Below are 57,273 nucleotides of genomic sequence, written 5' to 3'. Positions count from 1 at the left end.
GTCAGGGATCTCCCGGATGCAGCGGCCGTCCTCAGAGGCCCAGATGCGCATAGTAGCATCAAGTGAGGTGGACACGAGGATGTCATTGGAGAGAGACCACGCGAAGTCGGAGACACCACGGGTGTGGCCCCGCAGCACTCGGAGCACAGTGGGCGGGGCGGGCACCAGCTGACACAGCGAGATGCTGCCATCGAGGGAGCAGCAGGCCAGGCGGTGCCGGTCATCGTTGGCAAAGCGCACCCTGGGGACTGCAATGCCAGGGAGCCATTTGTGGGAGTCAGCACACTCTCCAGGTGCTTCCATTTATGAAAGGCTCTGCCACGTGGGGGGCGGGCCAGGACCCACTGCACCAGGCACAGTGGCCTCAGCCAAGGGCTTTCCTTGGCTGAGAAAAGGAGTTGGAACCCCAGAAGGCCCTCTGCCAAAAGCTCTCTAAATACCTAAATCTTAGCAGGTACCTTATAGATTGCAAAAGACTTCCGCAATGTGAAAAGGCTCCTACATCTCAGCAAGTACCTTACAATCACCAAGGTCTTGGCAGTTTGCAAAACCCACTCTGTCCTTTGCGAGGGGATCTCTCTGCAGCAAAGGCTTGGAACTCTTCCAAGTGACTCACAACCCAGACGCCTTCTGCAAAGTGCTCTTTCGAGCTGCTGAGCTCCTTTGCAGCAGACAGCGCGGTGAGGTTTTGCAGACCACTTTGCAGAGGGCTTTTGGTTCTGCAGAACGTTTTATGGATGGAATTCCTCCTTGAAAGGTGGGCCAGAGACTTGGTATTAAAGATAAGGAGGCGCTGGGTAGTTGTGACAGTTTGGGCAAATCTGTGGTGATGGGACCCGCCACCTACTGGCTCACCTGCCTCATCCACGTGCTGGTCAAAAACATGGTACATGCCCGCAAAGGCGTAGTTCTCACTCAGCGATGTGTCCCCAGCCATGGCTCGACTTGCTTCTGCCGCTGATGTGGGTACCACGCTACCGGGGGGCCTGGGCCCCAGTAAGAGTAGGGGTAACAGGAGGTAAGTGCTAGCATTCAGGCTGTCACTGCCTCGTAGCCCTTCTCCTCCTTACAAAGCCTCAGCCCTCGGTTTCCCGTGGTGCATACCTGTCCTCATAGACGGCGCGGTTCATCTGTGCCTGCAGCTGGTAGGAGCCTCGGCTGACGGAACGGCGGTGCCCACGGGCCCCCAGGGCCCGAGGATCATCCTCAAAGTCCTGCAAACAGAGAGGCTCGGCGTGGGCACATCTTAAAAACTGCCTTCAAGAACCCATGAGGTCTGGAGTCTTCAAAATAGACTCAGAACCAGAGCCCTTCTCACCCTGTCCACTGCCACTGCCGTTGCCAGGACTACCGTGGTGGCCTCTGCACCAGTTCCCCTGCTCCTGCCCTTGCCCCGCTCAGGAGACACTCAATAAATGTTCTATGAATGAAGAATGAACACTCTTTCTCCAGAAAACCACTTGGCTCAGTCTTCTGCTTCATTCAAGTCTCAGCTCAATTGCCACCTCTTCCAAGAGGCCCTCTCTCATCACCCCCCTCTATCCCCCACACCAGTCCTGCTTTATCCCTTGTCTGCTTTATTTTTTCCATCTTAGCACCTCTCACGATAAGCCATGATCACTACTGACTCGTTTATGTGGTTTGCTACATTTATTGACCTGTTTAACTTGTTCATTGTCTGTTTAGTGACTTATCTATTATCTCTTTTTGCCCTCTGCTCATCCTTAGAGCCTGGAACAGAGCCTCGCACACAGCAGGTGCTTGACGAGTCTGTTGAGTAAACATACATGGAGGCAGGTGGTGTGCACGGCAGGTGGCTGGGGAGGAGCTCACCTCCATTCGGTCAAGGGTAGTGCGGCTGCTGCGGACGATGCTGTTGCTATAGGCACGAGCACTGCCTGGCTCGGACAGGGGCCCGTAGCGCTGGCCCAACAGCTGCCCACGCAGCCTCAGGTACTGCCGACGAAGCGCTGGGGGGTGCCCCGCCTTGGCATTCTCCCGTAGTAGCTGGCTGCGCCGCCGGATATACTGTGTCCGAAACTGTGGAAACGTTGGTGTGCGGTACGCGTTGTACCTGGGATGGCAGGAGGCAGGGCGGGCAGCAGGCACAGGACAGAGGGAATCAATCAGCTCAGGGGACAAGGAAGGAGAATGAGGTGTGTGGCAGTGAGGGGTGTGGAAGGCAAGTAATCAGCCGTGGTGATGGGGGTACCTCTAGTGCTGAGATGAGGGTGAGTCTACAGTAATAATGGGCATGCCGATTGGGTCAGTGTGGGGACAATGGTGGGAGTGTGCAGCTCTGCTGGAGTTAGTATGGAGCGACCGAGTCAGTATAGACAATAACAGGGGTCAGTCTGATATGGTGATGGGCATTAGTGTGGGGCAATGGTGGGGGTCAGTATGGGATGGTAATGGGGTCAGACTGGGGAGGTGATGACGGTAAGAGAAGTCTGGGGGGGCAATGGTGGGGAACAGGATGTCACCAGCCTGAGCTCCATCGCCCCCTCCCAAAGGCTCTAGTAACACAATCTCTTTGCGCATGCCCACATTTGACTGCATTTTTCCCAGCATGCTATTTACGACCCTCTGGCCAGCCCTTCTCACAGCGGGCAAGCCCCCACACCCTGCTACTGCGCATGCTCACCTTCGGCGTGCCAATACAGCCGCATAAGGCAAGTTCTCCGCCCAGCCTCACTTATCGCCATTGCGCATGCACCACAGTAACTTCCGTTCCCATGGGCTCCGACCCCACGCCTCACCTCGCGTCTACTGCTAAGACCTGCTGCCACACCGCGGCCATTCCCCGGCCTCCTCTTCTGGCGTGTCCGCCCGCGGGAGCCTGCAGGACAAGGGAGGGCCTGGGACGTCAGCGTCTCAAGTGAAGGGATCTAGTTCCGCCCCTTCCGCCAGGCGATCTCTGCCATAGGCACCGAGTCCCTTCACGCCAGGATGTAGCGAAATCCCACCCGGCTGTTAGCATGGTCATCGTCCCAGCCCTGCCCTTCCCCGGCAGCGCCCGGATGACTCACAGCAGCGATTCAGATCCCGCCCCTCCCCGGTCGCCATAGCAACGCACCTCCCCCCGCCTAGCAATCCTTGGCATTCCCCACCCATCCTGCCGCCCCCCCGCCCCCCGCCTTCCCTTCTCGGGTCCAAGAGCAGGGCCCGGGATCAGGGACCACCTCCGGGGCTGCCTCCCGCTCTTGAGGCCCCCGGGGCGGCCCTGAGATCAGTGTCGCCCTTTTCTTCTGTCTCTCTTCTCCCTCCTTCAGGCTCTAGGCAAGATGGCCGCCTGCTGCCAGGAAGCGCTGCCGAGCACAGAGCGAATCGATAGGAGTCCTCCCTAAGGCGTGGAAGAAACACGCAGGCGCACTAAGGGACAGTAGCTTCTCGCACAGGGATGGAGGCCCCGCCCTTGAAGTTCTACCCACCTCAGTCCCTAATTGCACTTTTTGTATACACAAGAATAATGTCCAAGAGCCACAGGGACAGGGACGAGTATGTGAATCACTCACTAGAAATCAAAAATACGACTTTCAAAAAAAAAAGAAACACGACTTTCTTTTGAAAGAGTGGTATAAGCTGCTTTTTAGCAGCACAATCTTGGCCAAGCAAGATTTGAAGCACAGAAGAAAAAATTAAAGTTACACATGCAGAGGCCGCTAGAAAGTTTTCCAGTTCTTAGAGTGACTGATCGGCCTCTGGACGCTCCTGGGATGAGAAGAGTCCATTCTGAGGCGAGGGGTGGAGAAGCTTGGTCTGGGCGTGAGTCTCTAAAGGCAGACATAATTAGGCACAACAAGCTTTGGGGTTTGGATCCTAGGAGGCTATCCGAATCATCCTTATTTCAGTTCCAACAGGAAGCTGCATCTCTAACTATCCATCTTACTATGATCAGGATACACAATTTACAAAGTTGAAATGCAGGGTTTAGTAGCTTCCTATTGGATCTTTTTTTTAAAGATTTTATTTTTCCTTTTTCTCCCCAAAGCCCCCCAGTACATAGCTGTGTATTTTTAGTTGTGGGTCCTTCTAGTTGTGGCATGCGGGATGCCACCTCAACGTGGCCTGACGACCGGTGCCATGTCCACGCCCAGGATCCGACCGGGCGAAACCCTGGGCCACTGAAGCAGAGCCCACGAACTTAACCACTTGGCCATGCCCCCGCTATTGGATTTTTTAACATCAACTGACACAACTATTAAAACTGTTATTTTTCACAGTTTTTATAACAAATACAGTAATTTGAATGTTTTAGAGCTACCTGAAACAAGGAGACACATCCAAAAATGTATTGCCCTTTTTTTGTGTTCCAACAAAACCAGACTACATTGTACTGTATTGACTTAGCATCTTCCTTGTCCATGTAACTAAGCTATTGGTGTCTTTTCAGGATATTAAATATCCTTCTATTTCATGATTGATAAAGAATAAACTATTTTCACTGCACAAATGTGTAACCACTAATATTTATTGGACAATGTGTTGGGCACTGTTCAAGGAGATTTAGATGTCTTGATCCATTTAATCCTAATAACTGAATGTCGTGGGTCCCATTACTATCCCAATTTTACAGATGAGGAAATTTGAAGCCCAGAGTGTTCCAGGGTGACATTTTATTGAACTGGTCCCCTATTTGTGACCAGCATTGGGTTTATTTCCAAGTTCTTTTTCTACCATAAAGGATGCTATAATCAATGCCTTTCCCATTCTTGGACAGAGCCCACCCCTTCTTGGACAGAGCCCACCCCTTCACCACACCACTCAGCTTCCAAAGAAACACGGTGGGAAGAAACCACAGGACGGTCAGGGGTGCCAGGAAGATGTACTGTCTCACTGCCGGAATTGATTCTTTTGTTGTTGTTTTCACAATATTCATATGTTAAAATTTCAAAAATTATTTTTAAAACTTCATTCCTATAAGACTCTAAGATACTAGATAAAACAACTTAATTGACAGGGTTATTTTAAGTATGAATTTGTTATTAACACATAGAAAGTGTCCATAACAACATCTGTTGTGTGACCTTTGCTATTATTCCGAGAGGCAGTACAGTACTTTGCAGAAGGCAGTGTAACTTAGCCACAGGCTCTGCCAACTAGGAGCTAGGTGGCCTTGGGTAAGTCACTTAACCCCTTTGTGACTCTGTCTCCTCATCTGAGAAAAACTGCCTCATAGTTATTGTGAATACTAAATGAGTTAATACTTTTAAAGCTTAGACTAGCATCTTGAACAGAGAAAATACCCACTATATGTTGACTACTGTTAGCTGTTTAAAAACCTTTTCCCAATAACAGATCCACATGCCAGATGTAGATCTGGTGCGGAAATGATGATCTAGAATGACCACAGCTGCCTCTTGCATTTATGTGCTTTGCATTTTTTCAGTTTTTGTTTTAAATATTTACACACTCTCATTGGATTAAAATGGGTTTTCAACAAGCTGATGTCAGAAGGCGCTTTGACTTTGTTGGAAGCTTGGAGAGAAAGGGGCAGAGTTTATCTGCATGAATAGCAGGTCAGTGGGTGGGGAAAGGGGGGTCTCGGGCCTGGGGGTATCAAGTCATCAGTAGTTCCTGGAGGTTGCAAGTGACCTTTGTTACAATCGTGTCATCTAGAAAGGAAGCTCAAGCCCATGGGGGACCACAAGTCCCATTCACTCTACCAGGATCCGGGGCTGTTTTATTGTCCAAGGTACGGTTGAGGATCCTACCCAAATGAACAGACAAAAGCAGATTTGGACAGAAAAGCCAGAGCTGTTTGAAGATAACGCCACATCACTATAGTGACTCAAGTGGTGGCAGAAACAGGCAGAGGCCATGTCTTTTCCAGACTCCTTCCTTCATGCACCTCCTGCCGATTTGGCCCCCCAAGTTGAGAAACGCAAAGATGAGCACTGGCCCACACTGGCTGTGCTTGCTTTTTATAACTAACATAGGCTAAAAGGAAACCTGAAGTTGGGCCCCACCCTCGGGAACAAAAAGGAGTATGATTTGAGGGAAAGCCTGGGTGGCACGGGTGACAAAGGTATGCTGAGAATCAAGGCTAGAGACCAGAATGGGAGGAGACACGGAGCTCAGGTGTCACTGGAGTGTAGACACTGAGTCCTTATGCCCTTATCTCATCCCTGAAGCTTCTTCCTAAATGGGACAAGTGGGGATTGGACAGTAAGTCATGACTTAAATTTTACCATTTCTTGATGGGAAAACATTTGCCTCTGAAGCCGAAATTCTCACATTCTCCAAAGTCTTAATGGTGATCTCTCTAGGGCTTGAGTCAGAAACAAGATTCCCGCAGCCAGGAACAGCCTCAGACCACTGGAGCAGCCCTGGCACGGTGAAATAGCAAGCCGGCCTTCTAACACATCTTCATCAAGCCCCGACCAGGTCAGGCGCTGGGGAAACAGCAGAAACTCAGACAAATGGTCCCTGCTCTCACGGAGCTGCCATTCCAGCCAGAAAGACAAATGATAAAGAAGATCATTGAAGAAACTGGTACTTACTCTCATTAAAATAGTAATTTGGTTAGTGTTGCTGAGCAGTGGGGGAAGAGGGGAGGGATGAGAAATAAATTTAAGCTGGAACCTGAATGAAAAGGAGCCAGATACACAAAGCTCTGGACTCTGAATGTGCGGCTAAGGCCAGTGAGGCCGGTTAGTGACCAACTCAGAGGGGGACAGTCACTTCCCAAGGCTGGGACTGGGGTCGCTCTGCTCTTAAGATCTCAAGTCTACTTACCCAGTGAGGGATTCAAGGTCAGACTGCGGGCCTGAGAAGGACTGGACCCGGGTTTGGTACCTCAGTCCCCGGCCACAGCTAAATGGGCACAGCCCTTGATTCTTCCATTTGTTCTGCTAAGACACTGAACTACATCTCATTGCTTTTCAAACGTCACGCCACCCTTGCTTTCCTGGCACAGTCCCCGCCTGGTTTTGGTGACAGCCTGCATTTACCCAGCTCTTACACTACATCCATCTTATGTAACTGTCACAACTCCTCTAATGAGGTAGGTGCCGCATTTAGCTCCACTGTGAAGGTGAGGAAAGCGAACCCTGGAAGGCCTTACTGCCCACGGCCACAGATGTGGGGAAGATTAGAACTAGCATTTGGACCCAGGCAGGATGTAGAACTGGACTCAGTTTCTTACCCTGGACACCAGAAGCCACCAACCCCTAGTAATGGGCCATTAGTGTTGACAGTAGTGCCTCATCTCTCTCTCCTCTCTCTGTCCGTCCCCCACGTCGAGTCCCAAATGCATTTCCACTCCTCTCTCCCCCCACCTCCTGCACTGGTAGATCCACCCCGCAGTCCACGGTGGCTCCCGGCGGCTGCGAGAAGCTGCTCTCTCAGGCCTCCTCTCCGACTCCGTCCCTCATTGCACCTACTCCTCCACGTTATGTTGCAGCCATCTGGCTTTCCTGCACGTCCTTTGAAAGCTACACCAACTGTTTCCTGGGATCTGGAGCGCTCTCCTGTGCACTCACTCGGCGAACACTGCTACTCACCCCACAGTACTATTACTAAGAATGAGCGCCTCGAGCTGGGCACTGTTCTGAGGCTTCGACAGACGTAGGGAACTTTCTTCAATCCTCACAACCCGACGAAGTCGGTACTGTTATTGTCCCCTGTCACCGATGGGAAATGGAGGCAACAAATGAAGTGACCAGCCCAAGGTCACAGTCAGTCAGCGATGGGAGTTGGGTTACACCCAGGCCGCCTGGCTCCAGAGTCCGTGCTCTTAACCACTACGCCATTTAACACCAACCACCACATGCCTCTGTGTGAGCTCCTCCAGTACAGATTCCTAACAAGCGCTTCCTCTCATCCCACTCCCCTCACATGATCTGTCAGCGAATCCTGTCAGTTCCACCTTCAGAATTTATCCGGAATCTGACTTCTCCTGTCCGCGTCCACCGCCACCACTGCCATCCCAGGCCTGGACCACTGCAGCAGCCTCCTCACTGCTTCTGCCCTCGCCCCTCGCCCCTCGCCATCTGTCCTCACAGCAGCCAGAGTCCTGTTACAATCCAAGTCAGCCCACGGCCCTCCTCTGCTCCGACCCCTGTCATGGCTCTCTCTCTCTCAGACAAAAAGCCAAAGTCCTCCCTGTGGCCAGCGAGGCCCTAAAGGACCAGGCCCCTGTTGCCTCTCCGACCTCACCTCCTGCCACTGGCCCCCTTGCTCACTCTGCTCCTGCCACATTGACCTCCTTGCCGTTCCTCACACACCCCAAGCAAGCTCCCACCTCAGGGCCTTTGCACTTGCTTTTCCTTTTGCTCTTAATTCTCCTCTCCCAGATGGCAAGGCAAGGCAAAGCTGACAGATTTGGCTGGTAGAGAAATGAGCCCTCATTCGATTCAGATGTTTGCTACTTTAACAGAGAGAGCAAAAGCAAGACTAGCCACACATGCCAGCTCATGTCCCTCATGCTGGGTAACACCGAAACAAAAGGGGCCAAATGACAGCAGCAGGAAAAGTGGGACACCCTGTTACAGAGGAGCTAATTCCATGCTAAGCAGTTCTACAGCTGAGTCTGGGTGGCGAGGGACAGGAAGCCTCATACCTCACCAGAACCTCGGGTGATGAGGAACCGTCTCATGATGGCCTTCTTGGTCAACATGGAGGTGAGAAAGAAGCGGCCTGTCGAGCTGTGTTCTGAGGGTCACAGGGTGTTCTGCCAGTCACTGAGATCAGCTGGCCTACGTGGAGACGGGCAGAGCAGCCAGAGCACCACGACGGAACCACTCCCCTACACGTTGCAACTCTCCCTCTATCTTCCAGTCTGTTGGAAGGTCACCTCCTGAGTCACCTTCCTTGATCATCCTGTGTACAACAGCACATGCCATCCCTCTTTGTTTTTCTTAATGCTTGCCACTCCCTCACGCTACACGGTACACCAGCTTCTTCCTTCATCGTCCGCAGAGCCCACCAGTATGATTCCTGAGGGAAAGCAGCATATCCATCGCTATGTCCCTATGGCACACATAACAAATGCTAAGTTACTGACCACGTTGAACTACCAGACACTGTTCTAGGTGTTTCCCATGTCTCAACTCAGTGAATGGGCTACCTCTGTCCATTTTACAGATGAGGAGATGGGTTTTTAGAGGTTCTGCGTATGGAGGAGGGAAGGCAGGACCTCCGGTGCTGGGCAAAGGGATGGTCCTTCTGCCTGAAGTCAGAGGGGTCCTGAGGGCTGTGACTGGGGAGGGGAAACAAGACAGGGTTCCAGGGCCAGTATCTGCAAAGTACCAGCTTAGTTAAGGAATGTCAGATGTCAACAAATAGAAGCTGGCACTTATAGAACAGGGTTTCTTGAAGCCCCTGGAGTAGAAATGCCTGCGACTATGGAGGGCTCTGGGCACAGGGAAGGCCAGCAAAAGCCAGCTGACACTGCCCACCTCCCACAGCAACGTGGGGATCCAACCACCCACACCCCTAACAGTTTCCTTTTTAACTTATTAAACACACAGCATTTTTCAAACTGCAGGCTCCATGAGCATCTGAGTGGTTTACGGCCAGCTGTCTTGTTCAAAGAAATAAACGACTTTTGCACATTTCATTCATTAAACCTTTCTTTCACTTAGATAGACAAATAATGGACTGGACCCCAAAGAAAAGTGTACTTCTTACTACGGATTGTAGCAATAAAGTTTAAAATAGGGACTGCAAATTCTGTGCTCAGACAACTATTAAGAACTAGAAGAGGAAACTTCCAGAGCTTAGTTTTACTTAAAGCTTAAAATTGAAGTTTGACTTGACAGCATATTAGAAATATTTATGTAGAACAATGCCACGGATTGTTTTTAACAATTTAGAACCCTTAACTTTCTTTGTGCATCCACTGCCACTGTAAACCCCAAACCCCATAGGATCTAGGGCAGCTCTCCATAACCAAACACTAGACTTCCTCCAATATACTGCAGGCATATTCACGCTAAGTGGGAAAAATAAAGATCATGAAAGGCTTCAGGTCAGATCTTGTCACAAGCTTTGGAAAAATCACTTGTGGTTTTCAGATCTTTGTGCACTCTGAATGATAAAGGATCGTGGCCCTTGGTAGCCCAGGGAAGCTTGGGGGCTGGAAACAGAACACAGTTGGGCAGGGACTGCAGCATCTTTTATCTTGATAAGCAGAGGAGTGGTAAGAAATACTGGCTACTGATCATTGTCCAACATGCTTTTTTGCATATCTAAAATATTCACAGCAACTTTCTTTTGGTGAGGATTGTCCCTTAGCTAACATCTGTGCCAACCTTCCTCTATTTATGTGGGACACTGCCACAGCATGGCTTGAGCAGTGTGTAGGTCAGCGCCTGGATCCAAACCTGTGAGCCCCAGGCCTCCAAAGTGGAGCACACGAACTTAACCACTCGGCCACAGGGCTGGCCCCTTTAAAAGCTTCTTCAAAGTTTTCTACACCCCTAAATCCAGAATGTAGGACAAGGGTGTGGGGGTAGTACTGCAGACCTACCTTATTTAAAACACATCACATTTAATATCCTTAACCCCCCCACGAGGTGGGCACTATTACTCCCATTTTACACATGTTGAACCTGAGGCAGAATTAAGGTAGGAAGCAGGGTCTGAAAAGTGATTCTGGCCCACTGGGCGTAGGAGGGGCGGGGCTTGGGATTTCTTCTGGACCTTGAAATAGATGGGGTATGGAGGTATCACAAGTATTTGTAGGCCCCCTGGCCAGTCTTCATAGGCTCTGAAGGCACCTTTGAACATTGAGGAGTGTCTGGTCTCAGTGGGTTCCTGGGAAATGCACATTGGTGAGATTCAGGTCAAAGCGAATCTCGTGTCTGGAAATTTTCTCACTCAACCATTGTAGCGCAAGAGAAACACCAACACTGAATCCTCTGGGCCCCTTTCCTTAGAGCAAATAAACAGCAAGAGACTGGGCCTCCCTGGGCTGGATTATAACGCACCTTTGGAAATTGAAGGCAGAGCAGGTTGATCAAGTTTATTCAGTCTAGGAGACTATTTATGGTCTTCATTGACATCACTTAGGGTAACATTTTGTTGCAGGAACTCTGTGTTGGATTATGGGATCCTGTCTCCTGCCACACTACTGGTGAAAGGGACACTTTACTTCCAGAGGGGCAAGGAATAGAGATGCCCCCCCATTTACCCACCTACAAAGCAGTAATGGTGTTCCTGCCGGCCCCACTACCTTAGCTCCCTCAAGGCCCAGCACACAACGCCTCCCTAGACCAAGTCCTTCACTGGTGGGAGTAGCCACAATACCCCTTTGCCTGCGCCTGGCTCAGTGGGCCAGGCAGGTCTAAGAAGTCCGAGTCTCCATCCACCTGCCAAAGCAAATTCCTCACTGTTTGCGTGGGAGGAAGGATGCTTGGGACCTTTCCCAACTAACTAGGAGACCCAGGAGGCAGGCTGCCAAAACTGGGACTCTCACAATACAAGGACCCATGCAGTCTGTCAGTTCAGGTTGCTGGAACAGTACTGTAGACCGGGTGCCTTAGAAATAGAAAACGCTCAGTTTTGGAGGCTGGAAGTCTGCAATCAGGCTGCCAGCACAGTTGAGGTTCCGTGGGGGCCTCTTCCAGGTTGCACACCGCCAACTTCTCATTGTATCCTCACACGGTGGAGTGCAGAAGAGGAGGGAAGTCTCCTCATGACTCTTATAAGAACATTAAGCACATCATGAGGGCCGCACCCTCATGACCTCATCTAATCCTAATCGCTCCCCAAAGGTCTCACTTCCTAATACCATCATATTGGGGCGGGGAGGGTTTCAATATATGAATTGAGGGGACACATTCAGCCCACTGACACATGCCCATGAATGACAGGAATAAGACAGTTGAGGAAGTCCTGGAACTTGCAATCTGGTGGTACTTGGTTGACATCAGCCAGGTGAAGCCAGGGACACAAGTGATCAGAAACTCCAAGTGGAAGAATAAAAGCCCATGGGCCTCCAATATAGCCATCAGAACCACAACTAGAGGGAAAAGAACTGAGGAACTAAGACCAGCGGGAGGTTCCAAACCAGACTGGGCCACCGCCACCCCACACCACCTGCGAAGGCTCCCTCACTTTCCCACTGAAGACAGAATCCCGGTGACTGAGGGCTTTGCCAACTTTCTCAATGGCTGTATATGCCTGTTAAATGCACTAACCCTCAAGAGAAAATGTAAAATAAAATGCCCATGAGGCGGAGGCACAGACGTTAGACTCACCCAAGGTCAAACAGCTGGGAAGCAACACAGCTTGGATTTGAATCCTGGAATCTGAATAGAGTCTGGGCCCTCAGAACTGTTTTCTAACCAGGATTCTCTCATGTCCCTCACACCAAGGTGACGGACCTCCTCCACCATGATTTCAGGGGAAGGAACTGGAACAACTGTTTAACGTAGGGTTTAGCTCCTGCCAGATAAACAATCCTGTGAGAAGGGTACCCACCTGATGCTCAGAGAAGCTAGGGAAGAGTCAAACCCAAGCAGTCTGATTCCCAAGCTGACACTGATCAGGACAATGGGATCAGAAGACCATCTCAGGAAACCCAATTCCAGCCATAAGGGGATGTCACCTATACCCAAACCAATCCCAAACTCAACCGAACTGTGAATTCAAGGCCTCTACCCTTTTTGGCAATTCCTGTCCACCCCCCTCAACGCCTCCCTCCGCCTCATCTCCCTGTATTTTTAATTTGTAAACTGGGTCGAGTAAGGAAAAAGCACTATCGACGTCAACTTGTTTTCAGGTTTCAACTTTTTAATCATCTCCGTGAAGGACATCCTAAACACTACATGAGACACAACAGAATATTTTTTTTCTTCCAGTATTAGAAAAAAAAATGACATTCACAAATATTTTTAAGAAACTTCTATATAACCAGGGCAGTGATCTTGAGTAAAAAACATCTCCAAGTAATCATGTTCTTGATTCTTATAGTTACATTCAGAAATTGCTTCCAAACCATGATAAACATTGTGCACACGTTTTTACAATGTTCCTAGACGCACATGATTTTTTAAAACATAAGTCTGGCCAAACATTTTTTGTCAGACCAACAATCCTGAGAGCCCAAACTAAAAAACTGGTAAAAGGAAAAATACCCACACTCTACAAACGTTCCAGAATTTGTTTTTAAATGGGAGAAAAACTGTAAAAAACACATGGAGCTTTCTAAAAGGTCTTTAACAAGCTACCTTGGGAGCTCAATTCAAAAACAGAAGTTGACATACTAAAACAGCTGTTTCAGTGCAGCTCCAAAAATCTTTATAAATACAGCCATTTGGAGGGATGATCCTGGATCAGAAGAAGTTTTATTCCTTGTGTATCTGAGAACAGTAAGAAGGGGGAGACTTGTGATATTGGGAAGGAATAGGCTAACATGTTCACCTCCCAGGGCTGATAAAGATACTGAGGGCTGGACAACAGGAATACCCCTTCATCTCCTCCATGCCTAGCAGGAGAAAAAGATTACAGGGGAGACAGGTTTGCAGATCCCCGCCCCCACCCCTGCAAACATACTAGTCCTGACAGGCACTTGAGAGTAAGGGAGGCCTAGGAATGATGTCAGGTGGGCCAGGTGAAGTGTGTGCAGGCAGGAGGAAACGAGAGGAACATGACAGGGCTGGTGGACAAAGGTCTGATCAGCTGTCCCATACAAGTCTCACCTACAATTAGGTGTGCATGCCTCATCTCAGTTGTCGTAATTGTCTCTGTAATTTCCTCCTGAGTAGCGGTCATAACCACCCTGGTTTCTGGGAAAAAACATACACGCTAGTGTTACAGGAATGTATCACACACTCCCTGACAATATGAAAAACCATATACATTTACATATCCTGTCATATTTTATATGCACTATAATATAAACTTTAACACATAAAATATATCAAGCACGTGAATGTGGTATACAAATCACATAACTATGTGATATATAACTTACACATAACATTAAGTCATATTAAACATTAAATGCAATGTAGACTCACAATTAACCAACACGATGCAAAAAACAGATCTACCATATAGTGCAATCATACCCTCACAATTTATTAATGCACTATACATAACTTGTTTTTACAGTTTCATCACAATTTGTAAAAGCAAACGCTAGTAACACCAAGGTAAGACATGTACAAGCACTCAGGCGCCCAAGCTTTTAGGGAGAGGGAAGTAGCACCACCAAAGTACCTCAACCTCTTGGCTACCCACCTGCCACCATAGTCTCTGGACCTTCCATATCCATATCCATATCCTCCAGGTCGACTGTCATACCTGCCACTCCCATAGCCCTGGTCCCCACCACCTGCAGCAGATAAGAAAGATTTAAATGGCTGTTGTCCAGACACAGACCACTAACAGGTGGCTCTCCCCATACCCCATGATCAAACTTACCACTGCACTTACCTCTGGAGTAGCCGCGACCACGCCCGTGGGCCCCAAAGGCACCCCCTCTGGTTCCCCGGGCCGACTTGCCTGCGTGGTCCACACGGATCTGGCGACCATCCAGAGACTAGGTGTAGGGAGACACAAGGAGGATGGGTTGGCGGTCAGACAGGGCAGTAGTGAGGGGAGAGTGGGCAGGGCAGGTGGGCAAAACAGCCCAGAAACTCCTGCTGGGCACCAGGTTCTGGGTGCCGCGTTCCAGAACAAGCTCCTTTGACCAGAATGGCTTTATTGGGAGCTAGAGAATCCCACAAAACGACCTGAATCCACCGTGTTCCCCCTGCTACTACTTACATCTTGACTGAACTCAGGCTGAGTTCTCCTCCCCACTCCTCTAAGCTGCCCGACTATTAGGGCTAGATAGACACCTCTCTTGGTTTGAGGCTTCCGAGTCCATCCCAGAAGACTCACGAGGTCCTCTCCGGGCCAGGCCCGCAGGTCTGCAGACTCTACTACCTAAGCCCAGGGCAGGTCAACCATCCACAGGTGGCTTCTCGGCCTCATGCAGGACCAGTCGTCGCCTCCCAGGCAGCCCGGCTCTGTCTGCCGCTGCCCTCCACCCCCTAGAACAGAAGGCAGTCACGCTCCTGTGAGTGGGCACTGCGGGGCTTGGTGGCCGCGCTGCCCCTAGCAGACACAGAGGGAAAAACAGAAAGAATGGTCGAAGCGACAGATCGGGGCAGGGCCCCTATGCAGGTAGGAGGCCTCACCTCTCCATTCATGGCTCTCATGGCATCTGAGGCGTGCTCTGGATTGGTGAAGGTAATGAAGCCAAAACCCCGGGATCGCTGAGTCTCCCGGTCCTTGACAACGACCACTGGGGAAGGAAGAGAGATGGCTAAGAGGAAAAGCAGCAAGAGATGTCAGATAGGGGGAATGGGCCCCTTCCACCAAGCCTCAACTCCAAGTTATCGGGTTTCTCCTGAGCCTCAAACTACATTTTAAGCCTAGAACCAAAAAAGGAATTAAGTATGTGAAGGCCTGGGGTCCTGATCTTCTCTCTCCATATTTCTTGAGATGCAAGGGTCCCAGACTTCCTCTCACCACCCCCCACCACGGGTCTGGCCCACTTCTCACCCTCAGAAATAGGCCCGAAGCTGCTGAAGTGGTCTTCCAGAGCCTGCTCATCGGTGTTGAAGTTGAGCCCTCCCACGAAGAGCTTCCCCTCTTCAGAGGACATGGCAGTGAATTCGAATGCTGGGGTGAGAGCACGGAGAAGGGCGGGGGCCACAGTGGAGGCGGGAGGAAGGAGACAGGGATTGGAGAAGTGAAAAAGGATGGAGAGAACAGAAAATAGCCCCGAGAAACAAAATACGGGGTAACTAAGGACAGCCCGAGAAGGCAGGTCGAAAAGGCGGGAATGCTGGGGGCCGGCTCAGACTGGCAGCCATTTGGGGGCCGCCTTCGCGCATGCCCACAACATCCCCTGCCGCCACGCCCGTCATTTTGTGCCGCCGCGCAGGCCCGGAACACCCTTGCGTTCCTCCTGCGCCCGCAGAACAAGATGGCGGCGGTCACGTGGGCAAAAGCGGGGCCCGCAGGTGTTGGCCGTCGCGTGGTCACCGCTGCCACCCACGCCGCCAGCCGCTCCTGGCATCCCTTGCTCTCGGATACAGCGCGCCAGGCTGCCCCCCAACGCAAAGTGTCACCTCCGAGCACGACACCCGCCCGCCCCGGAGAAGCCCAAGCCTACGTGTCAGAAGCCGCTACTCTCCCCCCTCGCGCACCCCGCTCTCGGCCGGCGCAGCACACATCAGTGAGGCGAGCAGCGGCCGCGCCGCAAGCAAGCCTCTGCTTACCTGGGCTTTAAGGCGTAAGAGACCAAGACAGCAGCCGCCGCCGAGGAGCAGACAGACTGGGGAGGTTGCCGCGCGGGAAGACGCTTGATAAAGCGCACGTAGCGGACACGTCACAGGACGTTCCCCAGTGCGCGGGGGCGTGCGCGCTCATTGGCTGGGGCCAGCGAGGGGCGGGGTGGGAGGAAAGGACAGCAAAGCGAAGGGAGCGAAGCGCTCGGTAGGCTTCCGGGAATGGAGGCGCGTTTCGTGCGATTGGTGCACCGTGACGTCATCACTCCTCCACGGTCCCAGCCGTCTTCATCCCTTCCGCGCAACCCTTTTGGCTCTCACTTCTTTCTGTCCCTGACATCACCCTCACGGTTCTTGACATCATTTCTCCCATTGGTTCTGAGATCTTCCTCGCCATCTCAGTTATCTTGTTTTAGGTCCCGGACGATATAATTACAGTCCTCTGATAACCTCCTCCTCTTCTAGTCCTCTAACCTCATGTTTGATCCCCCTCTGTCCCTGATGTCGTCACCCTTCACAGTCTTTAACATCAGACCCTACGTTTTCTTAGTATCTGATCCTGACCCCTGCCTTTTCTTCTCTACCCAATATCTAGTAATGGACCCTTTTCCCTGGTGTCACTACTTCTCATTTCTGACTTCCTCCCTCATCCTTATCTGACAGCCTCCTGAAGCCAGTCTTTTGATTTCCCCGCCACTAGACTGCCTGAGGTGTCTTTTACAAAACAGGATGCTCCGATCTTCAGAGGGAGTAAATCCCAATCCACAGAACAAGTTTTGCTGTCACTCAGTGTTGCTTAGCTCTGGATCCACAGAAAGAGTTTTCAACACACGATGGACTTATCCAAATCAAGAAGTGTCTGAACCCACTGTACAATTTGGTTTTCTCCAGCCTTCAGAGTGTCTGAGCTACTTTTACAGCGAATGAATTTGACAGACTTTTCATTTCTAAGCTCCCCATCAAGGAAGAATGGGTTAGTTTGCCCTCAGAGACTCTAAATTTCTTATCCGTAGAAAGGACTTGTTTAGCCTTCTAACGGTCAGCCCCCCCTCCCCGACACAGACCAAATTTGTTAACTTTTGGAGTACAGTATGCTACCATCCACAAAATGGACTTGTCTGGCTTTTGCCATATGCAGACCTCCTATGCCCAGGATGGACGTGAATAGATTTCATACTGTCCACATACATACTGGCCTTAGGTAGCCCTCGTGGAATCTGAGCCCTCATGCAAAAGAGAGGTACTTGTTTGCCTCTCAAAGAGTCTGAGCTCTGATCATATTTCACAGTTCATGACATATTGTCATTGCTGTTCCATGCAAAGCCCCTCATTTTATTTATTCTTTTTTATTCCTGCACTTAGCTATCATTCTTTTTCTCCCACGGTTAACCATTTTATTTGGTTTAATGTGATCTTTTTGCGTGATTTCATATAAAATCTGCATTTTCGTCTATGCTTTTAAAGTAAATGGTGGTGTCATTCGGTTTTTTACTTTTTTTTTTATCTAGCATTGTTTTTCAGACCCATCTGTGTTGTTATGGGCACATCTAATCTGTCTGTTGCTTCTGATGGTTGCCGTAAACTCCAGTGTGTGCATACACTGCATCATCTTACCCCTAGGCACTCCCAACAAGGACACTTGGGTTGCCTCCAACACCTATATTATTTTCAATAAGTAATGCCTTGTAAACGCCTCCTTATGGGACGGTGTGAAAATCCTCTAGGATGTATACTTAGAGAAGAATTGCTGGGTCATAGGGGATGTACGCACTTAATTTCTGTAAGCAGTGCCAGATTGTTGTCTGGAATGGGTGGAGCAATGTATGAAGATACCCACATTCCCGTCTCTGCAAGATTTAGCATTATCCAACTTTCAAAAATTTTCCAGTCTAACAGTAGTCGTCGTATTTCATTAGTTTTTCAATTTGTATTTTAAATGATTAATTATAATTTTGGGTACTCTTCATGTGCTTGTTTGATTTTGGGTTTTCTCATGTAAGTTGCTTGTTCATATTCATATTCTATTGGACAAATTCCCATATTCCTCTTCTTGTTGATTTTCAGGGGTCCCTCACATAGTGTAATTACAAATCCCTTGGGTGTTGGAAATTGCAGATAGCCTCTCCCACTCTGACATTTGTGTAATTAACTCTAAGTAGTATCCTAATTGAATAAAGATCCTTAATTTCCATATTATCAGGGCCGGGCAGGGCCAAGGGGTTGAGTTCCTGCGCTTGGCTCCCACCGCCCAGGGTTTTGCTTGCTCGGATCCTGGGCGAGGACATGGCGCCGTTCGTGGGGCGAAGCTGTGGAGGCGTCCCGCATGCCACAGCTGAAAGGACCCACAACTAAAAATATACAGCTATGTACCTGGCAGCTTTGGGGAGAAAAAGGAAAAATAAAATCTTTTAAAAAAAATTTCCATGTTATCAATTTTTCCTCCTTATGATCTGTGCTTTTAAAGAAATCCCTCTCTTCCCCCGGGTCACAAAGATGTTCTATATTTTCTTCTATTAACTTTATAGTTTTGCTCTCACATTTAGGTTTTTAATCCATCTAGAGTCCATCCTTGTATGTGGTGTGAGGTAGGGATCTGGTTTTATTTTTCTCCATATCATGAGCCAGATGTCCCATCACCAACTGCTAAACAGTCTGTCTCACCCTTTTGTGTATGTGGTACCACTTATATCATATATTAAGTTCCATAGATACACGGCTGTGTCTCTGAGCCCTTTTTTCTGTTCCCTTGGTCTACTTAGGCCAATATCAGTTTTTTTTTCTTTAATTACTAACGCCTTTAGTATGTCTTAATATCTAGTGGGGCAAGTTCCCGTCATAACTTCTTTTTGAAGGTTATTTTTTTAAAGATTTTATTTTTTCCTTTTTCTCCCCAAAGTTCCCTGGTACATAGTTGTGTATTTTTTAGTTGTGGGTCCTTCTAGTTGTGGCATGTGGGACACCGCCTCAGAGTGGCCTGATGAGCAGAGCCATGTCCATACCCAGGATTTGAACTGGCAAAACCCTGGGCCACCAAAGCAGAGTGTGTGAACTTAACCACTCCACCACGGGGCCAGCCCCTTGAAAGTTATCTTAGCTGTCCCTAGTCCTTCATTATTCCAAATCATAATGTAAGTTTATTGCAATTCTAGAAACAGTAATGGAAGTTTTGCTGGGGTTGCATTGAATTAATAGATTTGGGGAGAAATAGCATTGAATTAACAGATTTGGGGAGAAATAACATTTTAATAACATTACCTGTGGAGGTTTTAAGATATGTCTGTAAACTCCTTGATACTGCTGGCTTCAAGAGTTGGAGCCTAATTCCCTTGCTCTCGAGTGTAGGCTGGACTTATTGACTCACTTGTAGTGCACAGAGTGAGCATGTCACTTCCAAGACTAGGTCATAGAAGGCACTTTGGCTTCCCACTCTCTCTCACACAGATTGCTCTTTCTTTCTTTCTTTTTTTTTTTTTTAAAGATTGGCACCTGAGCTAACAACTATTGCCAATCTTTTTTTTTTAAATTGCTTTTTCTCCCCAAATATCCCCAGTACATGTTGTATATTTTAGTTGTGGGTCCTTCTAGTTTGTGGCATGTGGGACACTGCCTCAGCACGGCCTGATGAGCTGTGCCATATCCGTGCCCAGGATCCGAACCGGTGAAACCCTGGGCCACTGAAGCAGAACGCATGAACTTAACCACTCGGCCATGGGGCCAGCCCCTAGATTGCTCTTTCTGTGGTTTGGTAGCTGGTATGTCATGAGCAGCCCTATGGAGGACCTGAGGCCTCCTGCCAACAGCTATGTGAGTAGGCCTTCTTGAAAGTGGAGTCAAGCCTTCAAATAACTGCAGACCATCCGCATCCTGACTGCAACTTCATGGCAGACCCTAAGCCAGAACCACCCAGCTAAGCCACTCCTGGTATTCTAACCCTCTGAAACTGTGTGAGATAATAACTGTTTATTGTTTTAACCCGATCTTCCCAGCAAAGAGCAGGAAATGTCTCTCCTCTATTCAGCTGATCTATTTGTTATTAGAGTTTAATTTTTTTTCTTACAGAGGTCTTTTGTATTGATTAAATTCTTTCCAAGATACTTTATTTTCTTGTTGGTTATTGCTGCTATAGAGAAATGCTTTTGATTTTTATAGGTTGATCTGGAAACCTTGCTGAACTCCCTTACTAGTCCTAACAGCTTTTCTGATCATTCTGTTGGTTCTTTCAGGTAGTCAGTCTTATCATTTGCAAATGGGCTTTATCAATTCCTTCCAAAACTGATACCTCATTTCTCTTTCTTTCCTTACAGCAATAGCAGTTGTATACTAACTAGTAGTATTGAGAGCGAACATCCTTGCCTTGTTCCTAATCTTAAAAGGAAAATGCATTTAAAATTTCTCTATTAGGCATTTTTGCTGTAAGTTTTGGCACAAAACCTTTATCAAGTTAAGGAAGTTCTCTTCTACTCTTACTTTGTTTGCTAGGAGTTCTTTTTTTAAAATATCATAAACAGGTACTGAACTTTATATTTTTTTCTGCTTTGAGATTATCATGATTTCCCCCTTTACTTTATTAATGTGGTCACTCATTCATTTTCGAATTTGGATCATGCTTGCATTCCTGGGATAAATCTTACTTGTGATTTTAAAAAAATACACTGTTGAATTCAGGTAGCTAATATTTTATTAGAATTTCAGCATTTATATTAAGTGAAATGGGTCTATAATTTTATTGTCTTGTATCTTTCTCATCTGGTTTTAGAATCAAGAGTATACTAGCCTCAAAAAATGAGATGGGCAGCATTTGCTCTTTTCCTATTTTCTGGGACAATTTGTATATTTGGGAATTAACAGTTCCTTGAAAGTTTGATATAACTATATCTGCAAAACCATTTGGGTCTGGGCCTGAAGGTTTTGTTACAATGAGATGGAGTGTCTTTGACTATCACTTCAGTTTTTCTTAAAACTTGATATTTGAGCACACTTTAATTTTTCCAGAAACTTAGGCCTTTCGTCTAGGTTTTCAAATGCATTAGCTTACAATATTTAGCCTCTTTTTGTGTCTGTAATTTTCCCTCTTTTTGTTGTGTATTTTGCATTCTTTTAAAGCAGTCTTGGCAGAGGCCTATCATTAATATTTGCAAAGAACCAGCTTTTTATTTTGTTATTCTTTATCATTACTTTTTAAATTCTCTATTGCAGTCATTTCCTTCCTTACATTATTTCCTGTGACTCACGGAGTCATGGGTTTGTTTCTCTTTTTTCCCAAGTTCTTGAGTTGAATGCAGATCATTTATTTTTCAATCTTTCTTCTTTCCTGATAAATGTAAAGCTATACATTTTCTTCTATTGACTAATTTTGCTGGGTCCCCAAAATTTTGAACATAGTGTTCTTAATATTTAGTTCTAAATATTGCTAAAGTTCCTTTACGATTTTTTCTTTCACCCAAGGGTTATTTAGTAATTACTTTCCAAAAATGGGGCTTTAAAAAAACTTTTTATTATTGCTAATTTTATTGCATTATGGTCAGAGAACATGCTTAATACTGACACTTTTGAATTCACTGAGGCTTTCTTTGTGCCCTAACAAGGTCTATTTTTGCAATTGCTAAGAGTAAGCATAACAGGAGGCTTCTCCATTTGCTAAGTGAGGGAGATACATATATTATATATGCCATACATGTTTTTTATATATATGTGTGTGTGTATATATATATATATATATAAAATCATATGTCAAGCTTGAAAATGTTCAGGGCTTCTTAGGAGTGTGTGTTTATGGCAGACGTATCTTCTTTGTCAATATGTCCTTTATCTTTTGTGATCTTAAATTTTATTTTGTTATCTATGAGAATGGGTATCCCAACTTTCTTTGGGCTTTCATTAGTCTGCTATCTTTTCTCCATCCTTTCACTTCCAACATTTCTAAATCTTTGTATGTGTGTGCATACTGTTGGACCTTTTTTAAATCCAGTGAGGATCTGTGTTCTAAATATTTTTGTAATAACTATATTAAAACTTCTGACATCTCATTTCATGTTCATTTACAGTATTTTTCTGTTCCTTTTCTTCTATCATATTCATATCTAATATTTTTAGGTCCTTTTTATATCTCTTGTTCCTGTTTTCTATTCTAATATTCTCTTATTTATTATACTTATTTAAAATTCTTCATCTGTCTATCCCAATACTTCTGCTTCACATATTATGTCACCCAGTGTGGTAGCTGGCCTCCAATATAGTCCCCAGTGATCCCCACCTTCTGTGTAGTTCCCTCCCGTGTTGTACTAGAGTTGGTCCAAGAAAATACAGCAGAAGTGATGGTATGTCATTTCTGAAGTTAAGTATAGTAGGCACTTCGATTCTGTCTTGGTCACGGTCTCTTCCCCGCTCGCTGAGACCATGTGTTGTGTGGAGCTCCATGGAGCGGCTCAGGTGGTGAGAAACCGAAGCCTCCTGCCAGCAGCCCGGTGAGTCGGCCATGTTGGAAGTGGGTCCTTCGGTCGAGTCACGCCTTGAGCTAACTGCAATCCTGGATGACAGCTTGACTGAACCCTCAAAAGAGACCCTGAGTCAAAACCACCCGGCTAAGCTGCTCCCAGATTCCTGACCTTCAGAAACTGAGACAGTAAATATCTAGCGTTCTAAGCTGCTAAGTCGGGGGAGGCGAGGGGTGGTAATTGGTTATACAGCAGTGGATAACTAATACATCCAGTTTATTTTTCTCTGGAGGTAGTTATACTGGCCCAGTGTCTAGTTATTTGGTGGTGAGCTCATATTCCCCTGAATTCAGCAGCTGTTGTGGCTGGTAAAATGTACTGAGGGGAGGCTGAAGGCCAGACTTGACTCTGCTCAATTGCCTGGAGTTCAGGGGGTAAAGGGATGTGTGGGGAGATGAGCCAGAAGGTGGACAGTCCCAGGCACCACGAAAGCAGACCTGTCACTCCCATCTGCTATCACACTACCTGACAATTCCTCTGGTAGGCTTTCCACATTTAAACCCTAAGAAGAGGCCATCTCCCTAGGTGTCCCCACCGGTCCTGGTGTCTGGAGGGGGAGAGGTGGAGTGATGGCCTTGGGCTGCTCACTTCCTCCCCTCAGCATGGTCCTTGCTGCCCTGATACTATCCCCTCCTCAGACACCTATACCAGTGATCTGGATGATTTCTGCAGTGAGGGGGCAGACAAGGACCTTCCCAAGTCAACATGGGGGAGAGGTAAGAGCCAGACTCTACATCTCTAACCTGTCCTGTATTTGCTGCCTCCAGCCATCCACCACTCAAAACACAGGCCAGTTAAAGACACACTTCCATGTCCCCACAGGCCTTCACAGCTGTGCTGCAGTTTCTGGAACTCATGTTTCCCTCCGTAGTTTCTCCGGGGCTACTTTCAGGCAAGGGAATCAGTGGCTTATGCTATTTGCCATCTTGGCAGGAACCAGAAGCCTCAAGAATCCTCAAGGACTAATAGAGGTCTCTGCCCTTCAGGGTATCTGAGCTTCCTATTCACAGTCAGGACTCCTCTGGCCCTCAGAGGCTCCAAGCCGCCATACACACAACTGACTTGTCTGGCCCGTCAAATATGTGCGCTCGTTAATCACAGAATGCACCCAGAGGGTGTCAGCTGGTTACTGACAAAGGGGACATTTCAGATCCTCAGAGGGCCAGATATCGCCATATCTTGGATGGCCCTGGGTGGGGGTCTGAGCCCCGTATCCACAAATGTACTTGTTGGACCCACAGTCTTGGAGCACCCTAGACACAGAATGGTCTTGTCGTGCTCTTCCAGTGACTGAGCCCTCATCTGAGGAATTTGGTAACTGGGGGGTGATGGGAGCCTTTTAAGGGTCATCTCCAGCTTTATAGAGCATTACTGGGGGAGACAGATGAGAAGATGGCTGCCCTGATGCCCCTCACCTCTGTTAGCATTGCCTAGTGGAGCAACTTCTGGCCGGAACCTGGCACAGCAAGGTCATGACCTGAAGAACCCCAGTTACCTCGTCTGCCATGTCCTTTGTGGAGGACAGTACCCAGCCTGTGAGATAATCCACCTTCTGAGAAGTTAAGTGGGAAAAAGGACCTTCTTTTGATCACTATCCTCCAAATAAGTAGGTGACTTCTTTTAGGGCCTGAGCTTTATCAGTGCTTGATTTGTTTGTCTACATCAGTAGGATGGAGAAGGCAAATAAATGGTTTCTATTGCTGAAACAGTTAGACAGGTACCCACGAGCCGGAAACCCAGTTTAGGGCTTAGAGCCCTAGGCATGGCAAGGCCACAGTCCCTCAAGCTGGCCCCAAAGCAAGTGACAAAAATAGGAGCCTTAGACTCGTGCCCAGGACTGCCAGCACTAGTGCCTAAGACTCACAGGGAAGGGTCTGGATCCTAGAAATGGTGACATGTGGAATGCCAGAGGTGGCTGGCCCAACGTTTCTCTCTCAGTAGCTCATACTTCCCAGTCTTTGTAATGAACCTTGCCCTTTTTGAGTCAGGAACTCTCTTTCTCATTCCTCATTCAGGGGCTTGTCCTGAGAATATGCATTCACACCCATAATCCAGACCCTTAGAGGCAGACAGATGTACCACAAAACAGCCTTAGGCCTTCCTCAAGCAGTCCTCGACCTGGGCTCACCTTCTAGAACTGATTCTCAGCACTCCCCCACCACTCTCCCGCCACTGGGGAAGCAGAAGCCCCTTTCCACCAAGTGAAGTATTTCTGCTCCATGAGGTAAAGAGCCCCCGAGGACTCCACTACAACAAAAACCAGGGAGGGGGCAGAGAAATACACAGACCACGAAGACCTTCATGTGTGCAAAGTACAGTTGTTAAAAACAAAACGACAAAAACAGAAAAAAGAGGCCATGGCCTCCATGGGGCAGTGCCAAAGCAGAGCCCCATACTCTCAGACCTGGGGAGAGAGGGCCCCATGCTCTGACAGGTCTAGGGCTGGCAGGCAGGGAGGTGGGGTCTCACGTGTAGGCCCTTATGGCAGAGAACGAAGATCTGGTAGGGCTGATGGTGGGCTGGAGGGAGCCCAATCAAGATGGGGCCGTGGCCTCGGCTCCCTCCTCTGAGTCCCACACCTCTGACTGCAGGTAATCAGCGAAGAGAGCCTTGGCCCGGCGCAGGACACGCCCCAGGTGGTGTTTTCGCACGAGACGGTCAAAATGCATGGCCAGCTCGTTGTAATCCAGCCCATTGCGCATGATGTGGTCACGGTGCTCCAGCAGGATGGCAAGGCAGAGGAAGAGCATGAATGGGTTTCCCCGGCCAAACTCCTGGGGCGGAGGCAGGCCCAGTGGGGGTGAGGGTGGCAGGGACTTCCCAGGGTCTTGTGGGGATCCCAACTCTGGCATGGAGGGGGATCCTGCAGCCATGTCGCCAGCGGGAGAGGCCTCCTGGGTGGATGGCGGAGATGAGGAGGATGGGGAATCAGGGTGGGAAGAGGAAGAGAGCAATGGGTCTGGGGAATTCAGCAAGGGCTCAGAGAGAGACTTGCAGCTGATAAGGGCAGCTGGGCGGGGCAGCTGGACCAGAGGGTCCCTCCTGGGGCCTGTGTTATCCCTGAGTTGCTGAAGGTCATCCAGGCTGGCTTGTCTCAGGAGACGCCCCCCACCACTAGGCCCCTGGCTGGTCATGGCCAAGTGGTCCACAGCATCTTCGAAGGCACGGCCTCCACCGGCAGGCCTTAGCATGTGCCTCTGTCTCACAGGCCGCCCCCTGTGGCCACCAAAACCAGTGTCTGCCACTTGGCTGGGGGGTCCGACAAGCTCTACCTCGTGTTCAGGAGGATCAGGGGGCAGTGAACTCCAGGTGACCTCAAGCATGCGGAGGGCATCGTCAAAGGCGAACTCACGCTTGAGCTCGAGTAGTAGCCAGCGGTAACAGAAGAAGAGATCATCAGCACCAGCTTCTTGCAAGTACTGGTAGAAGTCAGGGTCAGCATGTCGCAGCAGCAGCTTGAGATGGGCGAACTTGGTGGCCATGGCACGGCCATCAGGATGGAAGTTCGCAGACAGGCGCTTCATGATGCCACAAAAGCAGACAAAGGCATGGCCTTCGTGGTCCATGACAGCAAGGATGGGCGAGGCAAGGTCGCTCATGCCCTGGCAGTAGGACACCTGTGGGTGGGTAACAGCATAGGTGGTAAGCAGGTCGTGTAGTGCTCGCAGGTGTGGGCCATCCTCAGGCCCTGCATAGTAGGGGTGGGCCCGGTCAGTACGCAGGACATCCTTGAGGACTGTACTTCGGATGAATTCCAGGTCCTCGGGGCTTGCTCGCTGTGCCCACTCGCTCTTGAGCTGCTCATACTCGCGACTCTTGCGTTTCATGTAGTCCATCCGCTCACGGCCTGTCAACCCGTCTGGATACACATTCAGCAGGTACCGCCACACCACCTGGCCAGGGACAAAAGGGATGAGGCTGAAGTTCTCCAGATGAGCTGCCACACCCCAGTGTCTATCTGTCATCACTCACCCTCCCTGGGCCTTTGTCCTCCTTCAGAAAAGTCTGCCTTCCCACCTCTGACTCCTGCCCCCCCCTGGAAGGAGAGCTTGCTGCCCTGGAATATCTCCACGGCCATCCCACAACAGTGTGGTCCCTGCATGTGTCTCATGAGCTCTTCATGACTGCAGGAGTGATGGAGCCAATGTGTGACCGAGGAGGCTCACCTTCCGCAGGGAGGGCTCAACACCACCATGATAGATCCGCAGGCGCAACTCCTCGGGGCGGGAGAGCTGGCCCTCGTGGTTCAGGTATGTGTGAAACTCAGCATCGCTCAGGGGTGGCTTGAAGGGCTTGACATCTTCCCCATATGACCAGCTTAGCACCTGCTGGACCTTAGACAAGGTGCGGCCCACCTGTGAAGGAAAGGGGGCGAGAGGCCACCGGTCAGCTGGGCAGGACAGGGGCAGGTGCCAACCAGAATGCTCAGAATCAGGAGTGCCAGGTAGGCCCTGCCCTCCAACCCTAGCTGGGCCCCAGGGGTCCCAGAAACCACCTGAGAGAGTATTGACTGTGTGAAGGGCAGGGCAGCTGTCGTCAGCGATGACCGTTTCTCAGCCAGCAGCACGTCGGAGCCAATGACATCCTTGGGGCTGATAATGTCCCAGTCCTCCAGCAGCGGGCCTGGGCACACAGAATGATGTGATGTGAGAATGGGAATGAGAAACCCAGACCTCAGGGCCAGGTTCCTCTCCTACCAAAGCCGGGCCACCCACAGGGCAACAGACGGCTCCCACTCTCTCTTCCCATGTCATCCAAGTCACACAAAAATTAAAACTGTTTTGGGTAACTGTCTCACAAAATAGCTGGGCAGACTCTGATAGTAATATTTTAATAATATAAAGTAATATTTATTAGCACTTACAATGAGCCAGGTACCCTGACAGGGGCTTAACTTGAATGTAAATACTAAGAACATGAAACAACACTTCCATAGTGCTAAGTGCCAGGAAGTGTTCTGAGCTCTTTGCAAATATTAACTCATTTAATATTCACATCCATCTGTAAGTTAGGCACCATTATCATCGCCCCTCTTTCTATGAGGAAACAGGCACAGTCAGGATAAGACAGTTGCCTAAGGCCCCACAGCTAGTGAGTGAAAGAACCAAAATTTGAAGCCCAGGCCCAAAGCTTGAGAACCCAAACTCTTAATCTCACATTCATGCTAGTCCTCCTCCCAAATCGGTATGCACTACCATTACCATTCTCATTTTACAGACGATGACAAAAACGGGTGGAACAACCAGTAAGTGGCCAAGATTCTACAGCCAGGAAATGGTGGGGCTGGGATCTGAACCTTGTTCACCTTGCTCCAGCGCCCAGACAGATTTTAGAACAGGCATTTGTGGAACACGTATGTCACGTATGTTAGGCAGGGGAGATAATGCTATGCTTGACTTTATCCAGTTCTGGCCCATGGAACATTGCAGAAGTTCGCCCCTTCTCTGTCTTCTTTACTCCCCCTCACGTCCTTTCTTCTCGCCTCAAATGTGAAGCAGTGGCTGAAGCAGCACTGGCCACCTCAACGTAAATTCGAGAGACTGAAGAGATGTCAGCCCTGGGGCCACAGAGCTGCTTAGCTGACAAAAGCAACGTCCAGTGGCTTTCAAACTCTATTATATGAAACAAATCAACTTTGATTTGTTCCAGCCATTGTCATTTGCAGGCAAACACCATCCCTAAGCAGCATTTCCATGGAGTCCACTGTACTCTCCCACAGAGCTGAGGGGGAAGCAAACCCCAGGTCACATTTGGATGTCACTGCCTCTCCTTGGATGTCTCACAGCACGCTGCAGACCTAAGGGGTTCAAAACGGGAGCCCAAGACCCACTCCAGACACGACCTCCTCCTCTGCTCCTCATGTGAGGGAACAGCACCCCTATCTGTTCCAGTTGCTTAAGCCAGAAACCTGAGGGACATCCTTGCTGCCTCCCACTCTCTCAACTCCCAGGGCCAAACTGTCACTAAGCCCCGTGGCTTCTGCATGCAGAACATACTTCAATTCCACTTCTTCTCTCATCTCCACAATGTGGTGGCCTGTCTCAGCCACCACATCTCTCTCTTGCATCTGCCTCCTAACCAGCTCTTGCTTCCTCTTTGCCCTTCTCCACCTTCTCCCAACAGCCGCCAGAATGGTCTTTCTAAAACATTAATCAGGAGCTGGCCCTGTGGCTGAGTGGTTAAGTTCATGTGCTCCGCTTCGGTGGCCTGGGGTTCATTGGTTCGGATCCTGGGCGCAGACCGACACACCGCTCATCAAGCCATGCTGTGGCGGCATCCCACATAGAAGAACTAGAACGACCTACAACTAGGATATACAACTGTGTACTGGGGCTTTGGGGAGGAAGAAAAAAGAGGAAGATTGGCAACAGATATTAGCTCAGGGCCAATCTTCCTCACCAAAAAAAAAAAAAAAAAGCCTGAAAAAAATTGTTAAAATGTTAATCAGGGCATTAAAACACTTCACAGGTAAAATGAAGATGGTCACACTACTGAACAGGCAAAACGAAGGTCAACAGTGTGAAAGACCAAAGATAAGAACTCCTTCAAGGCACAGGGCTGAAGGTTGATGATTTGAGCAGAAAAAGTAGACATACCTGGAGGGCAACTCCAGGAGACCCAATATGCAAATACTAGAAAATGCAGGGGGAGAAAAGGGATCAGGTTGGGATTATAATCACACAGGTATGAAGGAAAATGTCACAGAGATGAAGAAATGGGTCATCAAGTCTCAGATAGGATTAATCAAGAAACAGTATATACAACAGGCCTCTGCTCACTATTCACATGCTGGTGAAGTGCCCCAATTCTAAGAATGAAGCAAAACTCTTGCCAGCTTCCAAAGACAAAAAGCAGGCCGCTTACAACAGAAAGGTCAGACTTGCAATGGGCTTCTGTTCCACAACTCTGGGAGCAAGAAGCAAGTGGTTCACGGCACCCATGGAGCAGAGAAGAAATGCCTGAGATCCAAGGGCCCTGCACCCAGCCAAGAGAGCATGTCTCTATTGCAACCAGAGAAAGACATTCTGATCGTGAGAGTCCAGCTACCCCATGCCCCTTATTGGAGGAGAACAAAGAAGTGCTCTAAGCAAATTACTACTGAATGAGACTACAAGGGCTCAAGGTGGGGGAGGCAAAAGGGAGGGCAAACAGTGATGGGCCCCAGGTGCTTTTTTTTTTTAAAGATTTTACTTTTCCTTTTTCTCCCCAAAGCCCCCCGGTACATAGCTGTATATTTTTAGTTGTGGGTCCTTCTAGCTGTGGCATGTGGGATGCCGCCTCAGCGTGGCTTGATGAGCGGTGTCATGACCATGCCCAGGATCCGAACGGGCGAAACCCTGGGCCGCCGAAGCGGAGCACGCGAACTTAAGCACTTGGCCATGGGCCAGTCCCTCCAGGTGCTTCATATATACAGTTAAACAGAAAATGACACAGATACTGTGATGGGGAGTTTGTAATATTAAGTGGTACATTAGGATTCCTGAAACATAAGTAACCTACTATAAAGAAAAGATAATGAGAGGCTGGAATTTAAAAAGAAAAATAATTACTATCTAAGTAAAACCCAGAAGTTAAGGGTTAGGGATCAGAAGAAGAAGAAGAATTTGAAGTGTTCTAAAGCTTCCATTTCAAGGGCCAGGTAGGGTGGGAGACACTGGAGGGAAAAAATGGCCTAAAGATTTCACTGCCATTTGTGTCCAAAAAAAAAAAAAAGCATAAATCCAGTGGTGAAGTTTTTATGAGACATACCTTGAACTAGGTGACAAAGAAAGGTTGCAAACTGAAGAAACCTAAAGGCATACCTGGCAAACACAAACAAACAGAAAGCAAGAGCAGCAACGTGAATGTCAGAAAAAGCACCGCTCAAGGCCAGAAATGTTCCAGGGAAAGAGAGCCATTCTTTATCGATTAAAGAAAGGAAAAAAGAACCCATTAGTAAAATGGGCAAAGGATTTCCACAAGCACAAACTCATCTAGTGGCCAAAGCTGATCTGAACTGACATGAGACTATATATGGTCTTCATGTAACCCACTAAGTGTGCATATACACACGTCCCTGAAGAAACATTCCAGTGTTTCATGATGGGGTGCTGCCCCAGGCCCCGCTTGTGGTATTCCATAATACATGCTATACGCACTACATCTCCCCATCATAAAATTGTCAGACTTCCCAAACTCTAAATTAACATATAGATTCTGTGCAATGCCAATTAGAAATCTAATGGGGTTTTTCCTGGAACTGGATAAAATTATTTTAAGGTTCATATGAAAGAATTCACATTTAAAAATAGTTAAGAAAAAGATGAGCCAAAAAAAGAATAGTGGGAGGATGGTAATGCTTGCCTTATTAAAATTTACCACAAAACCACTGTGCTAAAAATATGGTGTTAGCATAGCAATAGACAAATGGAGCCAACCAGTGGAATGCAATAGAAAGCCCAGAAATAAATCCAAGTTCATAGGGGAACTCAGTATATGACAAAAGCGGCATTTCCAATCAGTGTAGAAAAGGTGGTTATTTAATAAATGATGCTGGCATAACTGACTATGTGGAATTTTTTAAAAAGCTAGGTCTACTTATCACAATGTTGACAGAGTAGAGATTTATATGTAAAAAAGAAAATAAGCATATTAAAATAAAATGTAAGAGAATATTTATATAAGATTGCGGATGGAGAAGATGCTTCAAAGTAAGAGGAAAAACTCAGAAATCATAAGGGAAAACATCAATATAGGTATAAGGCTGCATACAAATTTTAATTTTTGAGAGGACAAAAAAAGACACCACAAAGCCATAAAACAAAATATAAGCTGAGAAAAAATATTTGCAATACATATGACAGAAGGAGGATTCAGATCACCAATGCACACATTGGCTGAAGGTCTAGGCGCGGTAATCTCCTAATTGTAGAGGTGACAGAAACTGACTTTTCCTTAGAAAGAGGGACCGGGCCGTCCAAGTGGTCACAACATTCCTGTTGCTTTCACAGTCATGAACATGATCACAAGAATGCCTTAATAATATTCACAACAGCTCCATCTATTGGATACTTATGAATGTAGAGTATGATACCATTTATGTTAAACACACACCATCTGTGTATATATACAAATACGAATCTACTTTGTATCTCTGTATGTGGATAAATTTGTGTGTGTGCCTGTCTGAGTGAATAAATAAAGGACCTGCAAGGTTACGTATCAAACTGATCAAAGTGGTTCCTGCAGGGCAAAAGGGCAGGGAGTTAAGATTAGGCATAGTGGTTCCAAAAGACCAGCATTATTTGAAATGTTTTCATAATTTTTAATAAGGAGGATGTATTTACTGGGGATTAAAAATTAGTTTCTTTAAAAAATGCAACTCCAATCAAATTCCCATTAGGATCTTAAAGCAATGATAAGCTAATTCTATTAAATGAAAAGAACAGTAAGCGCACAAGAATGTTCAAGAAATATTTTTAAAAAGGAAAACATTAAAACATATCAAAAGCTATGTGATTAAAACAAGATGGAACTGGGTTAGGATTTAACAAGAGATCAATATAAGAGGATCAGGAATTCAGAAACAAACCCATGTATACGCAGGAATTTGGTAAATAAGACAACAGCAGGAAAAGAACAGACTCATCAATAACCGGAAAGCTGATGCTTTTTTTAAAAAAAGACTTTTAAATGTCTTTTTGCCAAACTGATGGGTGTGCATCTCTCTGCTTTATTTGCATTCCTCTCAGTTCTTATAAAGTTGGGGTTTTCTTCACATGTTTATTAGCTGAGCAGATTTGATTTCTTTACTGAAATACTGCTACTATGTCTACTTTACAGCTGAGCAAATGAGGCTTGGGGAATTAATTAAGCGACTGACCTAAGCACATAGGGCTACTCAGTGGCAGAGGTTCCTGTGTCTCTGGCTACTTGTTTTTTTCCACTTGTCTCTCTGCCTGTCTCCATCACCTTTCTCTCTGACTCTTGTTTCTCTCTCTCTCTGCCTATCTCCCTTTTTCTCTTGTCTCTTTTTCTCAAGGATGTCAATCTTAACAAGCCCAAAATTTTGTAGAGTCAAAAGGTTAAGAGCAAGGACTCTGGAGTCAGTTCAGCCACTACCTGGGTTCAAATCCTGCTCCTCCACTCACTGTCTCTGTGACATGGACAAATCCTGTCCCCTCTCTGAGCCTCAGCTTCCCCATCTATAGGATGAGGATAATGATCAGTCCTAGCCTGTAGGACTGTTTTGACAATCCAATGAATAAATATTATGTGTGTAGAATGGCCCCAAGTGTTCAACCCATGTTAGCTATTTATATGTTACTATGACATTAATAAAATGCCTCAGTCATCCCAAATGGGCACATGAGTTCCCCGAGGCTGGGAACCATGCCTTCCAATCCGCAACTTTTTATTTAAAAAATTTTCAAATCGGGGCTGGCCCCGTGGCCGAGTGGTTAAGTTCGCGCGCTCTGCTGCAGGCAGCCCAGTGTTTCGTTGGTTCGAATCCTGGGCGCGGACATGGCACTGCTCATCAAACCACGCTGAGGCAGCGTCCCACATGCCACAACTAGAAGGACCCACAACCAAGAATATACAACTATGTACTGGGGGGCTTTGGGGAGAAAAAGGAAAAAATAAAATCTTTAAAAAAAAAAAATTTTCAAATCTTCAATAAAGTTAGAAAGAGGAATACATCAAACATTCACACATCCTTCATCTAGGTCTCCTAACTGTTCACATTTTTGCCACATGTGCCTCATCTCGCTCCCTCTGTATATATACATATTATTTTTTGCTGGATTATTTGCAGACATTATGACACTTTACCCCTTAATACTTAACTGTGTTTTTCCTGAGAACAAGGACATTTTCCTTCAATAACCATGATACATTACCATACCCAGGAAATATAACACTAATATCTAATGTATGGTCCATAATCACATTTGGGGAGCATGTCTTTTTTTTTTTTGAGGAAGATTAGCCCTGAGCTAACATCTGCTGCCAATCCTCCTCTTTTTGCTGAGGAAGACTGGCCCTGAGCTAACATCTGTGCTCATCTTCCTCTACTTTATATGTGGGATGCCTACCACAGCATGGCATGCCAAGCGGTGCCATGTCTGCACCCGGGACCCAAACTGGTGAAACCCGGGCCGCCGAGAAGCGGAACGTGCGCACTTAACCGCTGCGCCACTGGGCCGGCCCCTGGGGAGCATGTCTTAATTGATCTGTGTGCTCCCAGGGACCAGCACAGGCCAGAGTTGGGGAACAAATATGAGAAGTGCCTGAGAGTTCCAGGGAACAAATGAATGAGTGAGCAAGAGTGCAAACAAATGTATATGAGTGCAGAACAAGTGAATGAATAAATACAACTACTTTTATTATAATCAGCATTATTCTAGTTACACATTATAATAACTGAAACAGACAACACTACAGCTCTATTGTTATGTTGAATTAAATAATTGTAATATACATTACTAGATTATATGCCATAATGGTAAATATAGTATGATAATTATTGTTATCAGAGCTAATACTTTTTGAGCATTCATTATGTAGCCATGCACTGTTTCCGGCATTTTACATGAATTTCCCTGATTAATCCTCATGGTGGCCTTAAGATATCATTATCTCTACCTTACAGGTGAAGAAATTGAGGCCCAGTGGCCAAGCCAGGTTTGGACCTAGGATACCTTCCTCCCTAGCCCACTGTGAGGGAGGGTATTGCAAGGGGTGGAGTCATCCTATCGGGAAAGGGTGGGTCCCAGAGCAGTGCCTCTGGGATGCCAGGTACTCACTGTCCTCAGTGGGCCGAATATCTACACGCAGCTGCAGGTAAGGTTTGGAGGCGGTGGCAAAGGCCATGCTGAGGTCCCAGTCAGACAGGAGTGAGAGGTAAGCTTCCTGCCCCAGCCGATCCCGGCCCAGGTAGTTGATGCCAAAGTTCTTCTTCCTGGACAGAAGAGGCGTGGCAGCTCAGTGCCCCAGTTTCCTGGAGGCCCCAGGGACAGTTTCCAAAAGAAGCAGGGGAAGACAGAAGGTGCTGAAAACAACTTCCCACTATGTGCTGGGTACTGTGCCAAGGACTGCGGGCACCCTGAGGTCAGATCGTTTATCTCCACTTTGTTACACAAACACAGAAACAGATACACACCTGCTTGTATCTGGAGAGCACATTGGAAACTGGTAAAATGTTGGTCCCCCCTAGGGAGGGTAACAGGGTAGCTGAGGGACAGAAGTAGGAAGAAAGCAGCCTTCTTACTGCATAAAAAATAAAGCAATCTGTATGTTATTTTTCACAACAAAAAATGCTTATGCAAGAAAAGTCAAATAACAACTAAGAATTTGTTCCTCAGATACACTGGCACAACTGTGCAAAGAAGTATGTTGTGTGATAACTACTGTAACCATGGAAACATCCTCAACAGCAATCACGTTTGCACTCTTTGAGTTTGTTGCCATGTGCGCATATTCCTCCAAAATAACCACCACAACAAAATAACCATCACACCTGCCCCCAAGAGACACCACTTTTCAACTATCAGGTTGGCAAATTTTCCAGTGTTTTCCAGTAACCAGTGTTTGTGAGGGAAACAGGCATTTTTACATGCTGCTGGTGAGATGGTAAATTGGTGAAACCTGTCAGGAGAGCATTTTGGAACCATCCACTGGCATTTTAAAAAGCGTACAGCCCTTAAGCCAGCAATACCACTGCGAGGAATTCATCCTATGACTAGATTTCCCCAAACAGTTCAAGATGTGCAAATATGGCTGTTCACCGTGGGATTATTTATAAAAAACAAACAACACACAAAAACCCTACCAGACAACAACAATGCAGAAGCCAAACGACTGCTGCTGAGGTGGGGGGCCCGCGAGCCGGTCCCCAGCACCCCATCACTCACCCGTTCAAGTCAAAGGCTCGGATGAGGATGTGCTGTAAGACATCGAGGGAGGTGATCTGGGGGTCCACAGCAAAAGAGCGGAACTCAGGTGGCAAGCAGCTCTCACATTTCTGGGGAGAGAAGACATGGGGTAGGCCATCAGGGGCCACCTCGCCACGCTAAAGTGGAGTGTGCGTAGGAGGCAAGGCCAGAGAAGTGGCGGGGGCCAGGCCAAGGCAGGCATTCTGGGCCATGGTGAGGACTCTGGTGAAGAGGGAGCTTTGGGAGGGTTCTGAGCAGAGCAGGGATGTGGTCGGACTTAGGACTTAACAGGATCCTTCTGGCTGCTCCGCAAAGAACAGACTGGGGGAGGGGGCAAGGGAGCAAGCAGCAGTCCAGCCAGGAGGAGGCTCCTGCAATAGTCCTGGCATCCAATCCTTCTAGATCTCCTCAACAATGCTTTGCAGGATCACCATGTCCAGTCTGGCCCCTACTAAGTCAGTCCTCCAGGCTGCAACCAATCTAGCACATCTATCTACAACACTCCCTTGCTTAATCTCTTCAAAGGCAGCCCCAGAGTCCCCAGCAGGTGGGCCTATGGGACCCCTCTCTCCAGCCAGCCTCCCTCCAGTGAGCTTTTTCAAACATTACACTCTGATCCTACCAAATTGCTGGAAGTTACTTTGAACACATCCTGGCTCCAAGCCTTTGCTTGTGGTGATCCCCCTGTCTGGAAAGTCCTTCCCACTTTCTTCAACTGGCTCACCACAGCTCAGACATCGTCTATTTTCTGCACTCCCAAACCTCTACCTTAGAGCTTCCTCTACTACACTGAGGCGATGTTTACGTCTCCAGAATCTACCCTCTTATCACTACCAATACCACCGCCCTAGTCCAAGCCGCCCCAGTCACTGCTTGCTGGAACCACTGCAACAGCTTTCTTACTCAGAGTACACACCAAAGGCCCTCCCAGTCCGCCCCTCTCTTACCTCTCTTTCACCTCCTACCACTCTTCCCCTCACTCTCTCGCTTCCAGCAACGTGGGAACTTAAGGGAACATGCCAAGCTCATCCCCACCTCCCAGCCTTTGCTCTTGCTGTTCCCTCTGCCTAGAACACTCTTCCCTGCTGACATGCGTATGGCTGACTCCTTTTTATTCGGGTCTCTTCTCCTTCAATACCTCTCTGGGGAGTTCCCTACACAACCTTGGCTAAAGTAACTCCCTAGTTCACAATCTTTTTCGTTATTTCCTCATGACATTCACCAGTGTCCGAAGCATCTCATTGATTTAGCTGTGTGTCTCCCCGACGAGCAGGTCAGCTCCTTCAGGGTGCACTCTCAACACATACGTGAACTGACTTCAGCGCCTCCTTTTCAGACAGCAGTAGCCCCCCTCATTCCTCAGGGCCCCACTTCCCAACGATTAAAGCCCCTCCTTCAACCCTACAGCTCCTCCTCTCGGCCCATAATCTCCACCTATCCATTCCATAGGTCCCTATCCTCCATTTTCAGTCCCCACGCCTTCACGCCCTGTCCCTGCATTCCCGGTCCAGCCCCCCCGCCGCCTCCCGCCCGCCACCATCACTCTGCCCTCAAGCCTCGCCCCTCAGGTAACACCCCAAATATCAGGTCCCGCCCTCCATCCTAGGGCAGCCACCTTGCCCTCCCCTGGGAGCTCCGGGCCGCCAGCCTCACCTTGACTCGGACCCGTACCACCTCTCGCTCCTCCTCCTCAGCTGCCGCCGCCGCCGCCTGGGCTCCCCCGCCAGGCGGGGGCGCTCCGGAGCCGACCAAGTCCGAGGACCCAGAGGCCATCGCCATCCCGCCACCCGTCTCAGGGTGACAGTGGACCCTTGCCCCCTACCCCTGCGAGAACCCCAGAGTGCGGGCGCCGGCGGCCCCACCTTGCGCCCGAGCGCAGGCGCAGAAGGCGCCACGCGACCCTACCCACTCCCCCCCCCGCCCCTCCCACCTGGCACGGGGTGGAGGTCGCCTATGCGCATGCGCATATGGTGCCGTTGCCTGGAGCCCCGTCCCCCAAGGCCGGGCCGTTGGCCTCACTTCAGCCAATGCGCAGGCGCCTGCTGAGGCTCCGCCTCCCCCCGTCCGCGATTCGGTTGTTTAGGCAGTTTACTTCCGGATTCACCTAGGTGTGTGTTAAAGTGACGACCCATTCGAGCGAAAGAAGTAGGCGGGGAAAGGAAGCTGCTGCGGGATGACGTCAAGACCCCCCCCCCCCGCCCCGCCCAAAGTCACCTCGCATCTTTCCTTACAGATGACGTCATCTATTTCAAATGCCTATGGCCCTCGCTTTGGATGAATGCACTGGACGGAAAAATAATCCTTTTTCCAGAATCTTTTAAAAAATAATTTACACGTTGTGAAAATGCATGCAGCTGTACGTGTATGTTTTTTGCAGTTTCTGCGTGCTATACTTCAATAAATAATTTACCAAAAAAAGCCATTTTTATGCTCCCTGGAGGTCAAAGCTTTTTAAAGTTTGCCTTCATTTTATCTAAACCTTACAACACGTTGAGGTCGGTCTTGTTATTAAACAGTGTGTCCACTAAATGTCAGCTGAATGATTGAACACCTCTTAGACTCCTCTGAGAAACTTACACTGCAAAATGCAAAAAGGCATTTTCCTCGCTTTATTGCACAGCATCCATATGGTTTGGACAAAATAGATTGCCCTCACAATGTAATTTCTAACAAAGGAGTCCTGTAAGATGCCTGGACTTCAGCTATTGTTGCAGGGTTGTATGGGTGCTACCTGTAATGTTGACTTTTTAGAGAAGTTTGCAATTATATTTTAGTATCTTTTTAAATAACTTGTTGCCTTGGTATTAATATTAAATAAACACCTATTTTCTGGAAGGTATAAGTAATTGGGAATTTTTCTTGAAAGCCAGAAGAGGGTTATTAGCACATGTCTCTTGTCCCATGTGCTGGAGTCAACACTTTTTATGGCACTGCTGGATTTCCTGATGGAAACAAGTAGTTTGAGAATCTGCTTCTCATTAAAATTATCATAGGATGGGGTGAGCAAAACATTAGCCTGGAGCTTGGGGTTTATGCTGAGGGCACTGGAGCACAGGATTTAGATGGGGGTATGATGTGGTCAGACGCTTCTGTCTTGGTTGTGGAGAAAGCCTTGGATAGAAAGATCCCGGAAGCAAGATCAAAAAGAAGGTCCTTGCTATAATCCTGGGGAGAACTTTCTCTTTCATTTGGTTATTCTTCCATTCAACAAATACGAAGTGTAGGCCAGATTACCTACATATATTAATTCATTTAATCTGCATAAAAACTCTATGAGGTAGGTACTATTACTATTAGCATTTTACAGATGAGAGTACTCAAAGTCAGGGAGAAACATGCTCAAGGTCAAAGGGATAGTGACAGAAAGAGTAGACAGTGCAATGGACAGAAAGTGGGGCTGTGCCGGGCATGTGTGAGGAAGAGCAAGGAGGCAGCATGCCTTAAGTAAGTGATGAGGTAAGTGGTGGATCTGAGGTGAGAAAGTGATGAATGGTTTTGGCCTTAACAGTGAGGCATTTCTCAAAAGCTGTACTGTAGGCTCGAGCAGAACCAGGATTTGAACTGAAGTCCTGCCCTGCACAGGTCACTTAGAGCCAGCCTACAGGTATCTGCAGTTTTGTTTTTGTTTTTGTTTTTTCAAGATTAGCCTTGAGCTAACATCTGCTGCTAATCCTCCTCTTTTGGCCAAGGAAGACTGGCCCCGAGCCAACATCCATGGCCATCCTCCTCCACCCCATATGTGGGATGCCCGCCACAGCATGGCTCCATGTGCAGTGCCATGTCCGCACCTGGGATCCGAACCGGCAAACCCCGGGCCGAAGCGGAACATGTGCACTTAACCGCTGCGCCACCGGGCCGGCCCCTGCAGTTTTATTATTCATTCTTTGTCATCTCTCCAAAATTCCTCAAATACCCATTTGTTTTATGACTGATGGTCTACGAGGTGAATGACAGAGACTGTGGGATGAGTGGGGGAGGGGTCTATAGGATGGGGGTATCTGTGGGGTGAATCATGGGACTCTGTGGGTCCATGATAGGTGGTCTGTGGGGGTAATTGGGGATCTGTGGGGTGAGTCATAGGGGAATATGAAGTAAGGGATGGATTCTGCAACTTGAGTTATGGGGAGTTTACAGGGTGAGTGATGAGAGGCCTATGAGGTAAATGATAGGGGGTGTGTGGGAAGAGTGACAGGGTCTGTGTGATACATGATGGGGGGGTTTATGGGGTGACTCATGCGGTTGTAGGGTACATGATGGGAGGTCTGCTGGGGCAATGATGGGGTCTGTGGTGTGAGTGATGGACGTCTATGAGTGAACGAAAGGCTGTTGTGGGGACAGTGATGGGTGTTTTAGGGGATAATGATGGGATCTGTGGGGTGAGTTTTGTTTGGTCTGTGGGGTGAGTGATGGGGGTCTTTAGGCTAGTGATGGGTAAGTCTGTGAGGTGCCTGATCAGGAGAGAAGAGGCTGAGTAAACTGAAGAACTTGAAGATTTGGAAAATTCTCACTCAGCCTGTCCATATTGCAAAAAATGAGAAAGTGTGTTCTGGAGAGAACGCCAAGGGTATAGTTGGACGATCACTCCTTAAAAGAGATTATGGGTGTCTCATGGATCTAACCAGCCATCACAGGAATCTGTGGGGTCAGTGAGGTCATAGATTAGAGGTCTAAGTGATGATGATGGGGGTCTGTGGAATGAATGAGTGATGGAGAGGTCTGTAGGGTCAGTCATGGGGCATCTCTGGGGTTAGTAATTAAAGATCTCTCAGTGTTAGGGTCAAGATCTTTTATTTCCTGATTTTAAACCTCCTGTGTTCTCTTGTACCTTTGTTCCAACAGCTCCTGGCAGTAGCTCCATACAGCTCCTTTCTTCCTCCTGTCTCTGTCCCTTTTGGTGCCCACCCAATCAGCTTGAGTTTGACAGATCAATTCACTTTGTCCCTCCAACCCGTGAGAGCAAGGATTGGACTCTTCTGGCAGGTAGAGAGTTGCTCACGAGCCAGCGTTGAAGCCCAGTCCATCACTCATTAGTTCTGTTTGCTCTTGGCTTTTGTGGCTTTGGTGTCCAGTGTGCTCTGGGCAAGAGAGAGCTGCTTCATGGAGTCAAGCACAAGGATTCCAGGCAGCACCAGCCACAGGCTGTTCATGAAAACAAAGTAAAACCAGAAATAGAGCGGGTGGCCCAGCTCTCCATGCTGGAATCCGTCACGTTGCTCTGTCAGGAAATAGAGCACATCCCCGTAGATTTGACCTGTGGGAGGGAGAAGGGGAAGGGGGAACCCTGTGAGGAGGAAGAACCATTCCAGGGCATTTTCCAAGTCATCATTCAAGGTCTCAGAGCTCAAGCCTCCCAAATTCAGGGAGCTAAGAATTCTGAAATCACACAGCTGAAAATTTGAGGAATCAGAAGCTGAGAATTTCTGAACTCAGGAGAGTTCTTATCTCTGGAATTTAAGGAAGCTCAATACCCTTTAAGACAGCTCAGGACTCCAGGACTAAAGAGAACTCACATTTACGGAACTAAAGAAAGCTAACAATGTAAGAACACAAGAGGACTGAATCTCAGACGAAGGGAGCTCAGAATCCTGACCCTGGAGGATCCAGGGGCTGCCCGCCATCACAGGCCACCTCATCTAACCTTCACAGGAGACTTTGTGATGCAGGAGGAGGAGAAATGGACTCTCTCTGCTTGAGAATGCAGGCCAAAAGGGGCATGGCTGTTCCAGCACCTCAGAGTTTGTCATTCAGTCTGACTCGGCCCTGGATGGGCACAACTGAGAGATCCCACCTGCAGGTATGCCCCTATGTCTGTGAACCCCCATCAACCCCTCCAGCACCCAGTGTGGGCCCTCTCCTCACCCACAGAGACCACGAGCTGTAGGACAAAGCGGAGGGGCTGCTGGCGGAGAAAGGCAATTACCACCCATAGGCTGAGGGGTCCCCAAAGGCAAGCTGTGATGGTCTCCATGCATACCGTGAAGTTGTCATTCCTGTGGGGAGAAAGGATGGAGAGACATTGGCATCACTGTGCTCTACCCTCAGGGCACCCCATTAGTGCTCCCTGACTAACAACCACCCCAAACCAATGCAGGTTTCCCTTGACAGAGGCCAAGACTTACAGGATGTATCGGCTGTCCCCCTTGGCATACTCTTTCCCTGAAGAAGACAAAAGACATACATGAAGAATAAAGGCAGGAAAAGGAACTCAGACTTGCGAGAGCTCAGGGCCCCTGTAAGACAGCAGGCTTTATAACCGTTCTATGCCTCAGTTTCCTCATCTGAAATGGGGTAATTGTTTGGACCCTAGAGTTAACATGTGTATACAAGATAATGTATGCAAGTCTGACACAGAACAGTAAGTGTGGCTGTGATTGTCTGGTATTCAATAAATGTGGAAAAAAGGAGGCAGGTGTAGATGACGGAGTGAGTGAAGAAGCCAATAAGTGAGAGAGAGAGCACACGGGTGAACAGATAAGAGAATGAAAGAGTGAGGAGAGACTCAATAAGAAAAAGATCACCCAATACAAAAATAGGCAGGAGACTGAAATAGGTTCTTCACAAAAGAGGATTTCCAAATGGTCAATAAACACATGCGAGGTGCTCAAACTTTCATTAGTCATTAAGGAAAAGCAAATTAAGACCGTAATGAGATATCACTCGGATCCACTAGGACTAAAATTTAAGAAACACCTGACCATACTAAGTGTCATTGAGGATGTGGAGAAACTAGACGTTTCATATACTGCTGGTGGGAATATAAAATGGTGCAGCCATTTTTGAAAACAGTTTGGCAGTTTTTCAAAGTTATATGCACATCTACCATCCGACCCAGCCATTCCACTCCTCCATATTTATCCAAGTGAAATGAAAGATCTCTACACACAAAGACTTCTATAAGAATGTTCATAGCAGCTTTATCATGAAGCCAAAAAGATGTATTGTTTATAAGAGCAAAAAATTGGGGGGAAATGCCCATCAATACTGGACAAGTCAAATAATTCTGTCACATCTATGCTTTGAAAGCTCTTTATGAATTAATAAGGAGTTACGTCATTAAAAAAAGCAAAGGTCAGGGGCTGGCCCCATGGTGTAGAGGTTAAATTCAGTGCGCTCTGCTTCAGTGGCCTGGGTTCATGGGTTTGGATCCCAGGCGTGGACCTACACCACTCATCAGCCACACTGAGGTGTGACCCACATATAAAAAGTGGTGGAAGATTGACACAGATGTTAGCTCAGGGCTAATCTTCCTCAAGCAAAAAAAGAGGAGGACTGGGGGGCCCGGCCCCAGGGCCAAGTGGTTAAGTTCATGCGCTCCACTTTGGCGGCCCAGGGTTTCACTGGTTTGGATCCTGGAGGCAGACCTAGCACTGCTCATCAAGCCATGCTGAGGTGGCGACCCACACAGTTCAACTAGAAGGACCCACAACTAGAATATACAACTATGTACTGGGGGGCTTTCGGGCGAAGAGGCAAAAAGTTAAAAAAGATTGACAACAGATGTTAGCTCAGGGCAAATCTTTAAAAAAATTTATAAAAGAGGAGGATGGCAACAGATGTTAGCTCAAGGATAATCTTCCTCAGCAAAAAAAAAGCAAAGTTCAAAAGTGTATATAGCATGTTACTATTTATTTACACAAAAGGGAAAAATTAAAACAATAATGATGATAATAATAATAATAATAAAGTTATATGGCATCCACTGTCTGCCAAATACTGTTGTAAGTGTCCTACATATATTTGGGTATTACTATTATCCCTCTTTTACAATTGAGCAAATCGAGGCTTGTGTAATCTATATATAAATAAACCCTGGAAGGAAACAAGCAATTATTAACAGTGGTTAATAGTTGGGGAAACTTGGTGGATAGAAGGTAGATTTTCAATGCATACCTCTCCAAATGGTTTGTTTTTTGACCCATGTGAATATACATGCAACAATAAAGTTGAATATACAAATACATACTGGGGGGCTTTGGGGAGAAGAAGAAGAAGAAAAAAAAAAAGATTGGCAACAGATGTTAGCTCAGGGCCAATCTTGAAAATTAATTAACTAGGGGCCAGCCCAGTGGTGCAGCAGTTAAGTGTGCACGTTCTGCTTTTTGGCAGCCCGGGGTTCGCTGGTTTGGATCCCGGGTGTGGACATGGCACTGCTTAGCAAGCCATGCTGTGGTAGCGTCCCACATATGAAGTAGAGGAAGATGGGCGCGGATGTTAGCTCAGGGCCAGCCTTCCTTAGCAAAAAGAGGAGGATTGGCAGCAGTTAGCTCAGGGCTAATCTTCCCCCCAAAAAAGAAAATTAATTAATTAATTAGTTAATTAATTAATGGAAGAAGAGTTGGTGGGTGGGTAAACATCTAAACCAATCCCTGCCCAGAAATTTCCCTCCCACAGCACCTCAAAGAACTCAGGACTCACAGAGTTGGGACAAGAAGGCTTGGTCTCCAAGAAGGTCCTCGTGGTAGAGGCTGAACCAGCCCTCAATCACCAGGTGAATGAACCCACAGACTGCAAACCAGCACAGGGACAGTCGCCGCCAAATCCCCAGTGGGACGACTGCAGCACGACCTGACAACAGCCACGTGGTGACAACTAAGACCCCAGAGACAGAGAAGAGGCCGGCCAGGAGATGCCAGGCGGGGCAGTCATTAGGCACAAACTTGTCCAGCCTTAGGTGCCGAGGCCAGTATGGGTGCAAGGGGCTGGCGCTGGTGGTCATGTCGTTGTAAGCTGACGGCTGTGTGTGGATGGTAGAAAGCAGAAAAAAGGAAGAGAAACCTGAACAAACAGTAAACACATGAGATCATAAAATCAAACCCAAGTAGTTTACCATCACAAGAAATGTAAATAGACTAAATTATTCAGCTAATAGACAGACTGTAAGACTGGATTAAAAATAATCTAATTATATGCTGTTTAAAAAACATAACTATAAGCCCACAGAAAGACTGAAAGCTTGTTCCAGCCCTTCGTATGATATGGTAGACACGGGAACCAGACCAGGTCCCAGCCTTCAGGTGTCAGTCTGCTGGGGAAGACACAGGATCCAAGTCTGGTTCCCGTCCTCATTGGTCACAGTCTGGTAGGCAGACACAAGAACCAGACTAGGTTAGTCCCAGCCCTGATTAGTCACGCTCTGGTGGGGGACACAGCAACTAGGTTGGGTCCCATTGCAGGGGTCAGTGTCTTGCATCGTTCAACGGAAAGCTATTCCCTCCCCGTAGTCACGGTAACTGCAGGACAGACGCGAGAAGGCTAACCAGAACTACGACCCTCAGGTTCAGTGTGTGAAAACCAGACACTTCCCCCAACAGCGCACGACGCAGCCAACCTGCAAATGAGAGAAAAGTGGAAGACAGAGGTCTGGCGCGCGGCGCTAAAAAGAAAAAGGAGGGTCAAATGCAGAGACCACCAATCAGAACTAGAACCCTCTAGTCCAGCTGCCCAACGAGAAGGCGGATCTCCCGTCGTGCGGACTACCGCGCAGAAACTGGCGGGGGGCGGCGGGGGGGACGCTCTCGCGCAAGCGCGTGGGAGGGCGGGAGGGGCAAGGGTCTCGCCTAGGCGCGCCGAGGAGGGCCGGCCGTTTAGCAGTTGGGAGCTAGGGGATGGAGTGGCGCGGCGGGTGGAGGGCACTTACCCAGCGGCGGGGTCGCAATGGTCTCTCCGGGCTCCTGGCTGTCTCTAGCCTAGCTCGCGGGCTCCGTAACAGCCCTAGTTCTTACCCAACCTCTGGTCAGGTTCCTCGTCTTACCGGGCTGACCAATGGAGGGGCTGGGAAGGCGGCCCGTGCCGCTTCCAACCAATAGGAGCTCTCTATGTGCCCCCGGCCCCGCCCTCACGCGTGGTGCCATTTTCGCTGTTGGCTGAGCCCGAGTCAGGAGTTGGGTGGGCGTTTGCAGCCGAGGCCAATCTGCAGCGAGTGTTGGAATCAATTACCTACCTTATCAGTCAATCACATCGGAAATCAAGTGTTCGTCCTCCTCGTCTGCTGTTGAACCAGCGTTGCGTTGCTTCCTCTCACCTTTGCCCTCATTTTCTAGGCAGAGCAACCAATTAGTTCCCGGACCAACCTTCAATCCTAATGTCCAAATGGGCAAGGAAACTGTTAATACGACAGGCAGATCACATCCTGTACATCGTGCCTCCGCCCTCTCCCTCAGAGCTCAGAACTCCTCAGCGGTCATCCTTGTGCCAACTCTAAAGAGCCATTCAGAGCTCCCTAACTCTAAGCCAGCGGGCAGCCAGAGGGCGCCATCAATCAGAATCCAGAAGCATCCCAGATCTCCCATCCAATGAGAACGCACAACTCTCAGTCCTAGGGATCAATAAGCAGCAACTCTTCATCTCTCTTGCTTTCCCTCCTCTCTGTCCCAGTCAGAGCAACCAATCGGAATGGGACTCCTTCAGTTTTCCAGCCAATTAGTATCAGGCTTCCCGCACATCCCACTATCCAATCTGTCCTGGCCTCACTCAAATCAAGCAGTGCCATCCTCAGGCTTATCATCCACTCATGAACAGTAGTAAATTAATCTGGAACCAATCACAACCTGCTCCCTTTTCATGGTTTCCAGCTTCCAAGCTATATCTATGCTGTGCCCCCTTCCTCACTCACACCTATTCCCCACTGAGCAGTGAAGAAAGAGCCTTTTGTATATTTCCTACTTTTATTTGACAATAACAAACTGTATATAAAAAGGGAGAAGGAAGGTGGGGAGACCCCGGATCTCCCCCTCTCTGCTTCCCCAAGCATCCCCCACCCCTATGCCCCAGCAGGGACCACCCCCTTCCCGCCTTGTGGTGGGGTGGGGATCAACAGGCATGGAAATGGTGTATGTGTGTTTGTGTGTGTGTATGTGTAGGCGTGTTGGGGGGGCAAGGATGGAGAGGGGTCAAGAATTAGAGAGAGGGCCTTCCCTCATCCCCCATCAGAGCTGGCACTCTGAGGAGGGGTCTTGAGGGAGCTGTGAGGGTCCACAGATGTGCCTCAGCCTATGAGACGGTAGAAGATCCAGCATCCAAAAGTGACCCAGTGACTGGCCCAGCTGAGCTCTGACCACTTGTGGACAGTGTATGCCATGCCGTAGCCCTGTGGGAGAGAAAGAGGTGATGGTTCCACTCAGCAAGAACAAAGAAGGTCTCAAGAAAACCCATCCTTTGCTTAAGGACATTTCTGTGACTCCACGGTCACCCTAGGTGAGGCTCGAGAGAGGAGACTGGGTACATATGAAAGGTAAGCAGATTTAATTTTTTCCTTTTGTGTTTTCTTCTTCTTTAAAAATCATTTTAAAAACAAGACAAGGCAATTCCATTCTCTGACCTGCACTCTCCCTTATATATAAAGAGCTCCTAGAAATCAATTTTTTGAAAAGACAAAAATTAGCAAAGGAGGTGAGTAGCCCATTCTCAGTAAAGGAAAAAAACAAATGGCTCTTAAACATATGAAAAGATACTCAGCCTCACTCATAATCTTCCTCCTCTCAAACTGGCAAACATATCCAGGAAGTGTGAGAGGCACTCTGTTGGTGGGGCCACAGGCACATTCACACACTGTTGGTGGGAGGGCAAAAAGGTAACTCCTCCATTGCGACCATCAAGAACAGATCCTACAATTCTGTCTGCACCTGTGTGAATCCACATGGGTACAAGGGTGTTACTTGCTGGAGCATCATTTGCAAAAGGAAAGGACTGGAAATCACCTGGGTGTCCACCGATAAGCAACAAACTACACTGTGTCATGTCTTCACAATGGAAAAAATGAATGAGGACACTCTATGTACTAAAGCAGAAGATTTTCAAGTATTATTATGTGAAAAAAGCAATATGCAGAACAGTGTCATTCATGTCTTACCTTTAGAGTAAAAGCCAGCAAGAGGGAATTAAAATACATTTTTATATTTGTTTATTATGCTTCAATTTTAGAAGGATATTTTAATAAAATGAATAAAAGTAGTCACCTGTAAGAGGACAGGGGGTAGACGGTAGGAGCAAGACTTTCCCCTGAATATCTTGAATACTGTTTGGTTTTTGAACCATGTGATAGCATTAACTATTAAAAAAATTTTTTTTTCCTGCTCTTTCTCCCCGAATCCCCCCAGTACATAGTTGTATATTTGAGTTGTGGATCCTTCTAGTTGTGGCATGTGGGACACCACCTCAACGTGGCCTAACAAGCCGTGCCATGTCCACGCCTGGGATCCGAACTGACGAAACCCTGGGCCACCGAAGCAGAACGCCTGAACTTAACCACTTGGCCATGGGGCTGGCCCCCTATAAATGTTTTAATAAAATAAAACAAAAACTTTAAAAAGAAGCCAAACCCAGATTTTGCACACTGAACCTGAATAAAAATTAAAAACTGTTTTTGATGACAAAAATAATAGTTTTATTTTCAATTAAAAATAAAAAATTTAACTAAAAGAGAAGCAAAACCTGGATCCTATAAGAACCACATGAATAAACATTAGTTTTTAAATTGTTTTCCATTTAAAAAGGAGTAAAATCTGGAATGTGCATACTCCACATGAATAAAAATAGTATATACATTTTAATAGACATTTTTAAAGTAGAATCGAGTTTGCACACTCGATCTGAGCCAAAATATTTTTTTAAAAATTAAATAAGAAACCTTAAAAATTCCATCTAAACAAAAATATGAATAATTTTTAAAAAAGTAAAACCTGGGTTTTGTACTACATCTCTATAAGACAAATTTTATAAGTAAAATAAACATATTTTGCACACTTCACCCAAATAAAAGACCCCACGGTGTGAATCAACCAGAGGGACAATGGGGAAGAAGGACCGAGGAGCACTGGCTACAGGAGCTACAGATACATGACACGAGGTCCTCATCCCTCAGCCTCCCCACCTTTGTCCTCGCGAGGACACCCCTGGAGCTCCCACAGGAGCTCCAGGCTCCTATGAACAGGCAGCAAATCCCTGGGGAACCCCCAGCCCAGGGCCCCACTCACCTGCTCCTCTGTGGTATCATCCACATCGACATCAAACAGGGAGCCCAGGTAGGCCAGGTGGAAGATGGCCAGGGCCCCAAAGAGCAGATTTAAGGCTCGCACCCCCAGGCCCTGTGGAGGACAGGTGGATATGGTTGGCAGCTGGACCTACTCACTGTCCCGAGCCCCACCTGGTCAGGGGAGCCCAGGGAGACGCACAGGCTGCAGTGGGTCCCAGAAATGAGGATGTCTAGGGTACCCCCTGGACTAGGAAAGAGATGATTCAGATCTTCCGGTGGGGGCTCAAGGGGTATCCAGGGATGAGGGTACTGTTAGCATGAGGGCATCCAGGTTGAGGAAGATGTGAGTGTTCAGGCAGAGGAGGAAAAATGGTGGGGCTTTGAGTTTGGGGGTTTATGGTGATAAACATTGGTTGTCAGGTGGGAGACAAATTTGAGATTGTCCACACTTCTTATTGCAAACAGAATGAAAAAAAAAAACCAAACAAAAGCAAATCCCCACCATGACCTACTGGGCCCACCACTCTCCCCCGACTCTCCCCCTCGCTCACTCTGCTCAAGCCACACTGGCCTCCACACTGTTCCTCAGATTCCAGGCCCTCTCCCGTCTCAAGGCCTTTATGCCCACTGTTCCCGCTGTCTGGAATGCTTCCCTCTGTCACCTCCTTCAGTAAGGAACTCAGAAGTCCCCTCCCTCTTTAAAATTGAAACCATTCACCCCCTGATACTTCCCTGACCCTTTCCCTTATGTATTTTTTTCCTTGGCACTAATCCCAATCTAACAAATGATTATATTTTACTGATTTATTATTTACTGTCTTCCCTGTTAAAACGTTTGTCCCAGAGGGCTGGGACTTTGGTCTGTTTTGTTCACCGCTGTGTCTCCAGCCCCTAGAACCATGCCTGGTACCAGCAGGTGCTCAATAAATGTTAATTGGGGGGAAATAAATGCCAGGTGTGTATACAGGAAGTGCTTGATAAATGTGTTAGAGAAATGAATGCCAGTGAATAGAGGTGAGGTTATGGGGATGGCTCAGGCACCAGAAGAGTAAGCTGGGCACCCTGAGACAGATATAAGATGGAGACAGAAGTAATATTTTTGAGGAGGAGTGCTGGGCACGAGGTTGCCCAGGCTGAACCCTCACCAAGCGATGCTGGTGTGAACAGTCTGGTGGGCACCGTTTGGACAAGACGCAGGCACTGAGGATCCGAGCCAGGCGCTTCCGGAGGACTGGGACAGATGGGGGAGGTGAGGGGTCAGGTTAGGCTTGGGGGATGGTGGTTGCAGTCCCCCACCAACCTTCCATCCCATCTGCTGGGCTGGGCTCTGCACTCACCGTGCTCCACGTAAGTGATAAAGGCCAGGGACAGCAGCACCGCAGCCAGATGGAAGCTGAAGCCCTGGGGGAACCAGGTGGGTTGGGGGGATGAGGTACGTGAGGAGGAGGCTCTGCCGCCCCGCCCAGCTTACCCCCTAATCCCCCTCTACCCTGCTCACGTGCAGGAGGGCGCTAGCTGCATAGGTGACCAGCACGGCTGAGAAGGTCCCCAGGCGGAGAGCATTCTTGAAAACATCTGGAGGGGCGAGATGCAGGCCAAGAGTCTCCTGAGATCCCCCCTGCCCTTCCTGGGTGCCATAGGGCAGGGTGAGGCGACCCGCAACCTGTTGGAGCCCCCAGGATAAAGTCTTTCTAATGGCCTCAAACTTCACATGTCCGAAACCTGATCTTCCCTCCCAACCTGCTCCTCCCAGAGTCTCCCCAAGTTCAGCCAATGTCAACTCCACCCTTCCAGCTCCTCGGGGCAAAAACTCAGAAGCACCCTTGACCTGTCCTCTCTCCACTCCCACAACCAAACTCTCAGCGAATCCTGTCAGTTCCACCTTCAGAATTTATCCGGAATCTGACTTCTCCTGTCCATGTCCACTGCCGCCACTGCCATCACAGGCCTGGACCACTGCAGTGGCCTCCTCACTGCTTCTGCCCTCGCCCCATCCCTGTCTGTCCTCACAGCAGCCAGAGAGTCCTGTTATAACCCAAGTCAGCCCATGGCCCTCCTCTGCTCAGACCTCTGCCATGGCTCCCTCCTCATGGTCAGCAATGCCCTCCAGGACCAGGATGTCCCCTTTTTGACCTCACTTCCTGCCACTGGCCCCCTCATTTTGCTCCTGCCACACTGGTCTCTTCCACACTGGTTCCTCAGATGTGCTAGGTATGCTTCTACCTCAGGGCCTTTGCACTGGCTGTTCCCTCCATCTGTTGCACTCCTCCCCCACATATTTGATGTCACCTCCTCAGTCGGACTTGCTGTGGCTAACTTATTTAAAATTGCAACCCCCCTGCCCATACTCCTGCTAACACTCCCAGATCTTTACCTGCTTTGTTTTTTTTACCATAGCACTTATTACCACCTGAACTATTGTGTATTTTTTTTCTTTTATTATCTGCTCCCCCCATAAAAATGCCAGATCCACAAGGGCCTAGCACACAGTAGGTGCTCAGTAAATGTTTGTTGTATGAATGTGTGAAAGGGCCTGAGCTGAGGACTCCCAACTCTCTTAGAGTGGCGTCTTGGTGACTCACAGTTATTTAGCCAATAAGACATGGGCAGGTTCCAGCTCGTGACAACTTCGACCATGGACCGGGGCAGTTCCACGTTCAGTGGCTTGGACACTGTCAGGTCCCTATGGGAAAAAGAGACACACAAATTCATTTGGGAGCTCAACCCATCTGACTGCCACACTTTTGTCTTGGCTGTTCCTTTTCCCGGGAACCCCCCCCCCTCCCTGCAGCTCCTCTAGGCAGCACCCTGTGGGAGAGGGGCCCCCCGGCCCTCCCCACCATTCCAGGTGATCCTTCTCCTCGGTGAAGCCAGCCCCCGCCAACGTGGCCGTGGCCTCGGACAGAAAGCCCACAAAATAGTTGCTGAAGTGGAAGGAGACAGCACTCTCGTAGGCTCGCAGCCACCTGGGGAGAAATGAGCAGGGCAGAGAGGCATGATGCCCAGGCCCCGGCATGACACCCCCCCCCCTTATGTCAGCATCCCCAGCCCCACTCTGTAGACTCACCTTACCATGGTGCCCCTAGGGCCCCCAGGGGTCAGGAAGGCAGCAGAGAAGAAAGGAAAGAGAGTCAGAGAGGCCCTGGAGGCTGGCCTGAGTTACTCGTAGACAAGACAGACAGAACCGTGGTGGCAAAAGAGGTGCGCTGTGACAGTCATACGCATACAACACTGTCAGTTAGGTTCATTTGGCTCAAACAGACCCAGGAGCTGCCCCGGAACATGACACAGTCCCACAGCCTCCCCTGGCCAGACATCCAGCCCCAGCCACTGTCACAGGCCTGACCTCACTGCCCCACCCCCTGACACAGCCACGTGGCCAGAGGCAGACACTATCGGACCCCCAGCCTCGCAGCTCTCTAACCTGACTCGGTGACCATAAGACACACAAAAGTCCTTTAGTTAGGCACAGAGACGATCAAGCACCCGCTATGCACACACACATGATTCTGCACTCAGGATAACCACCCTGTCAGTCATACAGTCAGACACAGTCAAAAACAGGCAGCGTCCTGCACTGGAAAAAGCGGAGGTTCTGGAACCAGGCCTAGGATTAATGCCTGGCTGCTTAGCTGGGTGACACTGGGCAAGTCACTCCACCTTTCAGAGCCTCATTCAGCATCAGACACAGTCAGCGGCCAGTGAGTGGGGGAGGGAGTCATACAATCAAACAGCCGGATGGAATCCTACAGTCACACCAAAGGCAGATGGTTGGTCCTGCAGACAGGTACAGGCACACAGTTGGTCACGACTCCACCAAGCAGCCACGGAAGGCAGACCCACAGGCAGAATCCAGCACAGATAGGCACACAACACGCGACAGCCAGACCCATTCCCAGCCAGAGTTGCAGATAAGCCAGACATACAATGACAGCTACGCACCCCATCCTTGACAATGGCACAGCCAGCCAGCCAGCCAGAACTCCAGTCCCACACAGGGAGTCAGTGGCTGATAGCCAAACAACCCATACACACCCCTAACCAGAGTCACAGACAGATCAGCGTCACCAGCCAACACATACTTGTCACTCCCCATTGCAGCTAAGTAACTTGTTTCTAATGGTGAAACAGCAGAACAGATGGATAGCCAGACATGGTATGTGTCAGAGTGTCAGTCATATATGGAGTCACAGAGCCAATCTTGGTCCAAGAACAGCCACAGACAGACACTCAGTCTCTGTCTAGTCACAGGGTAGATGGTCAGACAGTCTCAGACTTCCAGAACCCACGGTCACAGACTGTGCCCCCACCCTCCATCAGCCCCACTCGCCCTCAGCACCTGCCCTCATTTACCTGGCTTTGCGTTTCTTGCTGTAGTAACAGAAGATAGACAGAAGCATTAAGAGACAGGCTCAGAGCTAGGGAGACCCCAGGTCCCTACCCAACGCCCTCACTGCAGGGCAGAGGCCTCAAAGGCTGTGCTCACTTGCGAAGGAGGCGGTCACCATCGAGGGGGATGAAGTATGGGAAGAGGTAGGGGCCCACACAGGTGGACAGCACAAGGCACAGCAGGGCCAGCGCCAGGCTCCGGGCCACCTTCTGCAGCCACTGGCGGCTCTGTGGGGATCAAGGCTCCATGAACACTGCCCCGTGGTGGCTCCCATAGTCCCTGCCCACCTGTCCACCCAGGACCTCACCAGCGGGCGGCCTTGGACAGCCTGTAGGTAGCTGTGGAAGGATATCCAGGGCCCAAAGACGATGGTGCCCACAAAGTAGAGGTAGCCCATGAACTCCACGGGTGAGGGCACCGCACCGACCTCGCCTCGGTCCAGGTCGAAGCCCAAAGACACCGCCTTCATGGCCACGATCATCTGGGCCCCTGTGTGTGGCACCCACAGTCAAGTGGACAGGTATAGTACGGGTCAGCATGGGGAATGGGAGCACCAGGTGAGAGGTGGTAGGAAAAGAGGAGGACAAGGGTGAACAGGTTGGCATGGGATCAGACAAGCAGGTAAGCAAGTAGGCCCAGGACTGGCAGATGCTCTGACTCAAGAGAGTCAGGCACATGCATGAGATGGGACAGACAGATGGGGCCGGGGGGCAGGGAGGCATGGTAGGGAGAGACACAGACATAAGGGGATCTGAGGCCTGCATGTCCAGTGGAGTGGGCAAATGAGGGAGAAGAGTGGGGAAGGGAAGACAGGGCTGGGGGAGTTAGGAGCTGGGGAGTGGGGCAGGAGGGCTGGGGCAGGAGAGAGGGCCAGGGCTGCCTACCTCGCATCTTGTGCCACGTCACAGTGTCCACCATGTGCATCTCACTGAGGAACAAAGGTGGTGGTCTTGGCCCCGTGACCCCTATGGCCTCAGAGACCACAAAGGGGGAACCAAGGTGCAGGGTGGGTTATACCATGCCCTGTTCTGCACAACCTCACAGAGGAGTAATTCTTCAGGACTCCCTACTCCAGGGGAAGCCCAAGTCCAGCCTGTCCTGTACAGCCTTTAGAAAGAACAAGTCTCCCAGATTCCCTCCTCCAGGAACCCCCCACACCTGCCCTGTCCTGGACAGCCTCACGAGAAGCGGCCTGGGGGCCCACACTGTGACAGTGTGGGGATGAGGACTCACACCCATACCCCATGAGTAGGTAGATAAGGATGGTGACGGAGAGGAAGACTCCGCGATGGGAGGAGTGTCGGCAGAGGAACAGCACGAGGTAGCACAGGAGGCTGAGCAGCACGACCCAAACCATGTGCAGCTGGAAGAAGTGGTAGAGGCTGAAGAACCCGCCTGCCACGGTGCTTGCGTGCTTCAGGTAGGATGGCAACCCTTCGGGTGAGAGACAGAGAGAGCAAGAAAGGCAAGTCGGGTGGCTGGTAGGAATGGGGGGGCAACCTGGGCAGAGGGCACAGCCTGGGCAAAGGCCTAGAGGTTGCAATGTGGTGGGATTGCAGGGGGCCCAAAGCAGGTGCTGGGGAGCTGGAGAGGTGGCCGGGCCGGGGTTTAAAGAAAAGAAACATCTATAAAGGGCATTTTGGGAACCCTGGAGGAAATCTGAATATCAACTTAAATTGGACAATATTATTGCACGCAGAGTACATTTCTTGAGGGGTGATGTTTGAGGCTGTGGTTATTAGGGGGAGATGTCCTTGTTCTTGGGGGGCACACACTGAAGGATTTGAGGTGAAGTGTCAGCAGTTTGATTCAGGAAGGTGATAGATAGATAGATAGATAGATAGATAGATAGATTAGATAGATAGATAGATAGATAGATAGGTAGGTAGATAGAACTAATGTGGCAAGATGTTGACAGTTGGAGAATCTGGTAATGCATATATGGGTGTTCATTGTACTGTTCTTTCAATTTAACTTTTTGGTAACTTTGAAATATTTCCAAATGATAAACTTGGGAAAAATAAAGCATCCACTTAAAATAAAAGGAAACAAAAAGGAAAGTGTAGAACCTTTGAATCTCAGATTTCCCAAATTCTCAGCATCCTATAGGAACCTTGGGGACTTGGAATCTTATCATTTGGATATAGGCTTGCTGTGATTGTGGAAACATTCCAGAATCCTAGAATCTAGAAATGTCATCATGCCTTGAAATCCAGAATGCCAGCATTTTGGAAGCTTAGAATGTGAGAATTTCAACTTGTCAGAATCCCCAAACCCTGTAACAGGGTACTTTGGGATTCCATGACCCTGAGACATCAGTATTCCAGAATCTTATAACCTTGGGATGTAGACATTTCAGGATCCCAAGATCCAAGAACCTCAGCTTTCCAGAATCCCATAACCCAGGAATACTGAAAGGCATGGCTGGGCATGGCAGGATGTGGCTTGGTGTGGTGTGGCATGGCGTGGCTGGGTGTAGTAGGATGTGGTGTGGCTAAATGGCACTTGGCCTGGTAGGATGTGGTGGGCTGGACATGTCGGAGCCTGGCTTGGCTTGGCAAGACATGGCAGGACAAGGTGTGGCTTGGTATGGATGAACGTGGCAAGTGTGTGGCACATGGTGTGGCAAGCACTTACCGAGCCTCCAGAGGAGGCGGCAGGCGAGGCAGATGGCGAGGAGCAGCCAGATCTGGTCAAGGCCCTGCTGGGCAGTAGGAAGGAGACAGCCCTGCAGCAGCTGCTGGAAAAATTCCTGGCGGCTGAAGGTGGCCATTGCGGACCCCTATGGATGGATGGACAGATGGACAGACCTGCCAAAGGGGTACACAGAGGGAGCCCAGATGTCCACGGGGCAGACCATGCTCAAGGGATGGACTTGAGCACTCAGATTTCAGTTTGGGGCTGTCCAACCCATGTAGAGACATGGCCCTGGGGGCCTGGGAGAGGGTATGAGTGTCAGGTACATTAGCCTGAGCTGCCAACTGTGCATATGTGGGTGTCCTGGGTGCACACACACAGCCCATGACCTGTGGTGGATGAAGGACCTGTGTCTCTTGTATGCTGTGAACAGTCCGGGTCCAATGGTGATTGAATGGTGTACATTCCAGGCCCGTATATCAAATGGCAGGGACCCCCTGGTTTCCAAGGTAGATTCACTCTGTGTGGAGGGCAGACAGGGAGATCCTGTGACACTTGGGGGCCGTGTGCATCTCTCCTTTTAAGGATGTGGGGGTGTCCTGTATCCCCCGCACGCTTCATCTCACCCCCACCCGACCTCCTGCAGCCGCCAACAAAGCCCTGCCCAGGCCTGGAGGCTGCAGGGAGGTGGAGGTGGTGGTAGGGGGCAGAGCAGGAGGGGGAGTGGGAAAGGTGATGGAGGGGGGACCCAGGACACGAGCTGCAGACCCGCACGGAGAGGCCGGCTCAGGATGGGAGCAGTGGAACCGCGCGCGCACTACTGAAGACCTACCTGGCAGGAAGGAAGCCGCGGTCCTGGGGGCCGGGGACGCACCACCGCCGCCACCGTCGCCGCCTCCTCCGGGCAGCCTCCCCCGCAGGCCGCAAGGCCGGGACGAGCTGCGGTTCCCAGAGCGGCGCGGAGAGCGGGCCCTTTAAATCCCGGGGAGGCCCGGCCGGCCGGCTCGGCCAATAAGAGGACGGGAGCGGGGCGGGGACAGCGAGGAGGGGGACCGAGGGAAGGAGGAGCGGGAGAGCGAGAGGAGCGGGGCGCCAGAGGACGTCCGCGCGCCGAGCTTTCGCGCCCGCACCTTTCCGGCCTCTTGGTGTTCCAGCCCCGGAACGTTCGCGTCTGGAGGTCTCCTGGCCGTCCAGGAACAAACTTTCGACTCATGCAATTCCTAATCCTCGGAAGCTGGGATGGGAAAGATGGGGGAGGGAGGAGGGGAAGCCTGCTCCCCCTTGATGCTACCCCGCGCGCGTGCTCTCCACGCTGTCGTGACCCCGTTTCACGGATGGGAAAATAAACGGAGATCTCTCCTTCCCCATCCTTTGAGGGAACTAAAGGAATTCTCACTCTCCCCACCCCCCAGGGACGGGCCAGAAACATTCAATAAGTACTAATTGGGTCACCTAGGAGCACGAATTAGGCGCCTGTGCTTCCCCTAGGGACTCCTTGTGAGCACTTGGCTTGTCGTTGAGAACTGATTTACCTGCGAAATTCCCCACCGGACTCACCGCCGCACTGAGGGTAACTCCAGCAGCTGGTGTGTTCCCTGTGAACCAGGAGGCTAGTACGGAGCACCGATTGGGA

At 49.0% G+C, this 57,273-nt stretch overlaps 5 protein-coding genes across 28 annotated transcripts in view; all 5 read right to left on the bottom strand.

Moving 5' to 3' along the window:
• WDR13 (WD repeat domain 13) overlaps positions 1 to 3,357 on the bottom strand; it is a 6,746-nt gene extending 3,389 nt beyond the window's left edge. The window contains exons 1-6 of one of the 9 annotated variants that reach the window (XM_070604377.1): positions 3,183 to 3,357; positions 2,760 to 2,839; positions 1,834 to 2,040; positions 1,105 to 1,214; positions 856 to 986; positions 1 to 248 (exon numbers count right to left, since the gene is read on the bottom strand). The exon at positions 1 to 248 is cut by the window's left edge and continues 60 nt beyond it. In XM_070604377.1, coding sequence (XP_070460478.1) covers positions 1 to 248; positions 856 to 986; positions 1,105 to 1,214; positions 1,834 to 1,839 — 495 coding nt within the window. In that variant the 5' untranslated portion in view covers positions 1,840 to 2,040; positions 2,760 to 2,839; positions 3,183 to 3,357. Of the gene's footprint in view, positions 249 to 855; positions 987 to 1,104; positions 1,215 to 1,833; positions 2,451 to 2,644; positions 3,028 to 3,182 lie in introns of those variants that run through there. The other 8 variants (XM_070604371.1, XM_070604369.1, XM_070604378.1 and 5 more) reach the window with 8 other exon arrangements.
• Positions 3,358 to 12,723: 9,366 nt separating this feature from the next.
• On the bottom strand, positions 12,724 to 16,499 carry RBM3 (RNA binding motif protein 3). Its single transcript, XM_070604379.1, has 7 exons — positions 16,227 to 16,499; positions 15,505 to 15,624; positions 15,138 to 15,244; positions 14,389 to 14,494; positions 14,194 to 14,287; positions 13,650 to 13,736; positions 12,724 to 13,310 (listed from the first exon to the last, which is right to left on the bottom strand). Exons 2-6 carry the CDS (start codon positions 15,605 to 15,607, stop codon positions 13,676 to 13,678), a joined length of 471 nt encoding a protein of 156 aa, XP_070460480.1. The 5' UTR covers positions 15,608 to 15,624; positions 16,227 to 16,499; the 3' UTR covers positions 12,724 to 13,310; positions 13,650 to 13,675.
• Positions 16,500 to 25,027: 8,528 nt separating this feature from the next.
• TBC1D25 (TBC1 domain family member 25) lies at positions 25,028 to 37,672 on the bottom strand. Of its 4 annotated transcripts, none has more exons than XM_070605708.1 (7): positions 37,297 to 37,571; positions 35,623 to 35,732; positions 34,872 to 34,978; positions 34,516 to 34,670; positions 27,225 to 27,352; positions 26,896 to 27,084; positions 25,028 to 26,622 (listed from the first exon to the last, which is right to left on the bottom strand). In XM_070605708.1, exons 3-7 carry the CDS (start codon positions 34,892 to 34,894, stop codon positions 25,264 to 25,266), a joined length of 1,854 nt encoding a protein of 617 aa, XP_070461809.1. In that variant the 5' UTR covers positions 34,895 to 34,978; positions 35,623 to 35,732; positions 37,297 to 37,571; the 3' UTR covers positions 25,028 to 25,263. The 4 variants fall into 4 exon arrangements, with proteins under 4 accessions (XP_070461809.1, XP_070461810.1, XP_070461806.1 ...); XM_070605709.1 differs by lacking the exon at positions 37,297 to 37,571 and adding an exon at positions 36,266 to 36,434; XM_070605705.1 differs by lacking the exon at positions 34,872 to 34,978 and having other exon boundaries at positions 37,297 to 37,672.
• Positions 37,673 to 40,414: 2,742 nt separating this feature from the next.
• Positions 40,415 to 46,037, bottom strand: EBP (EBP cholestenol delta-isomerase). 6 transcript variants are annotated; one of them, XM_070605721.1, is made up of 5 exons: positions 45,584 to 46,037; positions 44,059 to 44,418; positions 41,763 to 41,799; positions 41,503 to 41,633; positions 40,415 to 40,894 (listed from the first exon to the last, which is right to left on the bottom strand). In XM_070605721.1, the coding sequence occupies exons 2-5, from the start codon at positions 44,357 to 44,359 to the stop codon at positions 40,671 to 40,673; spliced, it is 693 nt and encodes a 230-aa protein (XP_070461822.1). In that variant the 5' UTR covers positions 44,360 to 44,418; positions 45,584 to 46,037; the 3' UTR covers positions 40,415 to 40,670. The 6 variants fall into 6 exon arrangements, with proteins under 6 accessions (XP_070461822.1, XP_070461824.1, XP_070461821.1 ...); XM_070605723.1 differs by having other exon boundaries at positions 44,059 to 44,377; XM_070605720.1 differs by having other exon boundaries at positions 45,281 to 45,846.
• Positions 46,038 to 46,288: 251 nt separating this feature from the next.
• PORCN (porcupine O-acyltransferase) lies at positions 46,289 to 56,771 on the bottom strand. Of its 8 annotated transcripts, none has more exons than XM_070605710.1 (15): positions 56,473 to 56,635; positions 55,641 to 55,785; positions 54,245 to 54,437; positions 53,888 to 53,931; positions 53,311 to 53,492; positions 53,100 to 53,230; positions 52,967 to 52,984; positions 51,681 to 51,695; positions 51,454 to 51,579; positions 51,196 to 51,296; positions 50,112 to 50,188; positions 49,951 to 50,014; positions 49,759 to 49,844; positions 48,615 to 48,725; positions 46,289 to 46,729 (listed from the first exon to the last, which is right to left on the bottom strand). In XM_070605710.1, the coding sequence occupies exons 2-15, from the start codon at positions 55,774 to 55,776 to the stop codon at positions 46,628 to 46,630; spliced, it is 1,386 nt and encodes a 461-aa protein (XP_070461811.1). In that variant the 5' UTR covers positions 55,777 to 55,785; positions 56,473 to 56,635; the 3' UTR covers positions 46,289 to 46,627. The 8 variants fall into 8 exon arrangements, with proteins under 8 accessions (XP_070461811.1, XP_070461814.1, XP_070461816.1 ...); XM_070605713.1 differs by having other exon boundaries at positions 55,641 to 55,704; positions 56,473 to 56,632; XM_070605715.1 differs by having other exon boundaries at positions 55,641 to 55,813; positions 56,473 to 56,623.
• Between the last annotated feature and the right edge of the window lie 502 nt (positions 56,772 to 57,273).

This window comes from Equus przewalskii, chromosome X, assembly GCF_037783145.1.
Source record: "Equus przewalskii isolate Varuska chromosome X, EquPr2, whole genome shotgun sequence".
NCBI lineage: Eukaryota > Metazoa > Chordata > Mammalia > Perissodactyla > Equidae > Equus > Equus przewalskii.
Note: the sequence above shows the minus strand (reverse complement) of the source record. Positions and strands in the feature narration are given on the sequence as shown.

Bases quoted from the DNA above. Each gene is read 5' to 3' on its own strand.
- RBM3 (XM_070604379.1), bottom strand. From the start codon at position 15,607: ATGTCCTCTGAAGAGGGGAAGCTCTTCGTGGGAGGGCTCAACTTCAAC. The intron at 15,245-15,504 runs GTGAGAAGTGGG...TTCCTTCCCCAG, and splicing joins CTTCGGGCCTATTTCTGAGG to TGGTCGTTGTCAAGGACCGG. The intron at 13,737-14,193 runs GTGGGTAGCCAA...GTTTTTTCCCAG, and splicing joins TCCAGAGACTATGGTGGCAG to AAACCAGGGTGGTTATGACC.
- TBC1D25 (XM_070605705.1), bottom strand. From the start codon at position 37,422: ATGGCGATGGCCTCTGGGTCCTCGGACTTGGTCGGCTCCGGAGCGCCC. The intron at 35,733-37,296 runs GTGAGGCTGGCG...TTCTCTCCCCAG, and splicing joins TGGTACGGGTCCGAGTCAAG to AAATGTGAGAGCTGCTTGCC. The intron at 27,353-34,515 runs GTGAGTACCTGG...CTGTGTGCCCAG, and splicing joins TATTCGGCCCACTGAGGACA to GCCCGCTGCTGGAGGACTGG.
- EBP (XM_070605721.1), bottom strand. From the start codon at position 44,359: ATGACCACCAGCGCCAGCCCCTTGCACCCATACTGGCCTCGGCACCTA. The intron at 41,800-44,058 runs GTGAGTCCTGAG...TGTCTTCTTCAG, and splicing joins AGCCTTCTTGTCCCAACTCT to GGAAAGAGTATGCCAAGGGG. The intron at 40,895-41,502 runs GTGAGGAGAGGG...TCCCTCCCACAG, and splicing joins ACAGCTCGTGGTCTCTGTGG to GTCAAATCTACGGGGATGTG.
- PORCN (XM_070605710.1), bottom strand. From the start codon at position 55,776: ATGGCCACCTTCAGCCGCCAGGAATTTTTCCAGCAGCTGCTGCAGGGC. The intron at 54,438-55,640 runs GTAAGTGCTTGC...TCTCACCCGAAG, and splicing joins CCGCCTCCTCTGGAGGCTCG to GGTTGCCATCCTACCTGAAG. The intron at 50,015-50,111 runs GTGAGCAGGGTA...TGGTTCCCCCAG, and splicing joins CAGCTAGCGCCCTCCTGCAC to GGCTTCAGCTTCCATCTGGC.